At 33.3% G+C, this 60948-nt stretch overlaps 4 protein-coding genes and 3 pseudogenes across 4 annotated transcripts in view; 5 read left to right on the forward strand and 2 right to left on the reverse strand.

The window, feature by feature from the left end:
* LOC128174560 (uncharacterized) overlaps positions 1-3521 on the forward strand; it is an 18155-nt gene extending 14634 nt beyond the window's left edge. The window contains exon 9 of the mRNA XM_052840083.1: positions 3383-3521. Coding sequence (XP_052696043.1) covers positions 3383-3521 — 139 coding nt within the window. The remainder of the gene's footprint in view (positions 1-3382) is intronic.
* A 4528-nt stretch (positions 3522-8049) lies between these two features.
* LOC128173700 (uncharacterized) lies at positions 8050-11208 on the reverse strand. Its single transcript, XM_052839370.1, has 4 exons — positions 10921-11208; positions 9492-9679; positions 8282-8395; positions 8050-8131 (listed from the first exon to the last, which is right to left on the reverse strand). The coding sequence occupies exons 1-4, from the start codon at positions 11206-11208 to the stop codon at positions 8050-8052; spliced, it is 672 nt and encodes a 223-aa protein (XP_052695330.1).
* An 813-nt stretch (positions 11209-12021) lies between these two features.
* Positions 12022-15721, forward strand: LOC128174561 (uncharacterized; annotated as a pseudogene).
* A 10954-nt stretch (positions 15722-26675) lies between these two features.
* On the forward strand, positions 26676-28034 carry LOC128173716 (perlucin-like protein). Its single transcript, XM_052839382.1, has 4 exons — positions 26676-26739; positions 27069-27154; positions 27288-27375; positions 27728-28034. The coding sequence occupies exons 1-4, from the start codon at positions 26679-26681 to the stop codon at positions 27943-27945; spliced, it is 453 nt and encodes a 150-aa protein (XP_052695342.1). The 5' UTR covers positions 26676-26678; the 3' UTR covers positions 27946-28034.
* Positions 28035-32840: 4806 nt separating this feature from the next.
* On the forward strand, positions 32841-36111 carry LOC128174562 (probable ATP-dependent DNA helicase RecS; annotated as a pseudogene).
* An 18664-nt stretch (positions 36112-54775) lies between these two features.
* On the reverse strand, positions 54776-56210 carry LOC128173699 (uncharacterized; annotated as a pseudogene).
* A 1206-nt stretch (positions 56211-57416) lies between these two features.
* On the forward strand, positions 57417-59578 carry LOC128174563 (uncharacterized). The gene is made up of 6 exons (XM_052840084.1): positions 57417-57525; positions 58374-58477; positions 58601-58883; positions 58994-59230; positions 59325-59400; positions 59498-59578. The coding sequence occupies exons 1-5, from the start codon at positions 57417-57419 to the stop codon at positions 59393-59395; spliced, it is 804 nt and encodes a 267-aa protein (XP_052696044.1). The 3' UTR covers positions 59396-59400; positions 59498-59578.
* The last annotated feature ends 1370 nt before the right edge of the window (positions 59579-60948 follow it).

A 60948-nucleotide genomic window follows, 5' to 3' on the forward strand; every position in this document is an offset into this window, starting at 1 on the left:
GATACTGCAATGGTTTAAGTAAATTATTTTAAAGTTTTCCTTTCTTTTACGGCCCATCCTTAATGCTACCTGCAGGGATCATCATTTGAGAAATCTTGAATCTGATGTTGTTATCGACGCTTCTCAATTTTCAGATTTCCTGGTTTATTGTATGGTTTTTAATTTGGAGGAATTTAAGAATCTTATTTGTGGGTCTCCCCTTTCATGCATTGATGTTAATCTTTTGATATACTTTTATTTACATAATCTGAGGGTGTTTCAATACAGGTTTAAGCTTATCAATGATTGGTATTTGAGACGAAGAATTTTAGGGATATCATTCAACAGATTTTCAGTGAAACTGAGTGTAGTATAGTGTTCCGATGGGGCCACTTCGACCATTCGCACTTTCGCCTTTAGGTCAAAGATGCGAGACAGCGAAGGTGCGAAGATGCGATGGCGAAAGTGCGAAGGCGAAGGAGCATAACTACTATTGCTCCTTCGCCTTCGCACTCTCGCCTTCGCAACTTCGCACTTTCGTCTTCGCCTTTTTTGATAGCATTCAGAAAGTCTCGATTGATTACATAGAATATGTTGCAGGCACCATTCTCGCCAAGGTTTTCCGATTAATCCATGATATATTTAGTACGCATGTGCTAGGCCATTGTGCTTACTATGAATGTATATAAATATTTTAATGTGTATATGTGACGTATATGTTTACCAGTGCTGGCTAAGACAAATCATTATATACTCCATCCGAAATGTTATGACCGCCATAATGTATACATATGCACTTCCAGACTCCTGTCACTCACCAGCTGTCTATATACCGTGGATCAAACACTGTAACATTCTAATTTCATTATGCAACATTCCTTGCTCATGTATGGATCTAGAGGGGGAGAGGAATATTATAACTTCACACATGCAATAAAGGGTGAGAAAGTGTCCGATTCTCAACCCCCCCCCCCCCCCCCCCCCGAAAATTGAATTATATTATATATAAAATATCCAATATATGTCCCCAACAAACCCCACAACCCCCGACAAATATAACTATCTATCGTCAACCCCCCCCCCCCCCCCCCTTAGAAAAAGTTATGGATCTGCGCAGGCAGTTTAAAATAAGTTCTAAAACGTTAATTGTCTGCCTCAGATGTCCTTTTATACAGCTAAAATTGTCATTAAATAATAGAGAACTCCACAATTACAAAAAGGCGAAGGCGAGAGTGAGGAGTTGCGATGGCGAAGGAGCGACAGTAGTATCGCTTCTTCACCTTTGCAACTTCTCACTTTTATCTTCGCGCTTCGCCGTCGCATCATCGCGCTCTGGCTCCTTCGCCGTCGCACTTTTGCCTTCGCAACTTCGCACCTCGATCTAAAGGCGAAAGTGAGAAGGTCGAAGTCGCCCCATCGGAACACCATAGTGTGGTTTTTGAGTTTTATAAACTTGACTTTGTTTCGCCAAATTATTTTTTTTTTCTGAGATAAAGTTGAAGGCCAAATTATTTCTTGTTCTGAGATTAACTTGCAACTGGTTAAGTACATGGTTCTGGATTCGTCAAAAATGTTTAAGTTATTCACAAATAGACAGACAATTGTCAGATAGTGATCAGATAAGCTAAGGTTTGCTACATAATGAGTGGAAATGTGTTTTATTCTGTCGTCATTTTTAGGATGATTTGCAATAAAATTATTTTGTCCATATGTCCTCTTACAGACACTCTTTTTCCCTTTGATTTCGATTTGATTTCTGCAATTAAACTAACAGCGGGTTTGAGGTGCAACTGCATCAGGTCCTCTGTGACTTGGCTGTCATTTGAAGTGTCCTTAATCTTATGTGAAATGGAGATAGAAAATTATTGTAAAGTATTTTCACCCATACATGAAAAGTTGATATGAAGGTTTTTCTTTTTAAGAGAATCAACAGCAGGATTTGTTTCCTAGAAGAATTACATGTATTTTGTTTTAAATCTGAATACAATTTACCCCAATATGCAGTTTACAAACGTTATCTCAATTGGTTACTATCTTTAATGACAATAATACTTTATAATCCGTAATCTCTTATCTTTAAATAAGTTAGACCAGGAGATTTGTAGTTTTGTCTTTTGATATTAAAATTATGGTTGTCTTTTTCTTTTGTTTTAATTTATATTATTCCCAGAGCAGGCAACAACACATTAATGTATAAATTCAATGTAAAGTTAATTCATAAAACAGGGGGTGTACAAATTTTTCAGGTAAGCATGGTCAATGAGAAAGATGAATCATTATAGAATGTTTTTAGTGGGCTCACAATTCTGTTTCACACTTTTTCAAGTTGGTACAAGACGAAATTATATGTTTTAATAGTTTTATCAGGATATATTTTAGCATTTGTTTGTCTATTTATTAATTTTAAGATCAGTAATTACAATTGACGTTTTAGTTATCCCGATACTTTTGTCACTGTTACGTTGGCTGAAACCTCACAGCAATCGTCATTTTCCAACAGAGTGTTGGAATTTTGCGAGGTGTTATAATGACATTTACAGCTCATGCCTCCTGGTGAAATTTGTTGTGCTTGACAGCACATTTGTGATTCCATATACGGTCCCATCTCCAGGTTTTTGTATTTTCTCCGATGTCTCCATCACATATTTTATGTTGTGCATCTTGAATCTGAAATGATTTGTTCCAAACTGAAAGTTAATTTTATGTATTGAATATTTCTGGTAATGATATGGTAGCTCTAAATGTATTCTTGTTAAGGTTTTCCATTGGGGGTTATAAAAACCAATAATTTTTCCATTTTATTTTTTTATTCGACTTCTTGGATTGATACATTGACTACATACATGCTCCCGGCTATGGTTTATGTCAGCCTCATAATAATTTTAAAAAACGTATTTGACGTAGTATAGATCAATCAAAACTGTTAAATTCGCATTAGTTATGGATGGACTACCTTAATATTATTTTACCGACAATAAATAGTTACGATTGTTTCTTCCTTATTTACAGATGTCCAGTACAGTAAGAAATCAGTACAACCATGAGGCCACAGCTAGAAGTGGAGACGAGAGATTCCATTTTTTTGGTATTATTGCTGGAGGTATGCATTATAAGTAGCCTAATTCATTAAGATATAATTATATCATTACAACGCATATTTATACATACCGATTAAATGTTATGGACAATTCTTGATATATATTTAAAATTAAGGGTCATCGGTATTGCTTTTGTGGTGGGATTGATTGTTTTTCTTCTATTACGAAGAAAAAAAGAACCTCGTCAAAATGATGTTGAAATTATAAATTAAGACAGCACATGTGACTCTATAGTGCATGAACGTCAGAAAATGGCCGAGTGATTTAGAGTGATTGTTACAGGCATTTTGGTGTTGGTGATCCAGTGTGTCGCGTATGGAGAGAGGCCAATACATGCTGGAGCTCTACTCCAAGACATTAGGGAACTACCCAGACAACGCCCCACTCAACAACGCCCTCTTCAGCCACGCCCCCTCAACCACCTCAGCCAGCTGCTCCTCTTAGGTCAATGAGAATTAGAAGACCTGTGAACAGACTGCAATTAAAGGACCATTTCCTGTGTAGTTTTTTTGTTAGCTTTCGGCCATGTAAATATGAACATATGTATATATAAATGCTGGAAAAGGATTTCTTTGTCTTGTCTTCATTGCAAAAGAGTTTCTCACAAAGGTATAAAAGGAAGTTTTGTATTTCATACTCAGTCATTAAAAACATGTATCCCTTTCTGTCCAATACGTCCATTGCTATCAGTGGAACCACAGGAGTTAAGAATATAAATTTTCTAAGATTTAATACATTTTTACTATATGGCCATATTGGCCCCATCCAAAAGCCTGAGCCCCTAACCCAGGGGTCATGAATTTCACATTTTTGGTAGAGGGCCTCATGGATCATAATCATGCATTTAGTTTTTATAAAATATATATAGGAGTAGAGAAGAAGATTTTCTTAAACCTTTGTTTTTTTAAGTTTTCGAATTACACAAAAATGCATGGTGTCCTATTCTATACGTCAAATAATTACCTATAGTCTAGCATCAACACTGTCGTGTATCCGCGCCGGTAGTGACATGTTTGGATAACGTGAAAATGACGTATCCATTGCAAAAACAATGAATGATGTTGTGTTCTTTTTTCTATCAACAATGAGGTAAATATTAATTTAAAAAGTTTTAATACATTTTAACTATATGGCCATATTTACCCCACCCTAGAGCCAGAGCCCTTGGCCCAGGGACCATGAATATCACAATTTTGGAAGAGGGCTTCGTGGACATTATAACTATGCAACCATTTTTTTCTCTCACATGAGTGGGAGTAGAGAAGATTTTTGAAAATTTGGCTATTTTCGCATATTTGGCCCTACATGTGGCGCCCCGGGGTGATAGAGCCATGAATTTCACAATTTAGATTTCTCTTACCATAGAGATGCCAAACACAAAAAATGGTAACAATCGGCTTTGTAGTTTTTAAGAAGAAGTTTGTAAATTGTAAACACACGACGCCGGCCGAAAACGGATAGCAATAAACTCAGGTGACCTATAAATACGAATAAATTGTCACATTTTGATTTTTTAAAATTCTGGTACATGAGATAATTTTCCCCTTATTATAAAAAGATAATGTAAAGTTTTCTTTGATTTCCTTATGTTACGAGTATAAATTGTAGCATTTTTCTTCTATGATTAAGGGGAAATAAAGCCCAGTTACAGATAGGAGAATTGATGGAACAGACAGGAGAATTGATGGAACAAACAGAAGACGATTTAAAACAAAACGAAGAATCTAGGTATATATTTAGAAAAATCATTTAAGGTACCTCACTACACCTTAACTTATACTTTTTAAGATACTTCTTTACAAGATGAGGATTTCAGTTCTTTGTTAAATTTGTTTGTACCGAGCTATGTACAAATAAATGTACAAATACATTTTCAACTGTTCCACAATCCTGAAATAAAGGTACAAAAAGGGATCTGCAATATAAATGAAATGAAAGATACAATGATAACATTATTTTACTCATACTTGCATTTTACTGCGCATTACTTTACTCAATACATTTTCCTGTATTTACACTTATATTTGCACATATTGCTGGAAATAACTTTACTACATATACTTTACTTTACACAATCTCTAGAGTCGTACACGTACTCCACTTTCATATACATGTATACTACATAAATACATTTATTTTACGGCAACTACTACGCACCTTACTCTGAAATACATACAACATATGTTTACATTACAACAAAACGCATACTTTTACTTTATACTTGATAGTTTTCATATGAGCAAATACTCATTATCATACTTTACTACAAAATACTTCTAAATTACTCACGGAAAATATAAAACAAGGTAATCTGGTCATTTTAGGAAAAAAGAACGGCATTAAATCCGTCTTATTAAAATAATCCGTATTATAAAAATAAAAACAAACTTACCACTAATAGTTGGACTCTGGTCAGTAATACTTATATGTTACATGAAGGATGAAATGAGGGAGCTGGTTGAAAACGTCCGTTCTCTCCAATTGCTACGCCCAGACTGAATTCCTAAATGCACGGGATTAGAACCCGCCCAGTAAAACCAGTTGAGTGAACTTTAAACTTAAATTTACTGAAGTTTAGTTATATGCACAGTGATTTTGGTATGTTGGTGTCCAAGTAGCTTAGTGGACAATGCACTCTCTTCTCACCGCTGCGACCCGAGTTTGATCCCCGTGATCGACAGCGGTTGTACGTGATAGGATATAGCGGTCGCCCGCTTGGACACGTGGGTTTTCTTAGGGTACTCCGGCTTCTTCCCACACCAATGACCCATTCGCGCTAACATCCGTGCCAACGAGAGAAGTTAATATAAGTTGTAGAACTTGTTTATCAATCATTGTAAAATAAATAAAGTTCAGTTTCAAATTTTGGTATGTTTCTATATCCACTTTATCCTTCCTTTATAATAGTAATTTGTTTTCTTTTCTTTTGATGACAACTCATATGTAGTATCTAGAGAGATATGTAAGACGTATTGACACAACAACTCCATTAGAAGTTGACGATGAGAGACTGAATGTAGGAGTTGAAATTATCCAAGCACTGCGTAAATTTTTGCCAATTAAAAAAGGAATAATTTGAATGAAATACAGAATCCTTCCAAATCCTAGTATGTACTATATAACAGGCGCCTAACAAGATGCTACTAGTATTCCCCATGGATATTTAGTTGTGGATTTAAGTCCACAAACTCCAGATGATATTGATGAAGATATCAAATGTTTGATACATTAACATTGTTTATGCACCAAGAATATCAATTAACGCTTTATAAGGGCGCTACCTTCATTTCACTAAGGACATCATGACGAGAGAAAAGAACATTTAATCACTTTCGAAGCTTTTACATGGAGGAAAAAACCCAGAAAAAGAACTCACCAAGTTAAGCCGTAGACTTTAATGAAATGATTTTTCATTGGAGTTATGAATTAACTGAAAGGAAGTATTCCGGTTGACAAGCACACTCAACGTTTTATCGAAAAACATCGTGATGATTTGAGGATCATTGCTGACAAAAAAGTCAAAGAAGATAACAGAATGAAAGCTTTATTGCACTACTAAGTCATAAAAGTACTGACATTCCCATTTTTTACTGATAAACTTAGACATTTACTGACAATGTACTGACATTACTGATAAACTTAGAAAAGTGCTGACGTTTTTACTGACGGTACTGATAAACTTAGAAAAGTACTGACAAACTTAGACAGTACTGAAAAACTAGAAGTACTGACAAGTACTGAAAAGTACTGACCCCATTGTTTTTACTCCTACTGAGTGAAATTTTACCTGATCTTTTATCTTTTATGTAATTTTTCATCATTAATAATTTATAATTAAGCTACATATGTAGTATAAACATGCAGTGTAAATTTTATATAGACTGCATGATGATATTAATTTTGAAGTTTTAAGTGGGTCTGTTATATTTAATTTGTTTATTGTTAAACAAATTATGATTAGAAAAATTGTCTAAATTAAGAAAAAATGTGTAATATGGGGCCTTATTTGTTACACATAGAATTGTGTTGTACAAATAGAAAGGGGGGGGGGGTGTTGGATATGGAGGTTTGCGAATGACTCGGGATGTCACTTTTTTTTTTCAATATTTTGACGTAAAACATCTTAATGTTTTTAATTCAATATGTTTTGCCATATGCAGCGAATCACATGTAAAATTAAAAAAAATGTATATTACATAATTTGATGCGGGATACAACGTAAGGCTAACCGGTATTTAGACCTACCGCGCTAATAAAAAAATCAAGTGAAGGTGCATGGTGACATGGTAAAGACGACTTTGTGTTAACTTTATACCAACATTGGTACAGTTTGTTGGACAGGAATTATTCTGAAAGAAATAATATTGCGCAAAATCTTAACATCACAAAAATATAACTGTTTAATGGATGTGCTAAACACGGTATTCGGATTTGAGGAAATTCGAACTAGATGATTCACTCGTGCACATGCAGATGGGGTGCGTTTTGTGTACAGTAGTGGAAACTGTAGATCTATACTATGGACACCTTGGATATTATTTCAGTGCATTATCGCCTCCAAAAAGATCTATTATAGAGAAGATATAACTGATTGTAATCGACACACGATTGTGTTCTACAAATCGAAGTTACAACGGAGCATGTCCCTTGCCTATGGTGTACCCGGCTGTTACTATCAACTCTTAGAAGCTTGTGTAAGTATTTTTAAATACATGTTTACACAAAATATACACTGAACACAAATGTATGCATTGAACACACACTGATATAAAGTGTAAAACTAAAGAAAAATGTATAACAAGTATGATAATCTAATTTCATTTTATTAAACTTAAAAGCAGAATGTAGAACTACATTAGCTGTACTATATAGAACACACCACTGTCAATACGTAATTTGATAATATTAATTAAAGAGTTCAGTCTTCGTTAGGTAGGATGCTAGATCTTCTTCATCTTCTGGGCATAGAGTGCTAGTCACTGTCCGAGCTGTCACTGTCGGTGTCCTCATGGTGCGGGGGTACGGCTTCCGCATCATCACGGTTGTCTGCGCCACTGAGAACAAAAAAAAAATATATAAATTACAGCATTCTGGTTCATGGAGATGTTTGCAGATGAGTTTTTTAATTTTTTTATTATTTGGAATTAAAGCATACTACATGTAAAGAATGGGTATATAAAATATTGAAAGTTATTATAACATACGTCTCATGTTCCTCCTCCAACAGCCCTGCTGGTTCTCCATCTTTACTTTTGTTGATCTTCCTTTTCCTGCTCAAAAAACTCCTCACTGAAATGCCACTCTTTTGAGCTTCCTTCCTGAAATTAAATAAAACAATTTATGTTATACATAAATATATCAATAATAATACATGTACAACACATGTATCACATTGTTTTTAGCAATTAGTTAATCAGATATAATTTTAAACTGCATAAATGTTAAATCATGCATATTTATAAACATTCTAAGAACTTTATTAATGGAATAAAGTGTTAAGCATCTAACTTTTATTATTATCATTTTATTCTGTTATTACTGTAACAAGTCTTTTAATCATTCATGGAATCACTTTTAATTCACAAAGAAAATTCGATTGAAAAATGCTTGACATTGTATTGAATTAATGTAAATTTGAATTGTGCCTTAAGCTTGCAGAAAATTATCATAATCAAAATTCCATCAACATCTTTTAATTATATTTTTTAAGCAATGAACCTTAAAAGATGTAAGAACTTATATTTTGTTCACCTCTACTTTTTGTATTTTTGCATTAAAGTTTGTTTAAAACAATTTAGATGTATTGATCTTTAATAAAAATGTCAATAATTAGTTTTTTTTAAAATAATTTCTTCTAATTTTAAATTGCTAATTCTAATTGATAACAATAAACAATTTTTCTGATGAATATTAAAATAAAAAGCCTATTTACATTTCCTGTAAGCGTATATAGCCCAGAGGGAAGTTTGTTGATTTCATTGTTATTTAGTTGTTGATTCTGTGTAAATTGGACCGTAAAAAAGAACAATAGGACCTAATTAGGCTAGTGAGACCAACTAACATTGAGAACAGCTACCCTTACAGAAGTATACACGCTGACTTGACTGCAAATAAACAAGTAGTAGTTGATAGCTAGAAATTCCTTAGTATTGATGTAAGATGTAAATTACTGCAAATTTGATCACATTAAATCATGAAGACAAAAAGACTTTAAAATATTAAAAATGTACCATAATTGCTTCTTTTCTAAAGTCTAAACAGTATACAGTTTGTGAGGGATTAAAAATTATAACTGAATTTTGTCTGGGTTGCTCAGTTTTATCTCAAGCGTTATGCTCATTAACTTGAAAGTTACTGTCTATTGGGTGTATAATAATTACAATAATTAATAGCAGGAGCACATTTTCAACTTACTCCTTTTTGGTGTAGAACCGCATCCAGTATATGGATTTCTTCATTCTGGCTTGGATTTTCTGTCTTATTGTTGGAGTTTGAGGCATGTCACAAGAAAAGGAAGTCATCACTTCAGTTGTTGCTGCTTCCCAGTTAGAGTCCTTCTTTCCAGTCAGACTATACTTGGTCACAACACTGTTGACCGACTTCTGCAAGAAATAAGAAGAATTAATTAGTTTGCACAGCTGTTATCATAATCAGTGTATTTTTTTTTTTTTGAAATATTGCATTCATAGAACCATTCATACACATTTTTCTTTGATATATATATATATATAAATTAACACAATTTATCATATTCATGGGTTCTTAACTTCTGATCAATCAATTATGATATCATTTATCCATAAAAGATTAGGACAAGGCTATATTGACTATTTTATTGATTAAATGATCATGGCAGGCCTAGCTACCAAAAGTTATTAATAATTTACCACATGATTATGATTGTCTATCTCTCTCAGAAAATATGTCATTTTTTTACCAAGTTCATAATTTTATTAAAAGCTGTAAAAGGGTTTAGAATGTAACTTAACACCAACAATAAACAAAGTGCTCAATTCTAAATGTAAATGTAGAACAATTCATGAGCCCATCATAGCTGCTATATATTACAAATATATATAATTTCTCTCTCTCTCTCTCTCTCTCTCTCTCTCGCTCTCTCTCATCTGTCGTTAACTAGTTGCTTTATTTTCTTCATTCTGTATAAGTAAGTATAATGCATATGTAAAACTTAACAATGCATACACTACTACTATCATAAGTACAATAAACATGATTGTATATATGTACCTTGATCTTTAATTGAGAGATGCTGTTCATATTCATTTATATACTTCTGTGTATAACTGTATATTTGTGAATAAAATACAGTAACTTCTTAAACTAAACTAACTATTTTATGAAGTGAATTTAGTGAAAACATTTTTAAGCAAGAAATATTCAGTAGAAATTAGTTGTGTGATGTTCACAAGCAGGTAATCAAAGCCTTCAATGAGTCTGTACTTCTACCATCATCCCATTTGCAAATACGAAGGTTTTACTTTTATTTTTTACATTATTTTGAATTCCCTTTTTAAAACTGTCATAATATACATATTCATAAAATACTTAATTTTACTTATGTTATATAATAAGTACAGTACAACTTAATTTGTGCTAGAAAACTGCATCAAGTTATTAATTAGATTTTATTAACAAGTGATTAAATATCAAGGGATTGTCATTGCATGTTGGTATGAAACTTGCTCCTTAATTAAAAATACTTCATTCTTTGTTTCTGAATATTTAACCCATTCTTAATTAAGCCTTTCAAAAATTATCACCCCCCCCCCCTCCCCACACACACACAGTTTGTATTTGTGTGCATCAAATGGATCAACATTACCTGTAGAACTGTGTGTTCATAGGTTCCCCTTGTCCAAAATCCACTGGGATCAAGACCTTGAGGTGTTTCTAGCATTGTCTGGGTTCCAACTGATACTTTGGAAATACTGCATGGAGGATCCTGGCCAACTTTTAGTCGCAAACAACATACACAGTTAAAGTCACAAGTTTTAGCCACACTGGGGGGCACATGATACACAACATTGGACATATTCTGCACACAGCCTGATCCGTTAGCATTGTAGGAAAAGTCCGATTGACTAAACGATAAATTTTGGTAAGGATTCATGATGAACACTGTACATGCACTTTCACCTAATTCCAAAATACACTTCTGTTGGGTATAAACCTTAGCTTTTACAATGTTTTACTTAAAGTGGCACACAGTATTCTATTGGTCGAAAGATTAATGATGGTTTAAGAAACAGCTTAATTTGGTACTAATTAAGGCAATTAAACTGCTCAAAATGAAAGATCTGACCAATTTCAATGTAATTACACTGCAACTAACTTGAGCATGTGTTGAGATAATAAGTTTAAAGAATAAAACAAACGTTACAAATTTATATATTTAATATGAAGTTGATGGACCAAAATATGCCTATAAAACATTGCATTTTTATTTTAAAATGTTTTTCAATTCCTGGAAAATAGTATTTATATGTACCATATTGCAATAATATTAATCTATGTAAGTGATAAGTAATTATTCATAAGAATCAATATCAACCTTTAATGCTCTGTGCATATCATGATTTTAATGAAATATTTTTTTTTAATTCTATCTTTATTATATGTTTTTGTTCTCCTCCTTTGTAGTAATTTTTTTCTTAATGGTAAACGAAATTTTAAGTAATTGTTTAAATATGATATCAATTAAATTGAAAATTAGTTCATGAACTTACAGTGTAATTAACACGACTGAAAAGGGGTGAGGGTCAATTCATTCTATTGGTGGAGAAAATCAGCCAATGAAGCGATAGCTGCACTCTGTGAATTAGCTGACCATCATCTGAGCATAATGTATCTCATAGTATTTTCATGTGTAATGAGAGGTCATGGGTTTTCTGTATACGTGTTTGTTGTATCTGTCCTGTACATTATGTTTGTCCAAGAAAGGAATAATGGTATGTTTTATTGAATTTACCGTGAAGTTTATATTTGGATTAATTTGATTCATTTTACTGAATCAGGGTTACTCAATGTATTATGTCAATAACATATAGTTATCATTAGACAATCCTATGAATTTGAAATGAATATATAACAATTATTTTTTTTTTTTACAATATAGGGCTTAGACTTTGCAAATGCAAATCCTGCTGTGGAAAATGGATCCCAACAAGCTCTTTCTACCGCCATGCTGAAGATGATATAGCAAGGAAACAGAGAGCCCTTTGCCCCAAGTTCAGTTTCGATGAAGATGCCTATAGAGATCCTAAGCTTCAATCACCTCTGTTTGAAGGATCCGAAACCACCATTTTGGAGTCAGTGACTGAACATCTGTATGTTTTCGCTGTAAATCATGGAATGTCCAAAGGAGCTGTTTCTGATGTTTTACAAAGTCATAAAGCGACGCTTCCAAAACCAAATCAATTGCCAGGATCGTTTCAGGAAGCTAAACGGATGATAAAACGTTTGCTGATACCCCTCTCGAAATATGAAGTGTGCATCAATGACTGTGTCATATTTCGAGACAAACACTTGGATTTGGGCCAGTGCCCATCGTGTGGTGAACCAAGGAGGCTGAATGGTTGTGTCCGAAAGTCGTTTACGTACATGCCAATTGGACCAAGACTTGCGAGATGGTTCGGGACATCAAACTTGTGCCAACTTCTTTACGCGGATAAGATTTCTATCAATGGGACATTGACAGACTTTACCGATGGTGATCTTTAGTTACGAATCTTGGTTTCGAGAAGGAGGTGTGTTTGAAAATATTAAAGAAGAACATTGTGTTCCCCTCTCTCTATTTGCGGATGGAGTGAATCCAAATAAACACCAGTCTGATCAGAAGTCTATGTGGCCTGTTATGTTGACTTGGATAAACTTGCCAAGAAATATTCGACAGGTTCTTGGTCCAATGCTGTTAGTGGGAATAATTCCTAGTGGATTAAAGGGCTGTGAACCTAAAACATTGGAGCCAGACTTTGAACTTTTAACAGAGGAACTCCTAGAGCTGACTGGATTCCCTGTTTGGATGTCATACATTGGAGCACCAGTGAAAGTGAAAGTTGCCTTGTTACAGTTCTTGTGTGACATTCCAGCATTCTCCAAAGTTTTACATTTAAGTGGACAAGCAGCCCTTAGATCATGCCCCTACTGTCAAGAGAATGGATATTACTGTCACCATTTAAAGAAAACCATCCATTTGTCAAACAGAAGTTTCTTACCACTGGACGACAGTTTACGAAACTCAGAAGGCTTTGGACTGAAAGAAAGAGACACTAATATTCCTGTGGCTTATTCTAGAGATGAAGAGATACAAAAAAAGAAGGAATATGACACCTTACCGAACAAAACCCAAAAACTGAAACACCAAAAACAGACCGGGCTAGAGGATCATATAACTTCATGAAACTGCCATATCATGACAGAGCCAGTCAAATGCAGCCAGATGGGATGCATACCATTGCAGACTTTATAAATCATCTGATGGACATGCTAACTGGCAAACATGACAGTTCCAGTGTCAGAAACTGTGAAAAAAAAAATCAACCGGTTTCCAGAGATATGGATTCCTGAGGATTATTCAGCATCCACCATGGCAGCATCGCAGAGTACCAAAGAAAAGAAAGAGGATTGGTGAAAATGTGGATCCACTGGACATAGGACACTTTGCTTTGCCACGCACCCCTTGGTCACTCTCAAAGGAAGAAATAAAGACTGCAGATGTAAGAGCGTCCACTATCAGATACAGCACAATGCATGAAGTGACACCGGGACCACACTTTTTTAAACCTTGGACTCTACGTACTATGTGTTCAAAATTACAGGTACGTTTATATTTTCATAAGCCTAAGATTTACATGAAAATAAGTAGTCAAATATTTATATACTTATATGTGGCATGTTTTTTTTATTTTTTTAAATAAAATATACTGGTATATTGATTCATACAAATTCTTAAATATAGTTATACATACTTTTACTTCAAGACAATTTGTTTTTCCTTATAACCAGATTTATTTTAAGTTTTGGATGTAATCACAAGACTGGTAACACCCACTCTGAGCCAACAGGACTTGCCCTTTCTGCAGAAAGATGCTCATACAGCATTAGTTTTATTTGAGAGAGATTTTCCTTTGTCTATGCAGGTATTTAAGGTTTTAGAGATCAGATTTAATTTGCAATTTTATCAATTTGTTTTATGCTTTTAAAATAAACGGTAAATAATACTTCTTTACCAAAGGAACAAGCAAATTAGCAAAAGATCGCTCAAAATCAATCATTTTTGTACATGATTTTTCACAGTTTAATTAGTGAATTACATTAATATAATTTTTTTTAGAACCTCGTCACTCATCTGTTGCATCATCTTGTTGATGGCTTTTCCACCAATGGACCCCTGTATGGGAGATGGCTGTTTGCGTATGAGAGAGCGAATGGATGGATCTCACGACAATGCCTGAAGAAAGGATCCGAAGAATCCACTGTCATGGAGACCTATGCAGTGAGTATTTGGAAGATTTCTAGTGTAATTTCATTAATATTAATCTTAACTCTTATGAACACATTTTGTGCTGCATGTCAATATCTTTAAATTGAGATCATTCTATGCTTAGCTCTCAGTGTCTTATCAATAATATATGTAGCTGCCAGGTCATAGTCACATAGTCATAGTAGCACTGTAGCAGTTCAACTGAAGGTATAAAATGGTTCTGATAATTTATCTGTCAGATTAAGAGATTAACCTACTTAACAACTAAGCAGGTGAAAGTTCGTACCATGAAAGTAGAAAAATTTGTTACCATAAATTATGTATACTATGTACATGTATGTATTATGATTACAGTGTAATGAGTTCTATACATCCTTTATGTGTTCGTATTTAATTCTTTCCAGGTTTATGACTGGTGCATGTACATGGTACTGAGCAAGAAATATGTTCCATCAACATCTACAGTTAAGAATCGCCTTGCATCCATCTGTGACGACTTTGGACCATTGTACAAATTTAATGCTGAATCAGGGACAAAAGTGACTTTGACTAGTGAGATGAAAACACATATGAAGACATTTTACGAATTTGTCTTAAAATTCAACATCTTTCATTTTGAAGAAAAGGTAAAGGAGAAGGTACGATTCCACTCTGATGAAAAAAAACTGTTTTCACAAAGTGCGGCCACATCAAAGAATGGAAGTTTGGTGAAGTTGTTTTGTCCATCCGACAGCAACTTGTTTGGAAACATTCGCAGTCTATTTGAACACAATGTGAACCTGACCCTCAAAACCTGGGCAGTGGTGGATGTTTACCCCCGAGCTGAGAAGAGAGATGGAAGTATTGATGTACCAGACACCGTCATCGGTCAAAGACTTATTCATGTGGATTTAATTTGTGATCCTGCTGTGTATGTTAAAAAAAAATGAGACAATTCATGTTCTTAATTCTTGTTAAAGATTTCTTGTGCAGGAAATATATGTAATGAACACAGTCACTAACTGTATAGGAATGCTTACATGCATAGATGGACCATGGATTGAATGCAACTTGTTTTTCATTACATAATAAGATCAGTATATCTCATTGAGTTTAGTTAAACAGTAACATTCATTATTGATCTTTTAATTGCTAAAACAGTTGTTATATATCAAGTATGAACTTTGTATAATTTGACATGAACATTTTGCTTTTGCAAACCATATGCGATGTGCATCGATATTGATGGACAAATAGAATGGCTTTCATGTAATACTGTTTGATTGTTTGTTGTTATTTCTACAGAGAGAGAGAGAGAGAGAGAGAACATGCAAGTTAGTGAGGGAGAAATTGATATGTTGTCATGCTGTAAATTTTCTATTACTGCCACCAACATGACAACTATCTGCTGGTATGGTCAAAATGCCTGGCATAGCTTCAGTAAAAATAATAAAACAGTAAAAGAATATCAATTAAGAAGAGGTAGAAAAAATGAATTTGTATTTGAGATAAACTGGTTTAGCGTGAAAAAATTCATGCTTATTTGTTGGTGACACTCCTGCTAACATAATTTTCCTGTTATGAAGACAATAATTAAAAAACCCAACAACAACAAACACTGAGATTATATGTGTTACGTGTATAATTACTGTCAATCCAAATAAATCGCAGGTAATTATAATATAATCAATATTAAATTGATATTGTAGCTTTCCCGGTTTTAATATGTAATAGTTTTTTAGAGTAACAAAAAACGTGTGCTAAGATAGACTTTAATTTTCAGTAGAAAGTAATTTATCGCATTTCTTCGTCTCGTTGTTTCACATGTACATGTGTATGTTTACGAAAAAATCTAGTCTACTCAAGCTTTAATGTAGATGGATAGGGTTCATTTTGAGATCTATATTATATCATAAAGACTAAAAAACTGAGATATACTGATAAACACATTCGACCTCTGTCCCAAGCGCTCCATCTTATGTATACGGAAACACAGAGCATTAATATACTATATATGTAAAATACATGGACTCCAAAATCAGGAACGTTTGTGTTTTCTGCGGGGGGGGGGGGGGGGGGGGGGGGGGGGTCTGAGCCATATTTTTGGTAATTATGCACATTTAAGAAATAAGATTTCTCCAGGATGCCAGACTTCCCGAACCCCTCTAAATCCGCGCATTAGATAATACGGTAGATTGAGAGAGCTGTTATGGGTGATCGAATTTATGGATGTTTTGCTCATGGGTGTCAATTTTTTACTGACTTTTTGCTAACAACATAAATATTAAAAAATCCATCAATTTCTTTTTTTTTTTTTTTTTAAAGCTAGGCTCGATTTCTCCTTCAAGCTGCATGGTCCGATTTAAAATCCATAGGTATAGTTTTCAACGATGGTTATGCTAAGTTAGTGTATAATAATAGACATTGCAGTTATTTTCCCGGTCAATTAAGCCATATTTCAATGAAAAAATTTGTTAACAAAACAAGCGACCGAAAAGGAAATCGCGTTATTTAGCCTCATGTTAAAATTCGCCCCTGATGTAGAAACCGGTATGGTTGTTTCACGACTTCGACATCGCTATAAATAACGGTCATATTGTTCAGGTAAATTAAATAAAAACATGTGTACATTTTGTTCACTAATATTACTAAAATTTGCCTTGTTTACAATCAATGCATAGCATGCGGGTTTAATAAACCCAATCATCCGGGGGACGAAACCAAACTTTTCTAAACATTCCCGTGATGCATTTTGGTTTGTTTTTTCGTTTGCCCAAAAATAAATTATTTTATTTATTTTAAATATTTCTACCTTTGAAAGGAGACCGATTCTTCTAATGTAAATAGGAGAAAGTCTATAACTTTCTAAGATAATTGGTTTGTATGGAAAATTATTTGAGACTGTATACGTAAAAACTGACCAAAAAATCGGACCAAGCAGCTAGCTTTCACTTATGAAAATAACATATAAAATTGACATTTTCATGCAAGAAAAATGTTATTTATAAGTTTAATAATAGTTTAATTCTTTATCATTAAAATACATTATTTAAAACAATTTCACACCTTTTAAGCTCTAACGGGAGCAAGAACAATGGGGTCAGTACTTTTCAGTACTTGTCAGTACTTCTCTAAGTTTTTCAGTACCGTCAGTAAAAAGGGTCAGTACTTCTCTAAGTTTATCAGTACTGTCTAAGTTTTTCAGTACTTTCGAAGTTTATCAGTACCGTCAGTAAAAACGTCAGTACTTTTCTAAGTTTATCAGTAATGTCAGTACATTGTCAGTAATGTCTAAGTTTATCAGTAAAACATGGGAATGTCAGTACTTTTATGACTTAGTAGTGTATATATACAATATATTACATAGGGAATTTTAATTTTTACTGGCCGAAAGGGCAACCTTCATGCAGTATATGTATAGATTCAGTCAGTCACACCTGCTCTTGCATGTTTTACCTACATCATTTGGCAATATTATGGAGTTTTATGGGTTTGTAACTGTAACTTCATTTAGAAGATGCACACCTCAAAAATAATTTTGAAAATGTCAATAAAATATGTACCCCAAAAGAGGCTATTTTGCATAAATAGCTAAATGCTCACCAGCTTTACTTCTATATAAAACTCTAAGCCCTCATTAACATGATTAAGGTCACATCCAAACCCATAAGGGAGGTTGTCATGATTTAATAAAAGGAGTATACTGTATACAGTGAAATTCTCACCCCCGTTTTCCCCAAACTCATAGGTGGAAGAAATTAAAATGACAAATTAAAAAAAAATTGGTACAGTTTCTTAACCAGAACTGTGATCATGGTGATTGGGTATATTTAAAATAGGGCTGTGTATTGAGCAAAAAATCGGACAGCAATGCCAAACAAAGTGAATTTTATTTTTGGCCCAATCGTACCTAACCAAGAACTATTACTTTAAACTGGGAGACAATCTTAAGTATGGACAATTAGCCTCATAATTGAGGGACAATCCTAGCTAGCAAAGTACTATTACTTTAAACTGGGGGACAATCTTAGCTCACAAAGTATAGACTTTTAGCCTCATAATTTACGGACATTCCTAGCTAGCAAAATACTATCTATTTAAACTGGGGGACAATCTTGGCTCCCAAATTATGGACAGTTAGCCTCATAATTTATGGACAATATTAGCTAGCAAAGTACTATTTCTTTAAACTGGGAGACAATCTTAGCTCAGAAAGTATGGACAATTAGCCTCATAATTTACGGACAATTCTAGCTCTGAAAGTACTACACGACTTTTGTATTTCTTTTATCTGGGGGACAATCTTAGCTCCCAAAGTATGGACTATTAGCCTCATAATATAAGGACAATCTTGGCTAGCAAATGACTATTACTTTAAACTTGGGGACAATCTTAGCTCCCAAAGTATAGACTATTAGCCTCATAATTTACGGACAATCCTAGCTAGCAATGTACTATTTCTTTAAAGTTGGAGACAATTTTAGCTCACAAAGTATGGACTATTAGCCTCATAATGTACGGACAATTCTAGCTAGCAATGTACTATTTCTTTAAACTTGGAAACAATTTTAGCTCACAAAGTATGGACAATTAGCCTCATAATTTATGGACAATCTTAGCTAACCAAGTACTATTGCCTAATTGGCAGATAATGTATTGACTTTATCTATTCATTTACCTAAATATATCATGGCTATCAGTAAAAATACACAACTTACAGTAAAAATACACTAATTACAGCATTTTAATCAAATACCATAATGAAAAGGTAGTGAAAAAATAAGACAGAGCTCTCAGCAACAGATTCATAAAAACCTAAAACAAACATTTCCTTTTTCTTCACCTCAAAAGCTTCAGTCCATTAATAGTTGTTTCTAGAATCCTTTATACATTTCCTCAAACCTGTCACATGTCTATCACTCAATTCTTGGATAAAAAACTTCAAAACTTAAAATCTCATTGTTTTAAATGCGTTGGCTCTTTCCCTGGTACTTTTCTCTGTAGAAACAATTAGTACAGGGACATTTAACAAAAATATTGCTCTTTACAACTGTACACTCACCTTAAGATAAGAATAAACTTTTCAACATGGAAATCAGAGAGGATACAAAATGCAGGACAAGCATAGAATGCAGGGAACGAAAAAAAAGTTAAACAACAAAATCCATGTATATATATTTCCAAAACATCCATGTCAAAATCTGATCAAAAAGAGCATGTTTCCGAGTAGTCATAAGGAGAATGAAATAATATAAATCCAATTGGAATATCCTCCATCTTGAGTTGAAGTTTCTGTAGCTCTTTATTTTGTCCAGCATTATTACTTCCTGTGATGTCATGCAAATATTCTGATTTCAACCCTCAGTTCATGGACCTTTAAATACTTAATATTTATCCTTTTTTGTACTCTTCATGAAGTGAAGTAAAATCTGCTTCTGACATGATAATATTTTGCTTTGTTATTCTATCATTCAAACCATGAAATGCCATTTTCATATAAATTATATACACATACCCACAAGTTGAAATTTATAATTTGGAGAATTTTGAGCTAAAGTGACGTCATCATAATCACAAAAATAAATGAAAACATAAAAATTTAACCATGAGAAAAATTCAAACACTGCATTATCTGCCTCTAAATATGTCAAATGTACATGTAAATACAGAAAACATTATTTTGTACTACAAATTGTACATGAAGCTAGGGTAAACAGCTATCCGGGTAAACTACCGTGTTAACGTGACAAAATATTCAATACAAAATTTCACATCATATTATTGATGAAGGATGAATGAAATAACTCAATGCTGATTTGGGACAAATAAATTCCTATATGATAAGAAACATAGTCAATAACCTACCTCACTCACTGTAGGGGGTTCAAGTGAAATCTCCAGCTATTTACTTTCGATTCATGTTTAATTATATTGAAAGAGGAATCTTTTACAAAACCAAAAAACTTTATTTCATTGAAATATTCCATCTAGAAGCAAAGATATAAGATTTTAAAGTTGAGTATTGTACGGCTTTTTGTAATGATTTATATTATGCAATGTGTAGGAAAAAATGGCACCAAAATTGTAATTTTTTTTGCATTTTTGCTATTTAAATTTCCAAATTAAATATAAATCTTGTTTAAAGTCTTAGCAAACTGTATATTTTTAAAATTGTCATGTTTCAAGCTGTATTTTAATTGCATCATAATTTGCATAATTTCAAAATGGCCGCCAAAATGGCGGAAATTTGCATATTTCCAAATATGGTCATCAGGTAAGTTATACACAAAATATGAAGATTTATCTAAATATAATTCCCGCAAGTAGTTAAAATTTCCTATAAAATATGTTAAGTAATTTATTAGTTTTAAATATTGATGCTTAAGATAAATTTTTGTTATTAATTAACTTTAATTAATAAAAGTAATTACCATCAATTGCTAATAATACATGTATATATCAATTATAACTATATATGTGTAAATTTTAAGTGACATATTATTAGAAACTAATATAATGACCAAAACAAAAAATCCAACAAGTATCTTAGTCTTGTATATATATTTAATAATTTAGATACATTACATATTAGGGCCTTATAGATATATTACATGCAAGCAAAGTACATGTACATGTATTATGTTATACAGTGTGTCTAATCTTGAATTATTATTTCACCTTTTTGGAAATCAATTAACAATGGGAATTCACATGCTTCCATATCACCTTCATACAAGCATTCATACTTTGTCATCCTTCCATTCAATCTTTTTACACACAAAACTTCCCCCTTGTACCAACAAACTTCATTTGAAGTTTGATCTTTTAATTTATGAAGAATTTTCTTTCCAACTAATTTGGAAGGAGACTCAATAAAACTTGGAAGAAGAAGTGATTGTTGTTTGATTGTTATTTTTCTCCTATTTTCTTTTAGTCTCTCAGCTAAATTTGTTTTTGATTCATTAAATTTTTGTTCAACCTGACTTAAAGGATGGTAAGAGAGTTTAGAATTTTCAGACACCTCTTCCAAATGTTCATTAATTTGCATAACTTTTACCAGATTATGTTCTAGATCTTCAATAGAATACACAACGCCTTTACTGCTTTGTTGAAAAATATTTTTAGGGCCTTTGCTTGAAAGAATATTTTTTCTAAACTGCAATTGTGCAACTAATGCATCTCTTAACAGCTGGTCTTTGTTAGATTCTTGAGACACCTTTAATTTGTAAGACTGGATGTCATCTCTTTTCTGCCATAAACCACCAACATCTGTCAATTTATTTGTTAGCTTTACCTTTTGGTTGTACATTTTATTTTCTTGCATGACTCTTTTTTCTTGTTTAGCTCTTAAAATTTCAAGTTTTGTTTCATACAAAGACCTTTGTCTTTTTTTTATTAACTCCATTATTTCAGGTGCAGATTTTCTTGCATCATTAATAATGGAGTTTTTTTCACTATTTGAAAGAGAATTTAACCAAGTAGATGTTTTATTATTAGTCCACATGATTACAGACTCATATGCAGTTGTAGAAGCTGATGGTTTAAGTCTCATTAAAACATCTAGTTGGGCAAAATCTCTTTCAGAACATGTGTTTGTTGTTGGTACTGCAGCGGCTCTCAATTGATCAGTTTCAGATGGTTCATAATATATTCCACCAGGAAGTTGATCTTTTGCTTGCCTCTCAAGTATCAACAACATGCCACCTAAAGCCAATTCTAAAGCCATTTGAGTATATGTTTCAAATACTGCATCATCTGTGTTCTCAAAGAGAGAATCATACACCTCATCTTTATGCACACTCTCCTCTGGAAAAATTAAATGGCCTTCAAGAAGAGGTGATGCATCTTGTGACAAGTCTTGTAAGTTCAACTTCATGTTGAGAAGCACAGGGTTCAAATCCAAAATATTTTCTGTTTTCTCAATAACCCTCCAGAAGGGACCTGTAATTATTTTGTCTATGATACCTAAAGCTCTAAGACTGCTAGTGTAAACTTTTTCATTCACATCAAAAGAAATGCTTTTCAACAATTCATTAGGATCTGACCAACTGTCAAGAAATGTTTTGATATCTGCTAAATGGTGATATGTAGCCCCAGCTGCATAAAAAAGATGGTTAAACCTATGTCCTCTAAAGGTTATAAGTTTATTTTTTACACCTTTTTCTTTCAAGTGGGTGGAGAAGTGGGACCCCACTCCTGACTTTTCACAGCCATGCATTGTTAATGCCTTGCTAACTGTTCTAGTCAGTCTTGAGGCACCACTTTCCTTCCAATCAAAACTGTAAGGATTCTTTCCTGAACAAACATTGTTTTCAAAAACACTTAAACACTTGTCAACTTCACTTGCCATGTTTACAAATACATGCATTTTGCAAAAAAATGATGCCACCCTCCCCATTTCTTTTCTGTTAATTTCTGGCATTTCATCCCAATTCTTTAGAACATCAGGAAGAAGACTTTGCCGCAATTCCTCTAACTGTCTGTTAAAAACTGGGTTTGTTGCACCCTGGTCTGACATTGTTGAAATAATAGTTGCTACAAGTTTAGAGAAAGATTTGTCTTCATTATGTAAGCAGTTTGACAATTCAGAAATATTTGCTTGAAAAGCTTTCATCAGACTATCAGCATCTGCACTGCCAATTTCAGTCATTCCAATTGAGTAAGACCTATGTTCAGGTGTGGTCAATTGAAATGACTGAAATTGTTTATGGAACTTTGAAGTTCCATCCTGATGCAGACAGTTACCTTTCATATCACCTATGTCACATGAATTAACCATGGCATCTACAACCTGACACTGGGCAATACGTTTTGCTTCAATAAGCAACCTAGACCTAACACCAGCACTTGGAAGTCTCGACAATGTTTTGCCTGTAATATTTTTTAAGACGGTTTGAATTACTTGATTTACTTTTTTGCAACTAACACCGCACTCAGTTGTTAGTGTCATTATTGTTTCACGAATTTCATTTGTGTACTTCCCATCACAGAAAGAAGTTATATTAGACTCATTTAATAGAACATTGTTGATTTCTTCAAGCTCTATTATCTTTTCCTCTTTAATTTTGATTTCCTGTCTCAGTTTCATAATTTGTTCAACATTTTCAGAAATAAAATTGTCAAATTCATTTTCCCTTTTTTTGTTTAATCTACAAATCTTAACCAGCAGATTTCTCTTTTCTTTTTTGAGGTTCTCTACTTGTGCATTCTTTCTTTCACTCTCTTCTCTCAATTCTTGCATTTCTTTCTCTTTCTCTCTTAACACTTCATTCTTATTATCCAGTTCAATTCTCTGATTTTCTATTCTCTGATCTCTACGTTTCAACTTCTTGTTTGAATTTCTGGCATCAAGTTTTCTAACTTTTTCTTTTAAAAGTTCAAAATGTTCTAAAGATTTATCTAGCGTTTTTGACAAGTCATCATACTTTTTTTCCCAGTGCTTACACTCTCTCTCTAACACTTTCAAATCTTTAGTTTTTGACAATGTTTCTTGATGTTTCAATGTACAAGAATCTAACACTCTCAATAACAAATCAATTTTTTTTTCATAATGAAATATTTGTAAATTCAAATTGCACAGTTGTTCTTGTTCATCAACAAGCTCTCTCTTTAGCTGGCGGTTTTCAAACACATCTTTTGTTTTGTTGACAAGATAATTCAGCTTCTGAGTTTTGATGTTGTCATCAAATACTGGAAGCTCAATGTTTGGAACAGGAAATTCAAATTCTTGGCTGAGCAGTTCTGATAAGCCTTCTGCAATTTTGTTTTTCTTTAGATCCTTGATTTTTTTCTTTAATCTAAATATCTTTGTGCGAAAAACACGCACAGAGCAATTTTCCCACTTTGAGGTTGGGTATTTGGTTTTAAGAAATTCAAGGTTTTCAGGAAAGCTTCTCTCTCCATCAAGACATTTGATGATATCTCCATTTGTTGGGCATTTTTTTTCCAAATCTAAAATTTGATACCAAAAATAAAAATAAAATAGAAATTTTTATTTTTTAATAAACCATTGCCAAATTATTTTTTGACATCATATATTTTTTTAATTGACCAGTTCACTGTCCAGCAGTTAACACAGTTTGATTGCTTGATATTTGCCAGCAAATATCAAAAACAGATTTTAAGGAATATCTTTTAGTTTTCACACCGACCAGCAGTGACATTCATGAGGATGGATGACCAGCACACACTTCTGAAAATATAATAAATATGGTGCAGCAAAGTATCTTTACTATAAATTATTGGTTCACCAAACATGTTGGTATACAACCACACTACACAATAAGATACATGTACATATATAATAAATATACATACATGTGTATACATATAGGTACATGTACATATCTGTGCTAATGAAATCAAACTATAATATATCAAAGTTACATTATGTAAATAAAATAAGAATTATTGTACTCTATATAATTTTGGAGCTTAATTGCAAATATTCATTTACAGTTTTATAAGAGTGACAAAATCAAAAATTCTTTTGGTATATGATAATTGTAAATAATGTGATTTTACTATTAATTTCTATAGGTGAGTAAAAACTTTTAGCTTTTTAATTTTGAAAGTTTAAATTTGGAATTCCAAGTAGTCTTGCAATTCAAAAATGTTTCATAATAAAATATTAGTTTAAAAAAAACCCTTTGTTTTTATACCACGGAATTCGGAAGAAACTCTATACTATGAGTATGATGTATAAATATAGGCATGACGATGAGAAAATTCGAATTGCACAGTAAAACTTTTAAGTTATCTTAGATTAGCAATATACTAATAACAATTTTACTTAATAAATTTGAAACATTTATATCAATACAGCGTTTAAAAATGCACGTGAAGACTTGCCTATTCTGATGTCTGTTATAACGTTCGCTTCTGCCATGTCGCCGATGTTGACGTCGGTAAGGTTATCAAGGTCATGTTTCACTGGGGATTCCGCGGCGGCCTGATAATAATAGCAGGAAACTAAATAGACATTCTTACGGGGGAAATCATAAGATTTAAGATTCTGTGTGAATTCTTTTCATTGAAACGTCGCTTACCATATGGAATTCACGAAACATACAACGCAGTGTCTTTGGGCCTTCGTGTTTACATCGGAGAGGGGGAATTCCAGTCTATATTCAATCTGTAGTTTGTAACCTCTTCCCTGATTGGCTGATATATTAGCTGTCATTACGTATAGCTTGCGGAAATCCAATCAAACTGCGCGACTTGTGCAAAAATCGAGCAAAACTAGCATCCAAGTTGTATTACAAATGCTAAAGACGAAAAACCGAGCATTTTTGACTACGGGGAAATATAACTAGATATAAAAGATGACGTTTAAAAATTAGTACCATTTAAAAGAGCAACTTATTTACGTTGCATTTATGAAAAAATTCAGACTTTATAAAAGTGAAAGAAAAAGTTAAAGCGAGTTCAAAATCGTCAATTTTACTCCGACTGAACCGAAAATTACGACGTCACGCCAGGTAAACTGAACCCCCTACTCACTGTCCTATATTCAGCAGCTGGCAAGATGGCTTCCCTTCTCTGCTTTGTCATCAACTTTCGGAACCCCTCGGTAATGTTTATAATAGACATTCAAAAAAGAGCGGGAAAACTTAGGATTGGGTAAAGAGAGATAACTCTTTCACTCTTGTCCATATAATGGACAAGTGCTGTGTCCAAGATTTACGAGTTTTTTTTCCCATTATGAATATTACCTCACAAAGTGTAACTAGGCAAATTTTGGAGTCAGAATTAGGAGTTAAGCTCGTAATTCCACATTAACACCTTAGTTTGGACAGGGCAAATTTTTTAACTCGTAAAGTCTAAACACTAGCACGGACAGACGGACAGACGGACAAAGTGATTCCTATATACCCCCCGAAACTTCGTTTGCGGTTGGTTTAATAATAATTCTACTTTGATATTTGCAAAACGATATCCCTGTATTAACCGCGGGTCTGCAGAAGTATAGTAATATAACCCAAACATGTGTTACTATGGTACTCAATTTATTGGTAATATAAAACATCCAGACACGCGACCTATATATATGTATAACCTACAGGACTTTATTAGCGCGATCAATGACTGAAATTCACAAAGTGTGACAGATCTACAGAATGGATAATTCACGACATTTATTATTTGTGTTAACCATTGTTCTAGCGAAAACAACAGCAGGTATTTATTTACTGACACGTTGTATTCAACACGTATGCAAAAAAAATGAATCTAATGAAGTGTTTAAATTGTATAATAGTTTTAAATGGTCATTGAATTTGTTTATCGTAAACCTTTTTTTTGGCTGACTAGACACTTCTACTATTAGCAAGGTCTTTAAGGAAGCACATGTAATGCATCAATGAAATGTAACGAAAATTTCTTTACGGAATTTTAAAACACGTACCATAATGCGTTCATATACTTAATACTTCAGTTTCATTTGCCTTATTTGAATGTTGTTTTTCATTGCCGATATTGAAAAAAATAAATATAATTTGTATTTAAAGGTAAAGTTTGTCAAAAAGGATGGGCACAATTTAAGAAAAACTGCTATTATTTTTCATCCGGGGACGCAACATTTAAAGACGCTACGGTGAGAATGAGTATTTTATTATGCATTCTATATCGTTCGTTCATTAAGTAGAATGTGTACCTGCGCGACCTAATGTTTCTAAATTTTTCAACTGAAATCAAAGTAAAGTGGTAGTTTATTTTTTTTTAAACAGATATCCTGTATCTCCATTGGTGCTGGTCTGCTGGAATTCCAAAACAAAATAGAAGAGACATGGGTGGATTTACAAATCAAACATAGAGGCAATATAAAATTTAAGGATCATATTTATTGTTGACAATCATCTGACATGCTGAAAATGTTTTTAATATTTATTTGTATATTATATACAGGATCTATAAAAAAAAATCAAAAGGCAAGTGAAATGAATAATATGTATCAAATCGTATTTTAGAGATTTATATACCTCATGGTTTTCGCTAATGAAGGGCGTTTAAAACATTACATTTCATTACATTAAATATGACATAGAAAACTTCAATGCTGAATATTCGATAATTTACCCCCTCAACGGGAGAGGGCTACATTATGGAATGCATTACATGAATGGAAAACTTAAGGAAAATACAATAACCGTTCTCTGTTTGATTCCAGGTTATACTAAAGGTGTCTGGTTGGGATACAGTGACATTCAGAAGGAAGGTCGTTATGTTTCTATGTCCAATGCAGAGGAACTTGGCTACAACAACTGGCATAAAACGGAACCCAACAATGCTGGTGGCATTGAGCACTGTGCTGCTATACATGTCCAATACGTTGGCTGGGTCGATGTCCACTGTACAGCAAAATTTAATTTTGTATGCAAGAAATAAATGAGCTTGATAAATTAAATGTTGTTCAGTGTTTTACAGTAAGTTATACTTTATTATTTTGGAAAGTTTTATACTCCTATAGGAATAAATTTGGCAATCAATACAGGAATGTTTCACGGTAGCAAATGAATGCGTTAACTGAAAGGCAATAATGAATGTTTAATACATTTTAACGGCAACTGCGTTGCATATTTTCATTGTCATCAGATATTTTTAACGTTTAACATTTGCTCATTTCAAAGAGGAAAAAATGGTGGTGACGAAAGAGTTCGAATACTGTACATATTTAGCTGTTTATGAAATAAATCATGTTAAATCATTAACATTTTTCATTAACTTAACTCATGAGTTTTAGAAGTTTTTTGTCATCAGGTAGCTGTGAAACGTATATGGCTTGTTTCGATGGTAAAAAAAAGACTCGAGCTTTGTTTACATAACAATCAATTCTTACCTCTGTATCTCGCTTGAAACTTGTCTTTAACATTCAATTTTTTGGTCAATAATTTGAAATGCACATATAAACCATTTTATACATAAAATATAAAACAGAATTTTTGATCTAAAATCGTGGCAAAGTCCCGTTAAGGGAGGAGGTGCATAATAAACTTGAAAACGGAGAACTCTATATAAGAGAAAAAATAGCATCCAAAATGTTCAAAACCAACAGAAATGACAAATCAGGAACACTAACCGAATTAGACAACACAGTGTATAGGAGAAAGACCCCACTGACAAAAATCATTTAACTGATGAGAGAAATGCACAAAGACCATCAACGGGAAACAGAGACCAATGAAATCCATACAAGATATCTCAAGAATTCGCATAACCATTCGGACATACTGAACCACATGAACATCTCCATCATGGTCAGCACGCTGTATGATACTGCCTCCTTCGTCACAGATAAGGAATACAGAACCAAGTACCCAGGACGCCCACCAGCAAATGTTCAAGCTATGGTTGAGAAGCCCTTCCTCTACGTACTTGGCCAGTCATCTAGCAGCGATATAGACCAGTTGTCATACATACCAGTCCCGAGTCCTCTAGTGTTTACCTGTTTGTTCGCCATTAAAACATACAACGATGTAGAACTACATAAAATGAAGAGAAATTCGTGTTTATTAGATAGATGTATGTAATGAACATATATTAAGCACGAGTTGAATCTTAATTTCTTATAATAAATGTTATCTTTTACAGGTTTTACAGGTACCACAGAATAACTCAAAGACAAGAGTTTTTTTTCTTTCTTTTCCTTCTACCAGCTAATCCTCTTTCTCTGCGAGCGGCTGCTATCATGAAAATCAAGGATTGTTGCATCCGATCTAGGGTGCGAGAAGCAGCCACATGACACAGCGGAGAATTACAGAAGTAGCAGTTATACCGTTATATGGCTCAGGAAATCGTACTTGAACATTTATTGATCTATTTCTGCTGCTTCGTTCGAGTAAAAGTCTGGTTGTGATAGTGTAACTGGATGGACTGTGGTTGAATCTTTGATATGATTTATTGTTTGTAATTCATTGTTAAAATCAAATATTTTCCTTCGTGTTCTGTGTTACAATGTAGACGGAAGGTCGGGTCTGAAAATCTAGCTGCTACTTTGTACCAAATTTGTGCAGGCATTTTGAGATAAATGCGGAACAACGGGGTTACCAACATGAACTTTTTGGATAAAAATGATAATTTTTTTTACAAACACTCGATGCGAGAATGAAAGAAATATCGTCGAAAAAAATCGGACTCGAGAGAAAACAAGCAGATCATATTTCGGCTGGTGACAAAACGTTATTGTGGGAAAAAGATATGTTAGGGGGTGCAACTTTAAATTCATTGTTAAATACAGTTTTCTATTATAACTACAAGTTGTTCGGACTTCGCGGAATAGACGAACAACGATCCCTCACACGTGATCAAATTAGTTTTGGACAAGATAATGTGGGAACCTATATTGACTTTCAAGGCAAAACATCGAAGAACTTCTCGGGCGGTTTAAATCAAAGAAAAATATAAGCCAATAGTATCAGACACTATTGCTTTACTTCAGGCGAGAGATCTTTGTATAACATTTATGAAACATATATGGAACTAACGGAGTCCTCCGGAAATGGAGCATTTTACAGGTATGTATATATATATATATATATATATATATATATATATATATATATATATATATATATATATATATATATATATATATATAATTCATAAGCATTTTGCCCTATTAAATCATTATAAATTGCTGCTTTTATAGTGAGTTGTATTATTCATAGTACTTCTATGTAAATTAATTTACATGCGCCCCAGAGGCGGAACTACTCCTCGTTTTTCGAGCCAGGTTGTTGGTGGGAATTAAAGGGGCATGGTCACGATTTATTTTTCTGTTATTATTTGCAATGCTTTAGGAATGCATCGCTAATGAGCAAATGAAATTTGGGTGCCAGTCGTTGAGTTTTTAGCAAGATACAGGGTTTACGATTCTTCGTCATGTAAACAAGGCTCGTGCCCTGTTTTTGTTTACTTAGGTTCAATATACCATTTAAACATCTTTTTAAAGCTGGTTTGTCTATCTTATTATTCATTTTGAGCATAAATAAACAGTTTCTAACGATTAACACATTCATTTTAGGTCTAAAACTGGAATTTGCACATCAACATTCAAAATGTAAACAAACGCTTTGTTTACATAGCGAAGAATTGTAAGCTCTGTAACGTGCTTATGACTCATCAAATGCAATCAAATTTTAGTTGCCTTTTAAAAATGTCTTACGGAAGCATTGCAAACATAAAAATCGGAAAGATAATTTTTGACCAAAATCGTGACCATGCCCCTTTAACTGTGTACGCTTGTGAAGACGATGTGTACAGAGGCTGGTTTATCCGGAAACTTCTCCAACCACTCTTGAAAGAGAACATGTGCCACGTCTTTGTAAGATAGTGGGTTCGATGAGCAATTAATAATGGAAAGGACGGGCCACAGGAGTGATGCAGTAAGAAAATACAAACGCACCTCTACCTCTCAACAAAATGAAGTCGGCAAACTGTTCGATCCGCCTACTAAAAAGGCAGTTATTATGGGACAACCCAAAGATTCAAATAGAAAATAAACCTATCTTTCTTAAACACTACTTCAATGCAGGCATCTTCTTATTGTGTGATTTATATAACCTTGATGGAAAATTTTAAAGTTACGAGCAATTTTCAGAAATGAATATAAAAACAAACTTTATTGAATATTGTGGAATTAAAAAGGCAGTGACCTCAAGAACAAAACATATAGCACCCTTTGATAAAGCCTGTGCACCACATATCCCCTCTTCTTTAAGAATATTTCTTAAAAATGAAAAAAGGATGCAATGATATGTATCAATTACTGGTAAATAATTGTAAACAAGCTATTACAGCAGTGACAAAATGGCAAGCTAATGGAAATATTTTTTCGGAAAAAAACATGGTGTAGAATATTTGAACTTCCTTTTAAAGTTACGCAGAAAACACAACTCCGGTGGCTCCAATTCCAAACACTCCATAGAATAGTTCCAACAAATGAATATCTCTTTAAGTTAAATATTTTGAATTCTTCATCATACACTTTTTGCAAGAACTATATAGAAACAATAGAACGCCTTTTTTATGACTGTGTACATGTAAAAGAGCTTTGGGTTAAGATAGAAGAATGGATGCTAAATAAATTTAATATATCTGTTTGCTTTGATAAAATATCTGTCTTGTTTGGAAAATATACAAACAGAAACATTTATAGACTGCAGAATTTACTTATTCTTTCTGTCAAACAGTATATTTTTGCATCTAAATACAAACAAACGACAACTCCATCCCTGTACTTTGGTTGTCTAGTGAAAACGATAATAGATAGGTTGTATATAGAAAAATATTTACTACTGAAAGATTGTAAATACAATGAATATGAAAAACACTGGCAAGATATTTGTAATAAACTTTAATTGTCTTTTATCATAAAAGGGTTATTATACACACACATATATTATATTTCAAAAACTATAGCTGTTTAAAATTTCATTTTTAGCAGAAACATAAATCCATATACCCCACCCCCATCCCCATTTACCCCCTCCCCCTTCCTTATCTATCCTCTTCATAAACCTCAATCTCATTGCACATATATTTAGGCAACTATGTTATGTATGCTTATGTCTACATTGTGCAAATATAAATGTATATGCGTTAATCTTAGAAAAGCATATTTTTGTATATGTAACTTTTTCTCTTCTGTATTATACTTAAATCAAAATACTGAAAGCGGATATTATGTACTTAATCTGTGTTTATATTGTGCTTTGACATTGACATAAACAAATAAATTATTTTAAAAAAGTCAGTTATCGACAGATCTTAGATCGATAAGTGTGCGAGATTTCGGGAACGATCTCACTAATATTCCCGAAAACAATCGGTTTTGGTTGAGTAACTGCAATGTTACCTTTAATGTGCAGCCTAATTCATAAATAGATGAAGTGATCAGATGATAAGTAACATTTTTGAACAGTGGCATGGTTATATACCGGTATATGTACGGTGTTATCTAGTGTGCGTTGTGCCAAAAATTTCATTACCTTTATATTGATCAAATTAACATTTTTTTAAGGCTAGAAAAGCTATTTAACGTGGATTTTTTCATGTTTTTTGTTTGTTTGCTTGTAGAATTTCAACAAATCAATTATTTTGTTTTCCTCTTGACCTGATTTTTGTTTCGTGCAGTGATATATAAAGGGGCGTGGACAGTAATATCGCATATGTGATATATCACGATAGAAAGATCAAAGAAAAATGCCGTATATGCGACAAGAGTTCTTGTAGAGCAGGCTTTTGGAGTCTTAAAGAGGCGTTTCCATTGCTTACATCTTGGGATGGCAACATCACCTCCTCAGGCAGCAGTGTATGTGGTCACCTGTGTTGTGCTCGACAATATTGGAATCAAAAGGGGGGATAATCTGTCCAATGAAGATGGTGTTCCTCCTCCTATTGATGATGATGGCGTGAGGTTTGCTGGAAGGAATGACGGGGAGCTTATGAGGCAGCCATTGTAAAGAACTTATTTTTGAACACGTAGTACTAAACTTTAGATTTTCCTAGATATAACTTTTTATCCATTCTCTCTTTCTCTCTCCTCTATATTTGTACTGTCAACAGTGTATTAACCATTTATAAGTGTGGTATATAAAAAAACTTTCATAGAATTTCTTTACTCAAATGACTCAATCATTAACAATGAGCTGCATAGAAATGTAGTATGATTTCTCACTACTGTAATTACTAATTAAGATATTCTATCCAGAACCATCATACTCTCTCTCTCTTTCAGAATATCAGTGCACATGCATAATAGACAATGTGAAAAGTTATAACAATAATAGTCAATTTCACGCAGATTATATGTAACTGAATATAAACTGAAAAATTTTAAAATAATTTTAATGTTGACCTCTTATTACTTATTGGTATGGTATATTATTTTGTAAAAAGGGCCGAGGCATAGTATATTTGTATTGCTAGTAAGGGTAGTGGCAAAGCAAAGGTATATACATGAATGATTCGACATAGGTTGCAGAAGACGGTTACATTGGGGGGATATGGCCTGAGGGTGTATTGACACGTTGTGATTTCTCATTCGCATCCTAGTTGTAAAAACAACCTTGCATTTTAAGGTACTTCACTTCACCGAGACATATACTTTTTAAGACACCACGTCACAAGATGGCGATTGTTTTGTTAAACTAGCTGTTTATATCAATCGATTTAGATGTATATCGTAATAGCTCGGTGGTTATCAGGCTTGTCAACCGCAGGTCATGAGTTCGAATCCACCTTCAGCTTTTGTTCATGTTTACTGAATGAAATTGTTGACAAGTGAAAAGCTGTAAATGTGACGGCAAACCAGGTTTTCTTTTATGTGAACTGTATCCATAATCCATGTCAACCCGTATCAAGTGAAATGGAGTACCCTATATGCAAGATTTTGCCAAAAAATGACTGCGTTCAAAAACTGGTATTTTTCATAAATAATCAGAAATTAAAATTCTAGCAATATGCACACCTCTGATAAATGTACAATTAATATGCAAAAGAACAATTTCCTATCTTGAAAACTTTAGGAGAAGTTATCCGTACAATGAGGGTACCCTATATGCAATATTTTGCAAAGAAATGGCTTGTTCTTTTCCCACTAGGTTCATGTCCACAGAGTGACATTGAAATAAAGGAGGGCAAGTGGACATCATATATGCATCGCCAGAAACCTTGGTAGGTGATCCAGAATGGAGGGCAAGCATCCAAAATTTGCCGGTGTCTGTGCTTGTCATAGACGAATTCCACACAATTGCTACATGGGATGTTTAATTAAAAATACAGGTATTATTTATCAAGTTCCATACTGAACTATGTTCTCTGAAGATACTGATGACAAAACCAAAACAAAATATTAATTTTTTTGTCACTCATTTGTCTGCAACATGTCATTGTCAAAAACTATATGGATGGAGGAATAATGCATGTGCAAACACCAAAATTATCATTGATGAAAATGTTCACATCTCATAAGCTGAGCATACAGATTTTATACCAGTGTTTATGTATGTAATTTTTCATATTAAATTTCTTCAGTTAGTCCAAATCAATTAAGAAAAATTGATACTTAATGATGTACTCCTTCTAACTTAGCATTGACACCATTAATTACTGGTATTTGATTAATCTTCATAATGCACTATATATTGGTAAATATACCTGGTTTCAAAGTATTATTCTAATAGTTTTGTTGAAATCTTTTTTACAGGGGGGACGATAGTGAAAGTCAAGGCAAGGAAACATTTCGTAAATGGTTTAATGATATTGGAGAATCACGCTCCCTTTACCCAAGATCATCAGTGTTGGCACTCAGTGCAACGTGCACTATAAAGATTAGAAAGAGGGTGATTAAGATACTGTATTTAGCTGACAATTTCGAAGAGATAGTTATTTCTCCAAATAAAACAAATATTAGAATATCGGTAGCCAAAATATGAAACACTGTAGAAACGGCAATGCATTGGCTTATCGAGGGGCTGAGTGAACTCAAAGAAACATTTCCAAGAACGATTATATATTGCATCTCGATAAAGGATGTCTCCGAAAATTATTCATATGTTACAAAGGAATTACCTTTCACTTCAACTTTACTGTAAATGTTTCATTCTGAAACCCCACAGACCAAAAAACAAAGAATCCTGGAAAGTCTAACAAACATTACAGGGGAAATCAAAATTGGTATTGCCACTAGCGCTTTGGGCATGGGATTGGATGTGAAAAATTGTCACAGTGTCGTATTATTGGGACCACCTGTGCAAATTGTTGACCTGCTTCAAGAAATCGGACGAGTTGGCAGGGATGGAGGACCTTCAGTTGCTATTATTTTATATAACTGTTATCATCTTAGAAAACTCTCGTCAGATGTGAAAGAAATTTTGAAATCAACTGACTATAGGAGAATTTCATAAATGCAGTGTTTATTAAAGCCAAATGCTATTGCATTGCTTAAAGAGAATGAAAGCAGGAAACACACATGTTGTGATTTATGTAAAACCAAATGCAAGTGTCAGTACTGTAGTATGCTTCCACTGGAAGAAATTTATAACCATTCCATGCGCGGATCCAGAAAATTTTTTCCAGGTGGTCCGAAGGATAATTGTGTTTGCCAGGGGGGGTCCGAGGCATATTTTCGCGATAATTTTACTATGTAAATTTAATAAATTTTCATTTTCCAGAGGGGGTCGGGACCCCCCCGACCCCCCTCCTCTAGATCCGCGCATGCATTCATCGGTAAGCGTCAATCAGAAAGACAGTGATATTTCTGACAGTGATACAGAGGAGTACCTCTCCAATGATGAAAATTTAGAATTGTCTTGATCAAATAAAAATTGAACTTTTTACTGCTTTTATTTATATGCAAGAAAAATTACTTATATTGATTTTTGCTAAAATATCAAACTTTTTAAACAGTAATTAGGCTGTCCAAAGTTAATTCTTTTTTTAATTAAAGTTGGACTTACAATAAGTTATTTTTCAAAATGGCAATTTCTTCATGTTTGTTGGTGATATTTAACAAAAAAATATCTTTGGACAGCCTTAGTGAGGGTGAATTGAAGGCAAGAATCAACCTTGAAAAACAGTCACAGAAAAATTTTCACTGTGTTATTATTTACTTTAGAAGACTGTTCGATATTAACATGACATGGATGATAATTCCTGTACTACAATATTACAATGTACAATCATTATGTTAAGGTACTTCACTACACCGAGACTTATACTTTTCAAGACACTACGTCACAAGATGGCGATTTAAATGTTTTGTTAACCTGTTTGTATCAATTGATTCAGATGTATATCGTAATAGCTCAGTGGTTAAAGTATCAGGCTTGTGAACCGCAGGTAATGAGTTCGAATCCGACTGGGGCTTTTGTTCATATTTACTGAATGACATTTTTGAAAATGTCATTTTTTATCTAAAATTGCACATTTTTCGCCTATTTGACACATATACTTCTTATCCATCATGCTATCTATCATTACAAGTAATTTTCTGCTTATTTAAGAAACTTTTTCAAGATGTAGTGAGGTACCTTAAGCTAAATATGATGACTTCGGACTTGTCGGTATGGTAAGCTTGGCTTATGACGATGAATCATTTCTGGAAGTCCAGAGTAACAGTTTTTGTCATTCACAAGGCATCTGCATTGTTATTAACGTTTTGGAATATTACACAGTATATTATGTTTCACCAAATCTAAGGCAACCTTTTTAACATCATCATGGTAATTTTGTAAATGATGAAATCCTTTCCTTGGATTAATATCGCTGATTGACTCCAAATGTTGCACAAATCTAAATGCGGATATTCCTTTGAATGCTCTATAATACCTTTTTTTAGTCTGATGTCCTTAACAGGCTATTTTGCTTTCCCGGTTTAATATCTCGAGGTATTCATCCAAAGCTATGTTATTGTTTCGCCCTCCTTGTACATTTACAAATCGATTAGCAACCAAACGCTCATATTGCTCCTCTTCAAGTACTCCAGATGTCAGAGCTGATAAATGAATGGAACCAATCACATACTTGACTTTTCTTGTTCTGTTAATAATAGGTAGTTCATACTTAGTAAAACGTACTGAACGCTCACCGTCTCCCATATCTACAGCAGTGTCAAGGTTTTTGTGCAGCAAGGTTAACTTAAACAGCAGGGAAATGTAGTCTTGTAATTCATCCGAGTCATTTTTTCTTTGGATTTTTATCCTTTATATCCTTTATAACAACAAAATTATGAACTTTAGATTTATGCGACTTTAATAAACCTATAAAAGCATAATCCTTTTCACAAAAGTAACACTTAATCCGACCACCTTCACAAATGGTTTCAGTCCAGTAATTTTCAGGGTGATTGGGATCTGATAGTACTTCTCTAAGGGATTGACAAATATCTGTACCATTGTCAAAAACCACTTCTGTACAATTTCTTCACAAATGTCATTCAACCAATGCAATTTCTGCTCCTCTGTAAAATTCCGAAAATGTTTTGGTACAGGAATATCGTTTTCAAATTCATTTAACCCAAAATGATTATAGAAAAGTGCCATGATTATACCATCCAAATCAGTATAGTATAACATTTTGTGTGGTCGATATGAATTCTTTACTTTTAATTTGACATTTCTCGTGTTAAGGACATTTCAATAATAATAATAAACAGTTCCAGGATCCCTTGCACTTTCCGTACTGAATGTCATCTTGTGTATTGCATAGAATTGAAATATATCAATTTAAATATTGAATGCTTGTTAATTAATTTTGGAAACAATGGTATAATATCAAAATTAAGAATTATCAAGCTAACCATGTTCCTTATCGTTGTATAGGAATTAAAACATTTGTACATCTTTAATAATCATACACAATTATTTCTTCAAATTTGAATGTGAAAAATTGCCTTCAACCATGGCAACAATTGTACCTTTAAGAAATGTATGAGACGATGGAAATCCTCTGTCTTAGAAATAAACCCCTCTAGCCTCTCTTTAGCAGAACCTGCATTGCTCATTGCTTGTTGAGCTCCCTGCACTCGTTCGTCGGTGAGTCGGTCTCCTGAAAATGAATAAGATATTATGCAATATGCATACAACTTATAAATCAGTGGCCAACTGTGGACCATCTTCGCTAGCCAAGGGTTTTCGGTCCACTTTGCTCCCCATAAACCCTTGGCGGATATCATTACGAAAACTCGGTGACAAGCTACGTTTTATGATTGGCTGCAGCTGCGAGTAGCTGATCCAATCGCAGTGCTTGTAAATATAAACTTTGAAAGAAAACACATGTGTGATCTTTGGTAAAACATTCAGTGCTTTTAATAAGTTGAGACACAAGTCCTCGTGTAGAGTGCCTCCCCAACGATGGTCTAACCAGATTGCGTTAAAAACCTATTTATTTTACTGGGATTGACCATAGTTCTACAAACTTGTCGAGGCTCGCGTGAGAGCATGGGAAGTAAACATGGCGAAAGTTGAAGTTGCCTATATCTCGTTAGTATATACGTTCCTGCTTATGGTTATTGCTTTTAAAGGTTCACTGAGCTCTGTTTTATTTAATTTCTTTGGTCCGCAATATTCACGACAACGATACCTGATTTTATGGCATGAAAGCTTTCATATAAATCGGCGACTTTTTCACTCCCGGTACAGGTCCTTACAAAACACAATGAATAAAACATTCCGTGCTTTCCCTAGGTTAAAACTTAATTGTCATTTAATAGCATCGTTAATTATGTTCCGATATTCGGTAGTCAACATGTTTTCAAGTTGTATTAATGTCGTAGTGTGTATATAACCCGTTGTTTAATTCGATTAAAATGTAAATATGCAAGGGGCGCAACTCAAGTTGCTCGCTAGATAGCGCCACCACATAGCCGAGTTTTCGTAATGAAATCCGCCAAGGGTTTATGGGGAGCAAAGTGGACCGAAAACCCTTGGCTAGCGAAGATGACTGTGGACCATCTGAAAGAATTTTCACTCATCTGAGATTCATAAATCAGTGTAACTGAGATCCATAAATAGATGGATTGCATTTATGTTGATTTCTCACAGGCAAGATATACAAGATATTAAGAAGGATATAAGCTATAGATATACTCCCATAACAAGATCTGATATCAGTTTTTAGGCTTGAATACAGGGTGGGATGGGTTCTAAATTTCATTTCTTTGAAAACAAGCTGATATTCATAGCATTGAAGATGTAACATACTGTAAATATTTTTACTTGTAGATGTGTTAACTATTAAATAACAAAAAAATATAAGGAACAAATCTCCAAAAGATACTGGCTCAATAATTTCATCATCTTTCATTGGCACATACATGTTTGTTAGCTTCTTCAGCAACTGGACGACATCAGCAGTTTTTGTTTCAATCCAAGTGAATACTGCAATACAAAATGCGTATAATTTACATATAGTTATAAGAATAATATTGGATTATAATCATGAATGAGGTACTTATCACAAGCAATATTTATATAACAATCTATAATCTAAAATATGGCCAATTATTGGTTTAAGCTAGTTTCCAAGACGTAATTATGCTCATTAGCTTTCGGTAGGTACATATTATGGGGTGGTCATACAAACAATGCTGGCACATATTAATTTGCTACTTCTTTTAACTACTTATAATTCAATCTAAATCACCTGTGTGGTCTTCAAACCAGCAAAGCGACTATTTTTGTGCTCAAGATGATCAGGATATATTTTGTAGTACAAATTTCCAATCTGTGGTATGTATTCAATGACAGAACGTGCACAGGTAAAGGTCATTTCCTTTAACAGATGCTCCTGTTCTTGATGGAATGAATTTCAGATTGTCAAGTTCTGGTCTATTCTCTGTCAGGGAGTCTGTTGAAGATGCTGGTACAACCCGATCTACGATGGCATACATATTAAAGATATGAGGTGAGAGGGTTTTTCTATCTGAAGTTCTATAAGATGGTAGTATGTTCTTATCCCAGTTATCGCCTATGATCTGGAACTTCGTCTGACCACCTTCTGTCCATGAGTCTCTAATAGAAATCAAATCCATGTCTGGATTGTCTTGCCAGCTGATAAGTGTCTTGTCCAAATCCAATTTTAGACAAACTCTCAATATCCTGTAATGAAGAATTAAAAGAAATATAGATTAACATTTGCACAGCATGGCTCCTGCAAATTAAAACTGTTTTGCTAGTTCAGCACAAACCTTATGCATACTCTGTATATCCTAGATATAAATATATTACCTATTTTAAAATGATCTGGTTGGCAGAAAACCACAGCTACAACTGCAATTAAAAATAGACGAAGTAAATTATATACATGTATAACTTACCCGTTGTGTGCAACCTCAATGTGTAGGTATAAACCCGGTAAAGTAATGCGTCAAAGACATCACCTGATTTCTACCATGTAGTGCCACTGCAGCAGCTAACATGATATGAACAAAGGGTTTACTGGGAGGTGTACCTATGTAGTACTTGTTGGTTTTATTCATTTAGCACTTTATTGTTTTATATTCGGACGAACGTAGTGAGGGAGAATATAATTAACATTATGTGCGTGATGGGTTTTCATACGTACTCGAATGGGTTTAGGGTCACGTGGTCAGGTAATATAAATAGTAGGACCATGCGGTGGCGTGGCACTCTAAGCTCGCTCGCTAGTAGTAGTAGTTAAAAATGGCTGCAGATGACATGGAAAGTGTTGATTTTTGGCTGACAGATGGTTTAATAATATGGTTTTTTTGTATATAAATAAAATAACGCTAGCTAGCAGCGTACTTATGTAGTTCTCGTTGGTTTTATTCATTTAGCACTTTATTGTTTTATATTCGGACGAACGTAGTGAGGGAGAATATAATGCAATTTGAAATAGACTAAGTAAATTATATACATGTACATGTATAACTTACCCGTTGCGTGCAACCTCAATGTGTAGGTATAAACCCGGTAAAGTAATGCGTCAATGACATCACCTGATTTCTACCATGTAGTGCCACTGCAGCAGCTAACATGATATGAACAAAGGGTTTACTAGGAGGTGCAGGCGGGATGTCATATACAACAGCCGATAGAAATTCAAGAAGAGGAGTCATCATACATATCTTTCCAATGGAAGCCAAAGAAGTTATGATAGTCTTTTCTCTGTAACAGGGAATTTTCTCTCTTGCATGTTCTTTGAGACTCCTCCTTCAGAATTTGCTTTGCAAATACTATCAACTATGATTTTTTCCACACCTTTTCCTCTGATGAATGCTTAACATATAGTTTTGTGTGCATCATTTTTGATTTCAAAACTCTTCTTTCCACTGGCATAATACACGGACACATATAAAAGCAAATATCAAAATCTAAAGTTAACAAGGTCAACACTTGTCGATACCGTTTGAATATGAATTCAAACTGATCATTAATATCAGCATCAAATTTTCATTGGAGTATCCTAGTTGTAAGTGTTCATTAAACAAAATAATTTAACATTTTCTTAAAGCTCATTTATTATGCATTTTATCTAATGTCAATTCATTTGTCCTTTTATATACTTAAAAGAAGCTGAATTTAGACACAAGTACATTATAATATTCAGTTACTTGCATTGGCAAGGTTACTTGTTGGAAATTTAATACTGGTAGATATCGGTTGGTCTTTATGTTGATTTTAACCTGTACAACAAAATCGGAAACAAAAATAAAGAAATGATTTTTACGGATCCCAATTGCACATCTTAGGCATCCAATCTTAAATCTTGGGACTCCGACATGCCATTTTGAAAAAAAATATAGGTGATATTCCTTATTTAACTGATTCAAAGTCAAGTCTTTATTGAAATCCATGATCTGTTGACACTCCCCCCCCCCCTTTTTTTTTTGCTTGCTGAGATCAGTTTTTATACTCCTGCTCTTATTGAATGTTTCCAGCCAACATAAGGTCGTCGTGTTAACTTTGTTTTCGTCCTTTTAATCCTGCCATTTTAATCCTGCCAGTCTTCCTCTTTTGGAGTTCAAAGAATGTCTTGATGCAACTCATTGGCGCATCACTCACTAAATCATGAAAATGATATTACTTCAAGTTTGCATAAATTGAAAAAATGAATTTAAAGTGATTTTCACCATATTTTTACTTCAGAAAAAAGGGGTTTATTGACCAGAAAAAAGGGGTTTATTGACCGAGTGGTTATAATTTAGGCTAAAAAATACTGACCGCGAATTTTAAGTTACTGTGAAATCATTAGAATTCGTGGTGGCTCAGTTTTTGTGGTTTTCATGGGTAGCACTTCCCCACGAATTCAGGTTATCACGAAACAAGTTTTGAAAGAGTAAATTTTCTTAATAAAACTGAAAACCAACACATCCATGAAATTACATTATTTACCATTGTAAGCAAAAAACCAACAATCCACGAAAAATAGCCCCCATGATTTTAAATGATTCCACAGTTTGACAAGGTAATTGATTTTAGTATCTTTTGCAGCAACTGAAGCATTTTTATAGCTCTCTTGCCCCAACAGAAAAGATTTAATATAGGTGATGGGGCAGAGAATAACAAAAAATGTATTTATAATACTATTGTTCAGATGTTGAATAAAATTGTTCGACCTACCCTAAAATGTTATCCTGGGAAAAGCTAAGACTTGATTTTCATTAGATATATTTACAATTCATTCTTAAGTAAATAAATGTATTTGTAACCTTTCTTGCGATTCCGACAAGCTTGCTTAATTTTCAATCTTATTCCGATAAAACAATTCCAAGTTTAATGAAGTCTTCGTCTGTCATATCTTCCACTTCATTGATGCCAATATAAATTGTACAGTATCATTTATGTTTGATTATGCATTTCACAATGGACATAATTTTTAAGTACTATAAAATTACTTAATCAAAAACAATTTGTTAATGCAGCAAAAGTAAACAATATTAATTTTTTTTTTAAAGTATAGCCTCAAATCTGATCACATTAGCCTAATCTGATGAAACTGTTTGTCAGTTGATGTTAATTGATGTTACTGCATCAATTAATGACACGCCAATCAAATTGAAGTTGAATTTAACAGAGAGCTTCCAATGTTTCTCCATAAGAAAAATATCAAATTAATATCTTTTTTCCTTCTAATGACTTTGAACTTGCATGAATGACCTTAGGTCAAAATCATGTTTGAAATAACAATTTTACTCCATAGAAAAATGGATCGAACACAATTGCAGACAGCCGGACGAACAAGGTGATCTTATTTTATAGTATATATCCCCAATATTTGTTTGCAGGGGGAGGGAAATACTGATTGGTACACTTACATGTTTAAAAATCAAGATTAGCTAATCCTCTAGATTTCCTTAAAAATGTGTAATGGCTAAATCCGATTTTTTTAGGATGGTGCACAACTCATCAGTTTCAATTTCTGCAGTTAAATTATTTAAATTTGAAAAGTTATTAATTTCTGCATATTTTACTTTTATATACAATTAGCAGACATTAGAAAAAAAATAAATACATAGTATTGTAAATGTTAAACAATAGTCTACAGCTAAATGTATGCTCCTGTGGTTTCAGATGTTGAATATAGTTTTTGACATAACCCTTATAAATAGATATGTATATATATATATGTATAGGCGAAGGAGTGATAGTACTATCGCTCCTTCGCACTTTCGCCATCGCATCCTCGCGCTTCACCGTCGCGTCTTCGCCCCTTCGCCGTCCCATCTTCGCGCTTCGCCTTCGCACTCTCGCATTTTCGACCAAAAGGCGAATGTCGAAGTGGACCCATCGAAACACCATACAGTGATGATATTTGCAATGGTATTGGTTTTGATACATTTGTATGATTCACAGTATTGTTTAACTATTAGGCAATTATCTTCAGCAAAAATGTCAACGTGTTGATGCATAGCAGTTTGGTTTTCTTTAATGTAATCCCATATAATAGGGTCAATGTTCTTGATAGGTACGATTAGTATTGGTAATTGATACATTTAAATGTAGGCCCTATAGTGTGGTCTGACATGACCTGTTTGACCCTATAATTCAGATACATGTTCTAGACGACTCTATTTAATCGCAAAACTTGATTATTTTGTTTTAACTTACTGACTGTATATCTGTATTTGGAATAAGATTTCGTATTGTAGAAATGAGAACTGATGAAACACAAGGTAACCAAGGTGTTTTCAGCATCAGTGAGGAAAACCAAAGATATGTATCGGCAATCTGTACAGAAAAGCCTGGGCACTTCACAGAAAAAAGTAGTCGAGATTCTAGGATATAAAACAATATCAGATTATTATAACTTTGTTAAATTGTATTGCTAGATAACTATGATAGAGAAATGAACCTAATTCACATGAAAGACATCACATAAGGAGCCGGTAATTTTGCGTTAGGAATCTCTACCCAATGTATGCATACTTTAAGTTATTTTTTTGTTATAAGTTGAAAAATAATATTTATTAATGCATAGTTACTGCCAGGGATAAATTTGAATTGATAGTATAAATCTTTAACATTTGTTTGCTCTCCTGTAAAATCATAAAATTACAGATCTTACGACTTTTCAATCCCGCAGCGTCGATATATCAATGAATTTGATAGAAAACATCGCAGTTTTGATTTCATTTGGATCTAGGAAACAATGGCAGCATCAAGCGTAAGTATCGTGTAACGTCATTTTATTTATAATTTCATTTAATTATTATTTGTAAGCTTAGAAATTTATTATTAATTTGGTAATGTTCCATAGTAGTGTTTGTATTCACAAGTCAGTAATTTGATTAATAATGTTCCTAATAAAGTACAAGAGGGCCACTTTTTTAACATTCAGATCAATTACGTGTGACTCTGTTCAAGAAGTCCAGTTGTATGGAACCCTCGAAGGGAAACTTTTCTGAAGGCTCGGCGAAGGTTAACCTTTTGGGAAGGAAAGCTATAGATAACTCTTTCTCTCTCTCTATTATTTGAAAGTGTATTCTTCATTTAGTTTTAAAATCAGTTGTTTTGGATGATAAGGGATGACTGCACTTAACGCCTTGTTTAAGCCCTTTTTCGGTCACTATTGTTGCGTTTGTTTCTCTCTCAATTTTTTCTTCAAGCCATTTATCATAAAGTTTAGTCAATTTCCATTGGGTATTTAAGATCAAGTCTACGTAAGAAACAAAATTCGTTGGCCACGCATAGTCACAGATGTTCTTCACACTTGACAATTTGATAGACTTAGGTGAATAAAAAAGCCTAACACCATTTATTTGTTGCTATGTGGTCCCGTTGCCATGGTTACCGAGGCTAAAGATGTACAATATTTCCCTCAGAATTGTTTCTGAAATTCAGAATTTCATTTTTATTTATTGTTTATTTTTTTGTTTTAACATTGATGCAGATCTCTAGAGGGATCTAACAACATTTGTCATTTCGCCAATGATACAAAGATGCTAATTCTGTGATGAAACTGAAAGTTTTTAATGACAAAGATTATCTCTGTCTGAATCAAAGTCAAGAAATATAAGGCAATTAAAAAAAATCAAAGTACTGAAGTACTGAAAGCCGGGCTCTTTTGGTGTCATTGTGCATATTGTGTAGTAAAGACTGAAAATTTCTCTCTCTCTCTCTCTCTCATTTAATGTCGGCAAAGCGTCATAGAGCGACCAAATGTTGTATAAGCTGCTATAAACAAAAATATGTCTCTCTAGTAGAAAAAAATTTAACAGTTGCTGCTTTGAATTTTGCAAGAAGCGTTATATATATTTAATCCCCATTTCTTCAATGCGCAGTTAAGTAGTTCTTGGAAATTCATGCGCAGTGTATGTGTCTAAAATGCATAGTCTTGTTTTCAAAACACGTTATTGATAAGAAAACTAAAAAAGATAACCAATTCTCTCGAAATTAAAAAAAAAAATAAATAAAATGCCAACACTTTTGGCAAAACTTAGCTCTCTGTGTAACTAATTAGTATAGCGGAAGCTTTTACTTTGACGCTGTTCGGTTTTTTGTTTACTTTTGAAGTTGTGTTATTTATAGTATCATTGCCGATTTGCCTGCCTAGAGCCAGGACTCTGCCTTCCGCAGAGCCCGGCTAAAAATGCCAAAGCACTCCAAAAACAAGTGCTAGAGCCCGTGGATGCCTTGTTTATTTTTCACGATAAAAGACGGGACATACACAAATACTTTAGATTTAAAAATGGCGACCTCATTTCTAGGGGAAATCCGAAGTTCCAAACTTTCCGAGGGCGAAGGTGAATGTGAAGTTCAGTATTTGACCCCTGGAAAGTACAGCTACCAATTAACCACTGGCAAAAAACAACTTTCTAAAAACAGAAAGAAGAGCTGTCAAACATATCAATATGTATGGATCAGAAGATGATGTGACTCAAGAGATGTCATCCAAGTAGGTGTTGATAATCAAAGCATACAAACCTGTGATAAAAAAAACCAACATCAACGTTACTGCTCAATTAAAATGGAATAATTAAAAAAAACCAACCTCGACGAAGAAAGCGCTTTATCCCCACATTATCTTCTGCAGGGGGGAAATGCTAAAATGTTCTGATGGCGTGGCAGAGGGCGGGGGCGTAGTAGAGGAGCTGTTTCTAAAAATGATACATTTTTCAGTTTTTATTAATTATTGTTTTGAAGATATTGAACACAACACATCTTTCTCATTTTCATGCTATTTAGTAAATATGTGAAACAGAATACCCATCCTGAACATAACGTTTGTTGAAGTAACGCGGATGAGCTGTTCAACTTTTCCACTAACAAATAATTTCTTAGATTGTTTTGCGTTATTTAATTAGTTGATTTTTTTTTTCTAAGTTATTGACAAAAAGAGATCCTATGAATACTTTGTTGATTTCAGTGTCATAAAAAACACCAAAAACTGATATATTGAATGAACAACTTTCTCATTAATTTAAACATATGTAACAAGTATCATTCGATTTTAAAGAATCCAATTATTGAGCTTATTTTCTGTACATTCTTCTCTTAAATCCTCATGTATCACCTTTAAATAATTGTTTCTTACACATAAACCCTTTAGAAAAAATCCAGCACAAAGTTATACATTTGTGCCTCTAAAAACTGTGCTTAAATTTCTGCATTTCGTTGTAAAAATAAATTATGTATAAATGCTTATGCTCTTTTTTGCTTTCTTACACTATCATACATGATGCATTTGGTAGTGGTTGTAGAGCTTGGAAAGTTTTTGTTAACTTCTCATAATCAATGCCAAAATTGTTTGATTAGCTTATAGTTTTTAAATCATAGTTTGTTAAACTATTTGTGTTTTCTTTACTAATTTATTTTACATTCAATTACTATAAACATTCCAAAAATACCACATCTAACGTTTAGCTTTTTAACAGCACTGTAGTTATTGGATGTGTTTCAATATTTCATAGATTTTTTTTCAAACAGAAATGCTCACTGCAGACTCACTTCTTTAATGTTCTTTTGCAATACAAAGGTGTCAAATTTTTCTCGTATTAAATAAAGGTCGAAATAATCAGACAAATTACAAATTAACATGTGTACGTTTTGTTCGCTAATATTTCTGAAGTTTGTTTTCTTTACAATCGATGCATGTTGCCCAGTCACTTTAGAGCTATATGCTCCCTTTACCAGTCAATCAACTCTGCAACTACAAACTATCATAGTCTTAGATCATGTTTATACAAATATTAGAGTTTGATAAGTATCTCTCGAGTTTTGGAATCATAATTTTCTTATCATAAGCCAGTCTTTATTGCTTTACAATGGATTTTGTAAAATAATAATGAACTGTGGCATTGGGGAAATGAACAACTACAGAAATGCTAATGGAGAGCAAAGGCAGTCAATGACTGTTGATTTGCCTACCATACACTGCCTACAAAGGGGTATCTTGTTCAATGTTTCCAAAGCCAATGTTCTCAGGAATGAAAGTACTAAAAACTGACCCGTTCTAACAGGAAGTACCGGAGTACTTCCTGAAACAAGGACAAGATTCAGCATGCCCGCCACCTGCTGCATTAGTGGCTATTAACAAAATTAATACGTTGCCAGTGAAGACGATTGTATCCATTAGAGGACAAGTTGTTTTTGTAAGTATATTTATATTTTCAAAACTGTTAAAATTGCTTTTTGCTAGAGCTCTCGAGCGCTAGCAACCACGTTAGTCTAAACCTCTGAAATACGCATGCTCGAGTTCACGGTCGGGCATTCTGGGAAAACTACTATAATTAGACTGTACGATGACAATTTTGTTTTTCATAAAAAAGAAGATATCATCCGAATTTAATTCATTGTATAACCTACTCTTAAAAGTACAAGAATCTTAGGTCATGGATGCAAGGATTGTAGACATCACCCGGTAAAACATATATAACTACCTCCGAAATAATTTGGGAAAACCCGGTGAAAGTTTAGCATGTTGGAAAGTCAAGAATGAAGCGGTTGATACAATGCAGTACCACACTGATATAATTTCTTTTTTTTCCTTTGTTGACGGAAAAGCCCGATTGTTATAAACAAAGAAACGACATTTAAGCGGGAAAATTTTACGTCGAAGCCAAAAAAGATAATTTCTCATTGGTCAATTACTATACGAAAAAATCCAAACAGAGAGACGACATTTACGCGCGAAAAGTTTATAAATAAATTAATCTGCAAAATATAATAATACATTAAAGCACTTTGGTAATTAAAACATAACTGTACATATCCCAGTCATATTATTAAGCTAATGTTTAATTTGAGGTACTTCACCACACCTAGACTTGTACTTTTTAAGACAGTACTACATCACAAGATGGTGATTCAATTTTTATGTTTTTTAAACTTTTCTTATCAATCGATTAGGTTAAATATGGCCATAGCTCAGCAGTTAAAGCCTCCCTGAGGCTTTTGTTCACATTTACTGAATAAAATTTTGGGAAATATATCTTTTTGATCAAAATTAAATTCATTTTCACCTGTTAGACATACCGGTATATACTTCTTACCCATCATTATATTTATCATTATCAAGTAATTCTGGTTTGAGAAACGTTTTCAAGGTGCTGTCAGCCACTGTAAACAAAATTGTTAATTTTCTTATACATGTAATAATCGAAAGGTAATAAAAAGAGGTGATATCATTTAGAAAAATTAAGGTTACATTAATTTACTAACAAAAAATTCATTCATGCAATGCTGAATAATTCAAGCAACATTTTATTATTTCAGATGAAAAATTTGTAGGTCCTCTTAGCCCAAGGGTATTAATTATAGGACATAGTTTTGTGTCAAGGATAGACAGATCAGTTCTCGAAAGTTTTTTTCCTAGTCACTTGGACATTTTCAGTGTTGGAAAGCCGGGAGGAAAAATTACGGATATGCGGGAAATGGCTCCCTATTATATTAATGTATATACCCCCGATTATGTTTTTGTTCAAATTGGGGGTAATGACATTAAAAGAAATACTAATCCCTCATTAATTTTATTTGATTTAATGGAAACCATTTATTATTTAAAAAATTGAGGTCCATTTTAAGTTTCTGTTGGTGGAATTTTTCCTAGGAGTAATCCAAGGTTTATATAATTTAATGATTATTGTAAAATTAAATCTTTTTTAAATAAGCAATTGTACTTTTCATGTGATCATAGTCACAATATTTTTTTTGGCTCAACTAGAAAGTTTAAAATGTCTGATTTATGTCATGATGGTGTCCATCTTTCAAAAAAAAGGACAGTCAAAATGGTTGAGGGAAGTTTCCTCATGTATAAAAAGACAGTTACCGGTAGTTAAATTTTAGAACAAACCAATTCTACATTCTTTATTGTGTTTTCCAGTGTTTTAATTTTCACATGCCCTTGTTTGAATGTGATTTGTAAAACAAATTTTATTACATTTAATTCAAGGTGACAGTCGTAGCCGGTGTTACATTGTAATGTTATAATTAGGTGCATGATTAAAATATGTGGACAATATAATAATGGTCAATATACCATGCATTTATATTGATCAATGCACTTCAGATGCTTTTAACTCTTATGGCACAATTTTAATGACAAAGTGTCATTTTACAATATTTATATATGGTTTTATTGTTTGGTAGTTTTGAATAAATAACTATATGTACTTTTGACACATTTCAACAAGAGTATTTGCAAAATTATTTAATATATTTCTTTTCTTAAAATGATATAAGTCTCTACTCCTCTTTCTCTCAGTCCTCATGGGGTAGAAAATTTCATATTTATTTAGTAAATGAATTGCAAAAAATATTTAAATCGCATTTAAAATCTGGTAGAAGTTATATATTTGTCTTTTCTACAAAAAATACAAAAACAAGAAGTATTATGAATTAATGAACCATAGGCTCATTGTATCATATTCAATTTTTTTTCCTTTATATCAGCTGTTGTTGATCATTCTTCTCTGCTATCTTATATATCACAATTGAAAGCATCTGTTCTGCCTCATGATTCAGAAGTCATTTCACTATTTATATCACGGTTTTGAATTTTTTACCTATAGCTATATACATGTAGTAGCTATAATATATAATACATGTAGTACCTTTAAGTAATAAAATGTATTATTTATATAAGTAAATATTTCCTTGCTTAGCCTTATACATTGACTGTTAATACATTATTTATTTAATAAGTGCAACATCGATATGTTAATTCAATCTGAATATTTATAATTATGTATTTCAGGATAACCCATCTGATGTAACAACACTAACAAGCTGATATGCAGCACATCACTGGAAGCCAACTAAACAGCATTTCAAAACCTTTCACCTTTAGCACAGAGTTAGCCATGCACTTCCCTTAATCACTCATTTAAAGTCACTTTTTTAAAGATGAAAAATAAAGTTTGTCGTTTTTAGGATTAACTGAAGGTCAGACGCGGCTTACATCTTGCCTTTCTCTATTTTTTCCTATCTCCAAAATGTGAATATTTCCATTATGTAATTCCATAAATATATTTTCATGTAATGATACCTTCTTTATTCAGATATAAAGTGTTTGATTAAAAGTATATAATATGACTATTTACAAGCATTCAAATGCATTCTGCTTGCTATTTTAAGGAACATTCTATAAATATTCTAGCTCTGACAAGAGCCTGGTAATGTACTCAGAATTTTTTAGAATTACCGTAACCGGTTTTAAATGGATTAATATATCAAGGAAAATTATAAAAAATATAGGAACATCTTGAGTGTCCTTAAAGCTGAATCCATTATACTGAGTATATCAGTTTAAACTTGCATTGTTTTGTTTTTAGAATCATATGATTTACAAATCACATGAAACTAAATACATGTACTAAATATAATGTACTATTGTTGAATGATTATTTTATATTTGTACAATCAAAATGTGAAGCGTTTGATATGTATTATTCCACATGATTAATTTTTAATTAGATACAGTAGAAAATATGAAATGTCAGTTAATATGGTTATTATCAAGTGTACATTTTTTGGTATACATTAAGTAGACCCACATCCAGATAAAAGATAATTAAGTTAATAGAGTGTATATTTTTGAAACTGTCCAACAATTGGTACATTTACATACTTCAATGACCACAATTAATTTTATGCTGTATTATAAGTATAGCATGTTAACACAAATGCGATTTAACTAGACATGTTGAGTGTAGAGTGAATTATGTACCTCAATGTATAAAAAGATAAATGAATTTTGTTAAACATTGGACACTTACAATCTTTGTTTACTGTGTCTGATATGCTTTAGTTTAAAAAACCTATCATTTATGAAGACTCTATTTTCAATTCTACCTTTGCATCATTGGTGAATTCTTCTTTTCCATGCATAAAAAGACTGCAATTTTTTTTCATCATTACATTAAATATTACTTAAAATGAAGTAGTATACTATTGTTTTGAAGACTTATGATAAATACGAAAATTAATTGTGTGTATATATTTATATGTATATTTCACCCTAGCTTTTTAGTTACCGGAATACCCCTCCTTTTTTTGGGGGGGGGGGGGATTAAATGACTAAAGTTTTGCAATGAAATGAACAAATTAATTCTTAACAAAAATCATCTGGTGAAATGCTAATATTCTAATCTTTTCTAAATGCACCTTAACATGTACTAGCTGGTACTAATCAATATCTTAATATATAACTCTATATTGCTATGTCATCAGAATTTTTTCACATCTTTTATATTATGATAAAAAGTTATTTTTGGTGAAAGACTGGAACAAACTATAAACTTTTAAAGGACCTTTGAATTCTCATGTGTATGTAAAATAATTACAAAATGCTGTGATATAGTTCATATTAGAAATATATGAAAGTGTGTTAAAATTATTAAAGTTACATGTTGCAAACTGTGGTGTATAGTGATATTATTGTTTTTAATGAATACTGATGTACAATACAGTTGTATCTATTGTTTTGATTATATGTAAATGTGATGAATCTTCTTATCAATCAATATTATACATGTATATGTAAAAGATTGACATCTTATTAATTTTACCAGACAACTTGTTAGTGCTGTCCATTGTCATTTAGAATTGTACATACATGTACATGAATGTATTAGGTGGTCCAATCATGCTTGGATTAAAAAATAACATTAAAATTTATTATGATTTATGAAAGAAATATTGTTCTTTTAATGAGAGGGGGGGGGGGGAGAGAAAGACAGAGGGAAAGAGAGAACAATCAGAGATATATAAAAAATGGATACTGTGAAATCATTATATAAATAAATTTTGTGGTGGCCTAATTTTTGTGGAAATGGTGTGTACATCTCATCCATGAATTAACTTTCTCCCTGAATTAATAAATCATATTTCCTTTAAAGTATAATATAATAAATGAAATTATATTTACGTACCCACAAAGCAATGCACAAAAATTGTCCCCCACAAATTTTAATGATCCAACAGTATCCTTTCATTATAAAGCTGAAGCCTATGCATGCTCTGAGGCCATTCAACTTCGACAAACTCACTTTTGGTTTCGGGGTCACTATCACTTAAGAAATATAAATTGGAAGAGTAAGCATGTCTACTAGTAGGTTTTATTATCCTGGGACAAGAAGATAAAATGAAAACAATAGAACTTGCATGTCCTTTTAAATGTGGGGAAATTATGGTAAGTTAAGTTTCAGCTAAACTTCTAATCAAAGTTATAATCTTCCAGCTGAGAGCTTTTGTAAATTACGGGGCCACAAAAATTTCTTTACTGCAAAAGGGTTACATTTTAGGTATTTACTTTAAAATTTAATGTTTAATATTCTGGGGGGATGAACCCCCCCCCCCCCCCATCCGCAAATATTGAATTTTATGACACCATCTATAAGGTCCTTGTAACAAATATGTGTAATCTCAGTGGGGTACATTAAGAGTTGTAAGGTTACAAAAACGGTTATTAACATGAACTTATATTCATATTCATTGCTTAACACCCCCTATCCCAACATTCGCAAATATGGTCTGAGACGATGACCAAGGATACGCTGAAAAGAATGTACTTCAAACATAGAAATAAACTATAGATTTTTCCCGCCTTTTTTTACTCCGGGTCTGTTATGACCTATGAACTTGTTACGGGTCAACGAAATCCACGTGATATGAATTTAAATGACAATAACAATCGCAGGGGTGTGTATGTACATAGTAATTCACTTCTTAATTTTTCTGATAGAATGCAGTTGTTTATAATTAAGAATCTTATTACCAAATCTGCAATAGACTGACTGAATTTTAAATGCAAGATGACATTTGTTTACTTCATACGTTAATTACCAAGATGTGACTATTTGAACTTTACAAGTACCTAATATCACTGTTTATTTGCAGAATGTGCAGAACATTGATTATACTGTAATTCAAAATACTACTCAGACTATCAAGTACATGTAGATACTACATGTTGAAATTTACCATTGTGTAAATGCATAAGCATGTGAACTGTATGTTAAAATCATGCCCACGTAAAGACTCATTAAGTACATGTAAAAATTAAGAAGTAAAACATAAGCTAATTATCTTTATTAACATGAGCAAAAAATGTAAAATTAAAGATTACAAGGATTTTTAGTATTTTAATCTTTTGCGACAATATGATAGGTGTGTTTAATGTCATAATTCATCAAAATCACCTGAACTTTCAAAATCTGTCACCTCAGATTCAGAATCTGACACATTTTCATCAGTGTCAATAAAACTACTTTTCAAAGGTCTTTCCAATTGTAACTGTGAACAATCACCACATTTACATTTATCTTCACATATGTCACAACAGGTGTGTTTTTCCATGTCACTATGAATTTCCTGCAGTTCTGAGTCCTTTAGAAAATATTTCATAATGGATACTCTTCTGCAACTTGGATCACGAATAACACATTTCACATCAGTATCAATGTTACGCACGTTGTATGAAATGTGCAGCAATACAGCACAGGATGGATTACCATCTCTACTAATACGCCGATACCTTGGATAAGGTCTACTGTTGTTAGTGGAGGTCCATAGAGAACAAGTGAATGAAATCCTTGAATATCCACTCCCATGCCAAGAGCACTTGTGGCAATAATTATCACTCTGTGGATTTACCAAATCAGAAATTATTTTGTCTTTGGTCTTTTCTGCAGACTCTGAATGAAACATTGCTACACAGTTGATCAAATTTGGACATTCCGATAAAATATATTGATAAATATTGGAATCATCCTTTATAGAATTGCAATACACTAAAGACTTTTGGAATTTTTCCTTTAGTTACTCAAGTCCATCAACAATCCACAGTAATGCCATCTCGACTGAATTGTGCACTTTTTTAACAACAAGTTTAATGTTTGATTTATTTGGTGATAGTGTAATTTACGGGATAATTCAGATTCAAAAGATTTAATGTTTTCTTTCTTATTTTTAAAGAGCATGCTGCACTAAGGGCCAAAAGTGGGGCATCTGGATAAAATGTACGTAATTCTCCTAATTGGGCAAACCAGCCTCTAAATGCTTCTTTTCCTTTGTCTGACTGTAGACCCCTGATAAGAAAATGAATATAGTTTTATACAACTAGGTTATTGGTAAAATATCAGTTTGCTCTGTTTATATTGAAGTGTAACAAGTAAACTGTAGTATTGGGTAGTAAATAATTTGAAACTTCACAAAATCTAACATTATTTTTCAGTGCATCTGTAGGTGGAATGAGATATTCCAGGGGCCTTCATTCTCATTTATTATCTGCCAAATATTTTGAAAAGCTTCATAATGTGGAAAAGTTAAACCTTTTAAACAAATATTTAATTGGAATGAATGTTCAGTTTTACATATTGCAAAAACCTCTTGAGGAACATGCTGTTTTCTATTCTATTTGTACCAAATAAAGTATTATCTTTTAAAAGCATGAGATGCAAAGATATTTTTTAATTATTAAAACTGAAGGATAATAAATATGTCCCTTGAATGGCTTGAAGAATTGATAGTTTTTTATGGGCAATGTTGTGGCAGTAATTTTAAACTAATGTATTGCAGTATTGAATAAAAAAAATGATAAGATTGTATTGCATATCAACAAAAATTTCATACCGTTCATAAAACATACCATGTATATATTGTGTGAAATTCATCCACCACTATAAGGGTAACATTTAGCTCCTGGAAAGCTTTTCTCCATTCTGGTTCTCCAACCAATGTTTATGGTGATGCATAAATCAAATCGATGTCTCCTCGTTTGATTTTTTCATCCATATGTACACTTTCACCTGACAATTTGATATGCATGACATTTACATATCACTAAGTACAAATATAACAGTACAATATACAGGCGAGGAACCCCCCCCCCCCCTCGTTAAATTGACGTTTATAGATATTCATTTAAGTCATGATTTTGTAACAATACCTTTGTAGCCCACGTTTAAATGGCTGATGCGGGATATTTTTTTTGGTCTGGTCCTTCATCAAAGCTATCAAAGGAGAGAACACTAAAACGTGGACTGAACCGGGCCCCTGGTTCATTCGTTTCTGGGCGGCTGCGTATAGCTGAAAAGGCAAAGACTTTCCAAATCCTTTTGGCAGGACAGCTATACAATCCTTCTTTTCTGCTGCGTTTTTTATTATCTGTTTCTGTTCAAGTTTAAATACACTTACGCCAAAATCTGGTAAAATTTCCAAAACAATACTTTCCAAACTGAACGCCGCCATTTTTACGATACAACCGAGAAGTAGTTTGAAACAGATAATATGATTGGCTATCTTTCTATAATTTGATTGGCTGCTATTTTTTTTCTCGCAAAGTTCAATCTGAGATGACCCCGTATGGGATGTTGTTAGATCCTCACAGCGACATATCAAATACGAGAGCGTGAAGGATCTAATTTTAATTAGATTGTTAAAAACCTTTGCCATTTTAACTTTTAAGTCACACAAAATAATTTTTATTTTTATATTGACATCTACTTTTTCTTTGTCTCCTTTGGTGCTCTATGTTTTGAAGATGCTCATCAACCAACAGTTTATATTATTGTTACAACTCAGTTTCAAAACTTTTTATAAATATGCTTGTGTTGTCACTGCTTACATTTATAAAGCATTACCAGTAGTTATTCCTACCTTGATTTTCTAAAAAATTGTGCCAAGAAAAAAAAATAAACTATGCAATTGTGCTAAGATACGATGTTGCCATAATCTTCATTCTTGTTACTTACTATTTATAACATTGGTGCAGCAATATTTTTAATGGAATACATTGCTTAAATTTATGCAACTGTATTTTTTATTAACTGACAAAATTCAATCTTTTTTTTTTTTGGCCAAAACAACATTCAATCAGTATTAGTGCTTTAAAATGTCTCAGTTATTTAAAACTTCTACGTGCATTACACTTAAAAATGCCTATATTTGTAGCTTTCCCCATTATATATTTTCACCCTCAAAGATAAACGATTTGCTTATAAACCTGCATTTTCATTCCTCACAGGTAAATATTTTTCCATTATAAAGGAAAGTTGTAGTCCCAACATGATTGAATATTAATTAACCATGCAAGTACATATTTACAGGGTTTGTTTGCAGCTTAGCAAGTTTATTTTGTTCGCGGCTATGTTAAGGCTGTCCGAAGCTAAATATATATCGAAAAATGATACTATTTTAACTATCGAAAAATGCTTTAACCGAGTGAGTTTCTTTAAACTTTTATTACATAAGTTAACAGTGACATCCAACACTATATTTGATGTATTTTTGTGACGTCATATATTTTTCTTAAGCACGTGAAAAGTGTATTATAACACGGTAAATAATTTATAAAAAGCGCATCGGCGCAAGTGAATAATGACATTAAATCAAAAATAATTTTATGAAAAATCCTTCGAGACTGATAGCCCCCACCTGAGAGTAGGGCCCCGGGAGATGACTCCGGGGCCAATTCGGGTGACGTATCGCCGTGTGGCGGAGATCCGCCAAGTTGAACTCCAGCATTTGGTTGCCCAAGTGAAGACCAATTTCAACCTGCTGTTCGGTCACCAGCTGCGGGGGGCACCATTACCCGGAAGGTGTTGATCATCCGTACCTCCGGGGACCATCCAGAGGAGAGCCAGGATCGAGGCCAGAGGGACTGGAAGGAACCATCCTGGACGACCATCTTTTGTGTTTTACATGTTTTATGAACTGTGGAACTGTGATAATTGATTTGTATCTCGTGTTGGTAAACTGTAAATGTATTGTACTGTGTAAATTGTGTGATGTAGTGTATTTCGGGGGTGGGGGGGGGGGGGTTAACTTCCGTTTATTTTATATCGGACTCGGCGTCCTTTTCGCGGGTTTTCAGCCTCTTTTCCCGGGTATCTCAACAGAGAACCACGTGAAGGTCATGTTATAAGTGTTTATCTATTTTATAGCTGTTATCATAATAATATAACTGTTTTTCTCTTAAGTGATTTGTTACTTGTTTATTGACCACGGAAATCACTTCAAATTTTATTTTTCCGAACTTCTAAATTTTTGCATGAAAATAAGAATTTATTTAAGCCTCTACTGTTTAAGATTGTGCAATGCATGGTGAACTCACCATATATTCGTTGCAATACAGATTAATACATTGCATATAAAGACAAGAACAATTTCACAATAAACATTTTATTATGAAATTTTAAACCGTGTTTTGTAGAATCAAAAGTAATGAGCAATGAACAGGACCTGATGTTTCACGAATTAGCTCATGATTGGGATCAAATGGATTACAGCGGAAGGTCAACGGTCTCCGTTGATTCCCAATTCAACATGTGTACTTATGGAAGAGGACCATATTACAGATCAAGAAATGGCTCCTGAATCCATGGAAACCGATGAAGCATTAACCTCTACTAGAATTGGCAACAACAAGGGTGCATTACAAATGTAAAGTGAATGGATGTACTGAGGATGTGCGAGTTACACTAGATACAGTCTCATCTGCTGTATACTTGAAATGGGTAAGAATTGACAATGATGGACCTGTGATAAATCATTGATAATATTTAAAAAAAATCAATATATGCAATTCCATGTTCATAAAATTTCAACCAAAAGTTTATGTGTTGTTGCTTTCATTTCAGATTTGTAGCAATAAGCACATTGCACACAAATGGCGTTCCCAGTCTCTCCTCAACCGGGGTCTCCACAGTGGGGATGCTCGTATTTCAGCTAGTCTGGTTGCCACTGGAAACAACTTTCAAAAGCTTGCATTGTTTGCAAGTTTTTGGAAATTGCCTTTCCTGTCATCATCTTCATTTTGGAAAATTCAGCGAACTTATGTAGTGCCCAGCATTGTTGAAATATGGGAAAGTCATCAAAATGAGGTTTTGGATGAATTTCGAGGAAAAGATCTTGTTCTTTATGGTGATTAAAATTTTACAGTAGTTTAAATCAGAATGTATAGCTTTAACCTGTAGGTAATTTATATACATGTATTTTAAAATAATGTTAAATGTTCATAATATTTATCCTAGGGGATGGGCGTATGGACAGCCCTGAACATTGTACACAGTACTGCACCTATACACCTATGAAGCACGATACCCATAAAATACTGTGCATCATAACATTGGACAAACGGATGACTGGAGGAAAAAGCGCAGTGCTGGAGAAGGCATGTTTTCAGAAAGCGCTCCAGTTCCTCCTTCATCATAACATTAAAATTGTGGAAATTGTCACAGATGCTCATGTGCAAATAGAAGCTCTAATGAGTAAGTTTACATTAGTACACAATTAAGTGAATACTATTCATATAACAAAAATTGGGTCTGTTTTTTTTAAAGAAACAATGCATTCATTCTTCAGGAAAGGACTATCCCCAAATCAAACACTCGTTTGATATATGGCATGGTTCAAAGGATCTTGGGAAAAAATAACTCAGGTAGGATAAAGTTTTGAATTGATATTGCAACATTATACTGACAATTCTTGTTTAGTAAGGATGAGTGAATTTGAAACATTTTCATTTTTTAACAAAGGCTGAACAGGAGAAAACGAAGAAACCATTGCTGTCGTGGGCTCGAGAGGTCGTCAACCACTTTTGGTTCTGCTCTGCTACAGCTAACACAAAGGAGGATTTTATTGTAAGTCATAAGATCGTATTACAAAACGTTTTGCTTCCAAAATTCTAATAGATCTATTTAATCTCCTTTGCTTTTCTTAACTTTTACAGGGTATGTGGTTTGGCGTTATCCATCATGTTGCCAACGAGCAAGAGAGGATCCTCCCTCAGAGAGTAGGAGCTAGAAGTTCTTTCTTGCATGGGCCTCTAACGGAGGAGCGTAACAAGGGCTGGCTAGAGCCAGGATCACCTGCTCATGTTGCGTTAAGAGATATAGTTCGGGACAAAAGACTGGTGAAGAAAATTTCATATAACTTGAATTGCAGGTTTGTACTGGCTTCAAAATATACATGTTTGCATACATGTAATCATTTTGTCTTTGGAAATGAATGTATACATCTTATTCACTTACTCATTATTTATGGTTAACTTCTTTTTCTTTTTAACAGGGGCACAGCTGCCTTAGAAAATTCCCAGAACTTGATCCTGAAATATACATCAAAGCAGCACTCATACGCTCCACCTGTATACAATGCTAGGAACCTTATTGCTGCTTTAGACCACAACTCAAATTGTGATAGAGATATTTCAAGAAAAAAGGATGGCTCGCAGAGGTAATCCGGTTTCCTTTGTTAAAATGTTTTAATTTCAAATTAATCCAAGAACAAAAATTAAAATTAATCCAAAGAGCAAAAAACTACAAAACATTTTTTTTCAACTTGTTTAGACATCAACGATACTTTAGCAAAAAGAGTGGGCGGTGGTCAACCTATGGGGTTAAGGAAAAGAAGAAGTATCCGTACTCCGAGAAGCTGATGAAGGCCTAGTATAATATCCAAACGCTACCACGAGACAGCGACATCTTTCATCCGTGCTACTCCACAAAAGCCTTGTGGTAGATTTATTGGCCATACCTATACTGCAAAGGAAAAGAGTTGCCCTTAGGTGCTTTAGTGCGCCGCCACCTAAATGATACTTTTAAACCCAGGAAGCGAGATAAATACACTTTCGCATACGATTGACCCACTGTGGGAAATTTGGCTAATAAGGAAGGCATCGTTATGAAAGTCTGCGTAGATTTGTACAAAAATCTTATGCCACCTGAGGCTATATTTCTTGGACTTAAACACAACTCAATACATGAATGTTCACGACAACCTCATTCGTCGAACTTGTGCAACTGTTGAGAAAACTACTACATGAGTGTAGAAAGAATGAAAAAGTACCTTAATAATGTTAATCCATGTGGAGGGACAAAGTTGCCTCAAAAATGTGAGTAAATGTAGGTAGAGATACAGATTTTAAAAAATAGGGGCATAACTATTCAATGTTTTATCTGGTGTATCATTTACTTGACACATATTTTTT

The sequence above is a fragment of the Crassostrea angulata genome, chromosome 2 (assembly GCF_025612915.1).
Source record: "Crassostrea angulata isolate pt1a10 chromosome 2, ASM2561291v2, whole genome shotgun sequence".
Classification (NCBI taxonomy): Eukaryota; Metazoa; Mollusca; class Bivalvia; order Ostreida; family Ostreidae; genus Magallana; species Magallana angulata.

Excerpts from the sequence above, each read along its gene's own strand:
- LOC128173700 (XM_052839370.1), bottom strand. The coding sequence starts at position 11,208 with ATGAATCCTTACCAAAATTTATCGTTTAGTCAATCGGACTTTTCCTAC. Across the intron at positions 9,680-10,920 it reads ATGAACACACAGTTCTACAG|AAGTCGGTCAACAGTGTTGT; the intron begins GTAATGTTGATC and ends TATTTCTTGCAG. Across the intron at positions 8,132-8,281 it reads TTGGAGGAGGAACATGAGAC|TGGCGCAGACAACCGTGATG; the intron begins GTATGTTATAAT and ends TTTTGTTCTCAG.
- LOC128173716 (XM_052839382.1), top strand. The coding sequence starts at position 26,679 with ATGGATAATTCACGACATTTATTATTTGTGTTAACCATTGTTCTAGCG. Across the intron at positions 26,740-27,068 it reads TCTAGCGAAAACAACAGCAG|GTAAAGTTTGTCAAAAAGGA; the intron begins GTATTTATTTAC and ends TTGTATTTAAAG. Across the intron at positions 27,155-27,287 it reads CAACATTTAAAGACGCTACG|ATATCCTGTATCTCCATTGG; the intron begins GTGAGAATGAGT and ends TTTTTTAAACAG.
- LOC128174563 (XM_052840084.1), top strand. The coding sequence starts at position 57,417 with ATGACTCCGGGGCCAATTCGGGTGACGTATCGCCGTGTGGCGGAGATC. Across the intron at positions 58,478-58,600 it reads CTGCTGTATACTTGAAATGG|ATTTGTAGCAATAAGCACAT; the intron begins GTAAGAATTGAC and ends CTTTCATTTCAG. Across the intron at positions 59,231-59,324 it reads GCAAATAGAAGCTCTAATGA|GAAAGGACTATCCCCAAATC; the intron begins GTAAGTTTACAT and ends TTCATTCTTCAG.